This window comes from Bubalus kerabau, chromosome 12, assembly GCF_029407905.1.
Source record: "Bubalus kerabau isolate K-KA32 ecotype Philippines breed swamp buffalo chromosome 12, PCC_UOA_SB_1v2, whole genome shotgun sequence".
Lineage (NCBI taxonomy): Eukaryota > Metazoa > Chordata > Mammalia > Artiodactyla > Bovidae > Bubalus > Bubalus kerabau.
Genome location: NC_073635.1, coordinates 59739657 through 59811745, shown reverse-complemented (window position 1 = coordinate 59811745; position 72089 = coordinate 59739657). Strand labels below are relative to the sequence as shown.

General features: G+C 37.3%; 1 long non-coding RNA gene across 1 annotated transcript; it reads left to right on the top strand.

The window, feature by feature from the left end:
- The first annotated feature begins 13345 nt into the window (after positions 1-13345).
- On the top strand, positions 13346-71055 carry LOC129624610 (uncharacterized). The gene is made up of 3 exons (XR_008701062.1): positions 13346-13839; positions 65779-65946; positions 70654-71055. It is a non-coding gene; the product is annotated as an uncharacterized LOC129624610 (long non-coding RNA).
- Positions 71056-72089: the final 1034 nt, after the last annotated feature.

The window sequence follows — 72089 nt, the reverse complement described above, 5'->3', positions numbered from 1 at the left end:
TATTTTGCATTTTCTCTGTTCATTTCTAAAAAGCTAACAGCTTCATTCATTTTTTAATACAAAGCTTAAATATTTTTATTATTATTTCTAAAACTTCCAATGGAATATTTAAAAATGTTAACTTCTCAAGTGTTTTAGAAAACAATATAAAAATTTCATCTGCATCATTTCTTTTTTCAAATATTTTATTGCTTCAGATCAGATCAGATCAGTCGCTCAGTCATGTCCGACTCTTTGCAACCCCATGAATCGCAGCATGCCAGGCCTCCCTGTCCAACACCAACTCCCAGAGTTCACTGAGACTCACATCCATCAAGTCAGTGATGCCATCCAGCCATCTCATCCTCTGTCGTCCCCTTCTCCTCCTGCCCCCAATCCCTCCCAGCATCAGAGTCTTTTCCAATGAGTCAACTCTTCCCATCAGGTGGCCAAAGTACTGGAGTTTCAGCTTTAGCATCATTCCTTCCAAAGAAATCCCAGGGCTGATCTCCTTCAGAATGGACTGGCTGGATCTTCTTGCAGTCCAAGGGACTCTCAAGAGTCTTCTCCAACACCACAGTTCAAAAGCATCAATTCTTCGGTGCTCAGCCTTCTTCACAGTCCAACTCTCACATCCATACATGACCACAGGAAAAACCATAGCCTTGACTAGACTGACCTTTGTTGAAAAAGTAATGTCTCTGCTTTTGAATATGCTATCTAGGTTGGTCATAACTTTCCTTCCAAGGAATAAGCGTCTTTTAATTTCATGGCTGCAGTCACCATCTGCAGTGATTTTGGAGCCCCCCCCAAAATAAAGTCTGCCACTGTTTCCACTGTTTCCCCATCTATTTCCCATGAAGTGATGAGACCGGATGCCATGATCTTAGTTTTCTGAATGTTGAGCTTTAAGCCAACTTTTTCACTCTCTACCTTCACTTTAATCAAGAGGCTTTTTAGTTCCTCTTCACTTTCTGCCATAAGGGTTTATTGCTTAAAAATGTATTATTTCCTCATTATGAATCCTGCTTATTTCTGCTAAACATATTTTAGCTACTTTATACTGTTTCTATTACATGTTTCATTTTTACTTCCAAATTAATAATTTAATAACTCATTTAGCATTAACATAACATCTTCAGAGTTGTTCAGAGACAGCAAAATTATGCTATAAATTCTAAAATCTTCAATTTATTTCTTTGGATTTTGAATGTAAACAGATATATCAGCTGAAAATTATAATATCTCCTTTGTTCAGTAGCAGTTTGTCTTCTAAATTTTACATTTCTGATAATATCTCAAAAAGTCTTGTAAGTGGTTTGAATTTGGAAATATCATTTTATGAACATTTTCTCTCCAAGCCACATAAATGATACTGCATTATTTTTTCTACTAATTCTCCAAGCCAGGCTTCAGCAATATGTGAACCATGAACTTCCTTATGTTCAAGCTGGTTTTAGAAAAGGCAGAGGAACCAGAGATCAAATTGCCAACATCCGCTGGATCATCGAAAAAGCAAGAGAGTTTCAGAAAAACATCTACTTCTGCTTTATTGACTATGCCAAAGCCTTTGACTGTGTGGATCACAATAAACTGTGGAAAATTCTGAAAGAGATGGGAATATCTCCACCTGATCTGCCTCTTGAGAAATTTGTATGCAGGTCAGGAAGCAACAGTTAGAACTGGACATGGAACAACAGATTGGTTCCAAATAGGAAAAGGAGTATGTCAAGGCTGTATATTGTCACCCTGCTTATTTAACTTCTATGCAGAGTACATCATGAGAAACGCTGGACTGGAAGAAAGACAAGCTGGAATCAAAATTGCCGGGAGAAATGTCAATAACCTCAGATATGCAGATGACACCACCCTTATGGCAGAAAGTGAAGAGGAACTAAAAAGCCTCTTGATTAAAGTGAAAGTGGAGAGTGAAAAAGTTGGCTTAAAGCTCAACATTCAGAAAACGAAGATCATGGCATCTGATCCCATCATTTCATGGGAAATAGATGGGGAAACAGTGGAAACAGTGTCAGACTTTATTTTTCTGGGCTCCAAAATCACTGCAGATGGTGACTGCAGCCATGAAATTCAAAGACACTTACTCCTTGGAAGGAAAGTTATGACCAACCTAGATAGCGTATTCAAAAGCAGAGACATTACTTTGCCAACAAAGGTTCGTCTAGTCAAGGCTATGGTTTTTCCTGTGGTCATGTATGGATGTGAGAGTTGGACTGTGTGAAAGGTTGAGCACTGAAGAATTGATGCTTTTGAACTGTGGTGTTGGAGAAGACTCTTGAGAGTCCCTTGGACTGCAAGGAGATCCAGCCAGTCCATTCTGAAGGAGATCAGCCCTGGAATTTCTTTGGAAGGAATGATGCTAAAGCTGAAACTCCAGTACTTTGGCCACCTCATGCGAAGAGCTGACTCATTGGAAAAGACTCTGATGCTGGGAGGGATTGGGGGCAAGAAGAGAAGGGGATGACAGAGGATGAGATGGCTGGATGGCATCACTGACTCAATGGACGTGAGTCTGAGTGAACTCCAGGAGTTGGTGATGGACAGGAAGCCTGGCGTGCTGCGATTCATGGGGTCGCAAAGAGTCGGACATGACTGAGCGACTGATCTGATCTGATCTGATTTTAGAGTTGATTTAATGAAATAAATTATTTTCATAATATACAGGTATTAGTACTACAGTGTTTTTCTTCTTATCATTAAAATTCAAAATTTACATCAAATGTGCTTAGTAATGTTGTTACTTTATTTTGATAATACTTGGTAAGCCTTTGCAATTGTGTTTATTCAACAATCTTTGCCTCAAGAGTATTTGTCTTTCTATTAGTTATATCTTTGATCATTGTTTATTTCTTAGATCCCCTCTTTCTAATTTTGCAATACTTTTACATGTATTCTTATATTACTTTTTATTACTCGTTTTATCATCTTATTTCTTAAAGTCTATAACTTCTGGACAATATTTCTATCTTCTCCTTTACTAATTCTAATTATGAAACATCTATATTATTGGCTCAATTCTACTTTTCAATTTGGCATTGCTATTTTTTTATCTATACACTCTCTCCTGAGTTCAGATAGTATATTATTTACAGCAATAATTTTATATAAAATATTTTAATCTTCAATTTTAATCTAAATGTGTTACTAGTTGATACAACTGTTTATGTAAAAAGATGTGTGATACCTGACAGTTCCTTTTTCAAAAACTTTTGTATTATTGCATGTATCTGATGCTTTTCCTATATTCATTCCCACAGAATCAAGTTATTTTTGCTGTATATCAAAATTTAACTTGATCTAAATCCTTAATGTTAGGGTTCATTATTCATAATGCCTTAGGTCACACAGAGGCTATTGCATTTTGATTGAAATATGTGTGTACACACACACACACACACACACACACACACATATATTTATATCTTTGTTACCCAACCCCAAAATTTTAGAAGCCTTTATAAAACTGAGATACAGGGTTATAGTCAGTGGCCATAAGAAATAGGTCCTGAGGCGTAAGAGTTTGTCTCATTTAATACAGACCATATAGATCATCCTGGAGAAGGAAATGGCAATCCACTCCAGCACTCTTGCCTGGAAAATCTCATGGATGGAGGAGCCTGATGGGCTGCAGTCCATGGGGTCGCAAAGAGTCGGACAGGACTGAGCGACTTCACTTTCACTTTCATATAGATCATACTTAGATTTTCGCTTCCCCATTGGATTACATAATATGATATTGCCCCCATAGAATTTTCAAGAAACATAACTAGAGGATAAATTTTTGTCCTTTGAAGTTGTAAAGCAAATTTTGGTAGGATATAATTTTGAAAATGTAATTGATCAGAATTTTCATTCCTCCCATCACCCAGGCCCTATCATCAATAGACTATATAATTTAAGAGGTCTGAAAGATAAATTAGAAAATAAATCAAGATTTAGAAGTGGTTAGGACTTTTATGGAGAAGGCAATGGCACCTCACTCCAGTACTCTTGCCTGGGAAATCCCATGGACGAAAGAGCCTGGTAGGCTGCAGTCCATGGGGTCGTGAAGAGTCCGGCACGACTGAGCGACTTCACTTTCACTTTTCACTTTCATGCATTGGAGAAGGAAATGGCAATCCACTCCAGTGTTCTTGCCTGGAGAATCCCAGGGACGGGGGAGCCTGGTGGGCTGTGGTCTATGGTGTCGCACAGAGTCGGACACGACTGAAGTGATGCAGCAGCAGTCTCTGCTTCCTGGCCCTCAATGTCTTATTTAACATTGAAGCCATGTGATAGATACCAACAATTTGAGAAGCCAAGGGCACAGACACATCAAACTGTACACCTTTTCCCTCTGGACAACTGAAAAAGAATTTAGTCAGTATCATTATGGCTGAGCTGAATAACTGAATGTTCCAGTGACCCTGAAGAGGAGGAAAATTGCTCTGAGGAGAGGAACAATTGTTCTATAGTAGTCACAAAGTTGTAATAAGGGGACTCTGTAGCAGAAAGTGGCCTAGATCTAAGATGGCCATATAATTTGCCAACCAACCTAAGGTACTTCAGGATAAATCAGAAGTACTGTTAGTAATTGGGCTTCTCCGGTGGCTCAGTGGTAAGGAATACTCTTCACAATACAGGAGACACAGGTTCAGTGTCTGGTTTGGGAAGATGCCCTGTAGAAGGAAATGACAACAAGCTCCAATATTCTTGCCTGGGAAATCCCATGGACAGAGGAATTTAGTGGGATACAGTCCATGGGGGTCTCAAAAGAGTCAGACATGACTTAGTAACTAAACAACAGCAACTATTAATGATTAAGCTTGTGCAAAAGGCATTTACTATCTCAACAAAGCCTGGATATGTGGTCACTCTCCTAGGCTCTACAAGTGGAGAACTAGTGGGAACACAGATTATTTGTGTTGGGGACAATTTACTACATTTGCAAGTAAAGTGCAGTAAAACATCTCAAGGCACCATAGTTGGACACATAATTGACATTTTTACTACTCAAAGTCTGGCCCTGCCTACCAGAACAACTGAGTTTCCTAGAAATATAGTATCTCTGCCTCAGTGACCCTTATGTTCAACCAGAGTAAGATAACATGAATAGCATGAGTCTTAATTGACCAAGTTTTATTTTGCTTTTTTTCCAAATTGATGAGTTTACTTGAACAGATATGATTAACCAATTTTAAATGGAGTGTCAAGACAGTAATTAGGTTCAGTAAAAAAAAAAAAAAAAAAAAAAAAAAAAAAAACTAGTTTTGCTTATCTCAGTAAATTTTATCTCATATTAAAAATATTGAAATGTTAATGAGTCTACCTGCTGATGCAGGAGACACAGATTCAGTCCCTAGTTTGGGAAGATCCCCTGGAGAAGGAAATGGCAACCCATTCCAGTATTCTTGCCTGGAGAATCCCAAGAGGAGACTGGTGGGCTACAGTCCATGGGGTTGTAAAAGAGTCAGATAGGACTTAGTGAGTAAAAAGCAAATGACAACAGTGGTAACTAGAATGAAGTAGGTCAGTGTCCTCATTTTTCCATGGTGGAATTAGTTATCTTTGTTTCTAGCTTTTTGTCTGGTGTGCATAGCTAGTTCAAATATAGGTCAGAAAGAGGTGCTACCACTGATTATTTCAGAGATGATGATATATTCTATATCTTTGGTCCTGATCCTTCACCCGTGGAGTTAGAACTTAACTAACAAAGTGTGTGGAGTGAACATCTTCTATTCAGTTCCCAAGCAAGCTCTTTCTATTTATGGGGAGTGGATGGTCCATTGACTTTTCCTTTAATGTAGTAGTAGCTATACCATGTTGTTGTTCTTAGGCATTAAGTCGTGTCTGACTCTTTTGTGACCTCATGGACTGTAGCCTACCAAACTCCTCTGTCCATGGGATTTCCCAGGCAAGAATACTGGAGTGGGTAGCCATTTTTTTCTCCAGGGGATTTTCCTCACCCAGAATTGAACCTGAGTCTCCTGCACTGCAGGCAGATTCTTTACCAGTTGAGCCACCAATGAAGCCCATAGTTATACCCTACCTAGGAGAAATTCCTCAAAATTCTGCTGCATGGCTCCTCTGCTTCTTTTGCCAATACAATGCCAATTCCCTCTGCAGTTTTATTTGCATTTTTGTGTTTAATTCATACTTGAAAATAAGGTAAAATGGACTAAGATCAGATCAGATCAGTCACTCAGTCATGTCCGACTCTGCGACCCCATGAATCGCAGTACACCAGGCCTCCCTGTCCATCACCAACTCCCGGAGTTCACTCAGACTCACGTCCATCGAGCCAGTGATGCCATCCAGCCATCTCATCCTCTGTCGTCCCCTTCTCCTCTTGCACCCAATCCCTCCTAGTCAGAGTCTTTTCCAATGAGTCAATGCTTTGCATGAGGTGGCCAAAGTACTGGAGTTTCAGCTTCAGCATCATTCCTTCCAAAGAAATCCCAGGGCTGATCTCCTTCAGAATGGACTGGTTGGATCTCCTTGCAGTCCAAGGGACTCTCAAGAGTCTTCTCCAACACCACAGTTCAAAAGCATCAATTCTTCAGCGCTCAGCCTTCTGCACAGTCCAAATCTCACATCCATACATGACCACAGAAAAAACCATAGACTTGACTAGACGAACCTTTGTTGGCAAAGTAATGTCTCTGCTTTTGAATACACTATCTAGGTTGGTCATTACTTTCCTTCCAAGGAGTAAGCGTCTTTGAATTTCATGGCTGCAGTCACCATCTGCAGTGATTTTGGAGCCCAGAAAAATAAAGTCTGCCACTGTTTCCACTGTTTCCCCATCTATTTCCCATGAAGTGAAGGGCCCAGATGCCATGATCTTAGTTTTCTGAATGTTGAGCTTTAAGCCAACTTTTTCACTCTCCACTTTCACTTTCATCAAGAGGCTTTTGAGTTCCTCTTCACTTTCTGCCATAAGGGTGGTGTCATCTGCATATCTGAGGTTATTGATATTTCTCCCAGCAATCTTGATTCCAGCTTGTGTTTCTTCCAGTCCAGCGTTTCTCATGATGTACTCTGCGTATAAGTTAAATAAACAGGGTGACAATATACAGCCTTGACATACTCCTTTTCCTATTTGGAACCAGTCTGTTGTTCCATGTCCAGTTCTAACTGTTGCTTCCTGTCCTGCATACAAATTTCTCAAGAGACAGATCAGGTGGTCTGGTATTCCCATCTCTTTCAGAATTTTCCACAGTTTATTGTGATCCACACAGTCAAAGGCTTTGGCATAGTCAATAAAGCAGCTGCTACTGCTGCTAAATCGCTTCAGTCGTGTCCGACTCTGTGCAACCCCACAGATTGCAGCCCACCTGGCTCCCCCATCCCTGGTAGTTGGATGGAGTGTCCAGGAAAGAACACTGGAGTGGGTTGCCATTTCCTTCTCCAATGCATGAAAGTGAAAAGTGAAAGTGAAGTCGCTCAGTTGTGTCCGACTCTTCACGACCAGAAATAGATGTTTTTCTGGAGCTCTCTTGCTTTTTCCATGATCCAGCGGATGTTGGCAATTTGATCTCTGGTTCCTCTGCCTTTTCTAAAACCAGCTTGAACATCAGGAAGTTCATGGTTCACATATTGCTGAAGCCTGGCTTGGAGAATTTTGAGCATTACTTTACTAGGGAGTGAGATGAGTGCAATTGTGCAGTAGTTTGAGCATTCTTTGGCATTGCCTTTCTTTGGGATTGGAATGAAAACTGACCTTTTCCAATCCTGTGGCCACTGCTGAGTTTTCCGAATTTGCTGGCATATTGAGTGCAACACTTTCACAGCATCATCTTTCAGGATTTGGAATAGCTCAACTGGGATTCCATCACCTCCACTAGCTTTGTTCATAGTGATGCTTTCTAAGACCCACTTGACTTCACATTCCAGGATGTCTAGCTCTAGATGAGTGATCACACCATCGTGATTATCTGGGTCGTGAAGATCTTTTTTGTACAGTTCTTCTGTGTATTTTTGCCATCTCTTCTTCATATCTTCTGCTTCTGTTAGGTCCATACCATTTTGGTCCTTTATCGAGCCCATCTTTGAATGAAATGTTCCTTTGGTATCTCTGATTTTCCTGAAGAGATCTAGTCTTTCCCATTCTGTTGTTTTCCTCTATTTCTTTGCATTGATCACTGAAGCAGGCTTTCTTATCTCTTCTTGCTATTCTTTGGAAATCTGCATTCAGATGTTTACATCTTTCCTTTTCTCCTTTGCCTTTCACTTCTCTTCTTTTCACAGCTATTTGTAAGGCCTCCCCAGACAGCCATTTTGCTCTTTTGCATTTCTTTTCCATGGGGATGGTCTTGATCCCTGTCTCCTGTACAATGTCACAAACCTCATTTCCTAGTTCATCAGGCACTCTATCTATCAGATCTAGGCCCTTAAATCTATTTCTCACTTCCACTGTATAATCATAAGGGATTTGATTTAGGTCATACCTGAATGGTCTAGTGGTTTTCCCTACTTTCTTCAATTTAAGTCTGAATTTGGCAATAAGGAGTTCATGGTCTGAGCCACAGTCAGGTCCTGGTCTTGTTTTTGCTGACTGTATAGAGCTTCTCCATCTTTGGCTGCAAAGAATATAATCAATCTGATTTCAGTGTTGACCATCTGGTGATGTCCATGTGTAGAGTCTTCTCTTGTGTTGTTGGAATAGGGTGTTTGTTATGACCAGTGCATTTTCTTGGCAAAACTCTATGAGTCTATTCCCTGCTTCATTCCATATTCCAAGGCCAAATTTGCCTGTCACTCCAGGTGTTTCTTGACTTCCTACTTTTGCATTCCAGTCCCCTATAATGAAAAGAACATCTTTTTTGGGTGTTAGTTCTAAAAGGTCTTGTAGGTCTTCATGGAACCATTCAACTTCAGCTTCTTCAGCGTTACTGGTTGCGGCATAGACTTGGATTACTGTGATATTGAATGGTTTGCCTTGGAAATGAGTAGAGATCATTCTGTCGATTTTGAGATTGCATCCAAGTACTGCATTTTGGACGCTTTTGTTGACCATGAGGGCTACTCCATTTCTTCTGAGGGATTCCTGCCTGCTGTAGTAGATATAATGGTCATCTGAGTTAAATTCACCCATTCCAGTCCATTTCAGTTCACTGATTCCTAGAATGTCGACATTCACTCTTGCCATCTCTTGTTTGACCACTTTCAATTTGCTTTAATTCATGGACCTGACATTCCAGGCTCCTATGCAATATTGCTCCTTACAGCATCAGACCTTGCTTCTATCACCAGTTACATCTACAGCTGGGTATTGTTTTTGCTTTGGCTCCATCCCTTCATTCTTTCTGGAGTTATTTCTCCACTGATCTCCAGTAGCATATGGAGCACCTACTGACCTGGGGAGTTTCTCTTTCAGTATCCTATCATTTTGCCTTTTCATACTGTTCATGGGTTCTTATCATGGGTTCCTATCAAGGCAAAAATACTGAAGTGGTTTGCCATTCCCTTCTCTGGTGGACCACATTCTGTCAGATCTCTCCACCATGACCCACCCATCTTGGGTTGCCCCACAGTCATGGCTTAGTTTCATTGAGTTAGACAAGGCTGTGGTCCTAGTGTGATTAGATTGACTAGTTTTCTGTGAGTATGGTTTCAGTGTGTCTGCCCTCTGATGCCCTCTTGCAACACCTACCATCTTACTTGGGTTTCTCTTACCTTGGGTGTGGGGTATCTCTTCACGGCTGCTCCAGCAAAGCGCAGCCATTGCTCCTTACCTTGGATGAGGGGTATCTCCTCACCGCCGCCCTTCCTGACCTTCTAGGCCCTCCTGGCCCGACCCAGACTTTGTCATAAATTCTGTTTAGGAAGATATTCCAAATCTAACTGAAATACTACTGTGTTTCCAAGACTCCTTTATCAATACAAAGGAAATGAGCTTGATGGAAGCACCTGCAGAACAGATGTGGATTCTATAAGGGGAAAGGGTACTGATATATAATGGGCATGGCAAAGATATCTATAGAGCCATATTTTTGTTGAGTTATCTCTCATTTGGGCAGCTAGACTCTAGAGAGGTTTTGTGATGATTTTTCCCCAGCATTTATTTATAGAGGCCTTGGTGAGCTGCCATACTGAATCTTCCTGAAACAGTACTTGAATATAGCTGGCCACATAAAATCAGTTTCAGAGGGAAAAAAAGAAAAGGTTTTTTCTAAGTGTCAAGAAATATATTTCCTATTTGAGATATTTTATAGTAATATTATGATACATTTTATCACATCAGGAGGTAAGGTGTCTTTCAAATATAAAAAACCTCCTTAAAATGAACCACGTGCCATGTAATGTATTTTGATGCTACATTTGCAAAGCCTGTCTAATAGTGTCAAGAAATCTAATATTACTGAAACAGAATGCTTGTAGGAATTATGAGCTTGAATATTAAGTGCTAAGAACTCTTCAGTTTAATGAATAAAAGAATTATCTTGTCACTAAGAGAATAAATTCAAGCCAATAAGCACCATACACTGTAGGTCTGAGTGAAAATAATTATTTCCTTTGAGAAAATCAAAATAGATCCTTGAAAACTGTAACCTACATTAGATTTTTTTTTCCCCTAAATCCTGCATGGATTTTTTTAAACACCTTTCCAAAGTAGTCTATAATTTCGTTTTTATACAGTTATAGTACAGGTCATTAAATTAAATATCATTGCTGCCAGCACATGCATTCAGTAAACTGAACTTTTTCCTGCCTATCCTAGACAAAGTATGTGGTCTTCTGGAACTTTTTAAAATAAGTGCTTTTTTTTGGAACTGTTTAAACAAATTTATTAGAGGTTTAATTCCTTCAGAGATAAAAATTTAGAGAAGTGGAAACTATATCAAAGAGTCACAAGAGTCTATGTTTGTAAGATTATAGCTGTTTCCACTTATGCACCATCTTGCAGGATATATTATCAACAAGATATGACAAATTTAAATGCAACTGCTGAAGCAGATGGGACTAGATACAAATTGGTGGTACTTTAATAACTGGATGGTTAGATTTAGCAATGGGTACCTGTGTGAGCCAGTCTCCCAAGTGTGCACCAAAGGGTAAAGGGAACTCAAGGGACTGAACCAGGGGATTCTAGAAAAAATACTCTCGCCTATACTAATGGAATGGGCTTCCCAGATGGCTCTACTGGTAAACAACCCACTTGCCAATGCAGAAGACACAGGTTCAATTCCTGGATAGGGAAGATCCCCTGGAGGAGGGCATAGCAAGCCATTTCATCATTCTTGCCTGAGAATTTCATGTACCGAGGAGCCTGGCGGGCTACAGTCCATAGGGTTGCAAAGAGTTCCACACAGCTGAAGCAACTTAGCATACATGCATACTAATAGAATGTTCTGGTTTTATATTGCTAGGCAATATGAAATATTTTTTTGTATTAAAAGTTGGCTCTTGCTGTTGATATATGTCTTATTCAGTTTTGAAACTTCAAAGGGCAGCAAATATTTCAGAAGAGCATTGACCCATGTGTACAAGAATGTCTTCAGATAGGCTCTTGGATTGCCAGCCACCTACTACTCAACTATTCAATGCAATAAGGACCTACGAAACATTCCTTTCAGATTGGAGAATTCAGTTAAGGCATGTAAGAGTTGTAAAATGAAAGTAGTGTATTTGATTAAGCACATGGCAGACTCAAGAGAAAGACAAAAGAAATGCAGAAGAGACAAACTGCCTGTATTAGACACAGTCATTAGAAAATTAGATCTAGAAAGACACATGAGAGGCTCTCAGACTATTTTATATATACAATAATCAAGAGAATACAATTTAAAGGGCCTGAATTGGGTAAAAGTAATTGGATAAAGCAGAGGTTTCCGCTGTTAAAAGGAATTAGGATGGTGTTTAGAAATATCCTAACTTTTAATGGTCCAGATCTTTTGATGGAAATGAGTAAAGACAAAACTGATTGTAAATATATTTTTTAAGTTACTAAAGTTGTTTTTTTTTTCTTTTTTATCCCTGCCTAAGAGATAGCATATCACGGTGGTAAGCATCATGGGATTCAGAAGCTGCCAATAGGGTTGGATGCTTTGTTTTGCCTCTATGAGGTCAAGCTGTCCTCAGGCAAGTTACCTACTCACTTGTGTCTTAGTTTTCTCAACTGTAGAATAAAGATACTTATGCTAATTAGCTCAGATAGTTGTTGGGAGCAAATTGTTTAATCGAAAATGCTTAGGTTAATGCTTGACACCTAGAAACCATGTGAACAATAATTGGAAATACTGTTATATTCATTGTATGCAATTTATTTTAACTTTATTTTAATATTTAAAACTAATATGCAAATAGTGCTAAATGATATATTAAAGAAGTGAAAAAGAGAGAGAAGACTGGTATGTTTATAGGACTTCTTATTTTAGATTTCTTTTTGAACACCTTATAAAAAAGGCAACATTTGAACAGAGTTCTGAAAGGAATAATAGAGCAAGCCTGCACATACTTACAGGAAAATTATTTAAAGGAGAAGAAATATTAGGTAGAAACAGTGAGGACAGAATAAACTAGAAGAATGGTGACAGAAGGTGAGGTCTGGAACGTGAGATAGATCACGTTCAGACTTTCAGTTTAGGTTAGGGAGGTGGAATTTTATTGTTAGTTTGGAAAAAAACTTTTGGAGTTTCAGGGCATGATAGTAACATGACACTTTACGAAGGTGTCATGAACTGTTATGTGGAATATGTATTGTGATGGAAAATAACAGAAGTAGGAAGATTTGTTAGGTAGCTGTTGAGTAATCCAGACAAAACATAATCTGAGTGGAAGAGTAAAAATAATGAGAATTGGGTCCTTTGGGCAGCAATAGTTTGAACAGTAAAAAGAAAATTCCAAGAAAATGTATTATCTAAATTTTTTATATCTTAGAATATTGGATAGCTATTTTGTGTCTGTTCCTAGGACATTATGAGCATCATTGTGGCTGTTATATTGCATTTAGGATGTTTTCTATCAGATGAGACTTGTGAATGGCCAAATCTATGACCTGGTGCTCATTTTACACCAACTTTCAAACCAGACATTTTTGAGCAGGTTACTACTCTGGTTTACCTATTATATAAAAATAGTGTTGTGGAAAATAGTAGAAACACTGGTGAAATGCAACTAGAATCTGGATGCTAGTTAATAATAATATGTCTGTATCACTATACTTTTCATTTTGGCAAAGAAACCATAGTTATAATGGTAAGCAGAATAATGGCCCCCTTCCCAAAGCTGTCTACATTCTAATCTCTGGAACCTGTGAATACATGATGTCAGGAGGCAAAGGAGAATTATGGCAGCAGATGGTATGAGGTTTGCTAATAGAGTGACTTTAAATTAGGGGGAATGACCTCGGTTAACCAGGTGGACCCAGTGTAATTACAGGTCCCTTAAATACGGAGAAGGAGGGCAGGAGGCTCAGTATCAAGTTAGGCAGAATGATCAAGATCCATGGTAGGCAGGGGAAATTTCTCCCCCCTACCCTTCTTGTGAATTAGGTTTTTGGGTACACAGTGAAGACTAAACAGCGTTTGGGCTTGAGGTTGAAGATTAAAACAGCTTAGAGAGAGACAGAAAGGAGGTTCAGACTCTGCCTCCTGCATTAGCTTGAATTGCTTCCTAAATTGTTTTTTAGGAAACTTTAATTCAAAATCATCAATATGCCATTAAGGCATATTTGGGGCTGCCTACCCTGGGCCACAACATTTGACTGGCTATTGCTGTCTTTGAAGATAAAAGGAAGGGACGCCAGTGCCTTTGAGAAGCTGGATGAGGCAAACAAACATTCTCTCCTGGAGCCTCCAGAAAAGATAACGGCACTGCAGACAACTTGAGACCCGTTTTGAACTTCTGACCTCCCAAACTGTAAGTTGATAAATTTGTGTTGGTTTGAGTTGCTAATTTTGTGGTAACTTGTTATTGAAGTAATGAGAAATCCGTACGGCTGTATAAGATGTTCATATTAGAAGAAACCAAGTAAAGAGTTTATGGAAAATCTCTAATGTCCTTGTGATTTTTCTGTAAATCTAATATTTTTCCAAAATGTTTGAAAAATTAGTTCTTTCTCTTACTTTCTCACTGTCTCCCCTACTGTACCCCCATCTTCTGCAGTTTTAAGTATGTTCTGCTTTTAACTTTATATTTTCCCTCTACTTATCTCCCACAGCCATGTCAGTATGACATATTATAACCGAAAGTGGGATCCAACTGCTTGTTGCTTAAAAGCCATTGAAGAGGCCAGGCTGTTGGAAAGGAGAGTTTGCTTTATTTTTGATACTGCCACCTGGTGCAGAGGTAGGGAAGGGTATGTGCCTGTCCAAAGGCTGACTCTTCCCCCACCCACCCCACTGATAATCAGGGAGCAAGAGCTTTTATAGACAGAGGGAGGGGGCTACATGCAGAAAGAGCAGTCAGCTCTGATAGTCATCTTGAAATTAGTAATCAGTGGTCTGACCAGCATCATCTGGATTGTTTTAGATACAGTTAGTGTTCAGTTTCAAGGTCCATTTGTTCCCATTTCCTTGAGGCCTGTTCTCAGAATTGTGGCCGCTTATGTCAGGACTACAGTCTGGTCATCATGTAGTTAACTTCTTCCACCTGGTGGGGTTTCAGTGTCTATAAGAGAGCTCACAAGATACAGCTCAGAATATTATCAATAGACCCTGAGAAGGAACTAAATGTCCTTGACTCTTCCTAATGACTAGACTATTATTATTTGGTCTCCTTTGATTGTTGTCCTTTACTTCTGTATTTTCTCACTTCTCAGGTTAAACTTATTCTTTGGTTAAATTTTTTCACTGACAAAAGGCAGGCAGAGGGCATGGGGGGCAAGGACCATAGGGTCTTGCTCTGTTTCAATACCATAAGCTGCTTTATTCCTATTCTAATATTCTTATCTTACATGCATTCCCAATCAGCTTGCATGCTCTTTCTTGTACTCTAATGTTTCATCTGTAATTTCCAAAATTAATCTTATAATTATCTTCCTATCCTCTATTTTGGAGAAGAAATGACAACCCAATCCAGTATTCTTGCCTGGAGAATCCCATGGATAGAGGAGCCTAGTGGGCTGAAGTCCATGGGGTCGCAAATAGTCGGACACTGCTGAAGTGACCATCCTCTATTTTACATTAACTCTTTCATGGTCACTATCATATATTCAACTGAAACAATTTGGAGACCTATCTGGATAATACTTTCTTCCACATGACTGCAATACCACAAGCCTAACAATTATTCCAAAAGTTGCCATAGCAATTCTTCTTTCTCATCCTCACATTTACTTTAAACTTTTCCTATAGACTCTACTCCATTTATTTTCATTTTTAAAATATTTACATATGTATTTAGATGCCCTGGGTCTTAGATGAAGTACTCAGGATCTTTGATCTTTTAATTGAGGCACATGACATCTAGTTCCCTTACCAGATTGAATCCAGGACCCCTGCATTGGGAGCAGGAAGTCTTAGTCACTGGACCACTGGGAAAGTCCCTGCCAATTACTTTCAATATCCCTAACCATTTTTTGTGTTCTCTTTATAACAATATATTTTTTAATAACTTTGTGATGTTCCATAAAATTAACCTAAAATGATATTTCACTATCAATGGTAATATATTCTTTCAGTAGCTCATCCTTGCATTCCATATCTTTTTTCTTTCTATATATCCAAGCATGATGAATTCCTCTGTTTTCAAAAAGGCCATACTTTAAATACAGAACAATTTGTAGCATACATTTTGTTTATTTATTTATTTTTACATCGTAGCATATTTCACTATGGCTGCATTGTGTTGTTAGTAAAGTAATAATGCTGGTTAATGATGATACTGAGTTGATCTTTCCATGTTTTTCAATGAAGGGTGTCTTTTTCTGTGATCTTCCGCAAGATGAGATCAGTTAGCCACAGTTATGTGTCTTGTTGGGTAGCTCCAGCACAGTATATCTCACATTGCATTATGACTGTTCATGTGTATATTCTCCATCTCTCCTACCCTCAAAGTAGCTACCGTGTCTTATCATTGCATGCTCAATAACTACAAACAATCTCAGTTCTCAATTGTGTGTAGGGCTCACTAAAGGGAGAAAAATTGGCCCAAAGAAGAAAAACTTGAAGCTTGTTACAAACTGATTCTCTTTGCTGATCTGCATATGTCATAGTTTCATTATTTATATAAACTACTGGTTAGAATATGACTACATGTTGCCACAGTTTGCTAATTTTATGACATAGCAGCTGAATTTCATGGAAGACATGTTCTTGTTACAAAAATGGTTGATGCCCTCCAAGTCTTTTTCTGCTTTGGTCTTATTCAAGGCATGGGTGGTACTTATCTGGACACATCTTTAAAACTAATGAGAAGTTAGTTCAGCTTAGCAGATGCATATTTACATGACACTATACACATTGACCTTACAGAATGCATTTCTAACATATTTAAGTTATTTATACCTCTATTTTTAGTGTTTATTAATTGTGGTGAAAGTCACATGATAGAAAACATATTATTTTAACCATTTTTAACTGTATGGTTCAATGGCACTAAGTTGCTGCTGCTGCTAAGTCGCTTCAGTCGTGTCTGACTCTGTGCGACCCCATAGACGGTAGCCCACCAGGCTCCCTGGTCCCTGGGATTCTCCAGGCAAGAACACTGGAGTGGGTTGCCATTTCCTTCTCCAATGCATGAAAGTGAAAAGTGAAAGTGAAGTCATTCAATCGTGTCTGACTCTTAGCAACCCCATGGACTGCGGCCCACCAGGCTCCTCCATCCATGGGATTTCCCAGGCAAGAGTGCTGGAGTTGGGTGCCATTGCCTTCTCCGAATGGCACTAAGTACACCCACATTATTGTGCAACTCGCACTATCATCCATCTCCCAAACTTTTCACCTTTCAAACTGAAACTGTCCTCATTAAACACTAAGTCCCCATTTGCCCCTCTCCATCAACCCCCTCCACCCCAGGCCCCTGGCATCTACCAGTTTACTTTCTGACTCTGAATTTGACTAGCCTAGGTTTCTCATGTAAGTAGAATCAAACAGTATTTGTTCACAGCTTTTGATGCTGTATATATTTATACCTCTTGATACATCTCCTCATGAATTCTCACTGCAGAGGCTAAGGTTATGGTACAGAGGAGTACTATGTGTAAAGTAAAAGGAATGGAAAGGTGGGAACTAATTCAGTTGGTGCCGGTGGTACAATTGAGAGAAAAAACAGTATGAACAGTGTGGGTAAAGGGATCGTTTGAGACCTCTGCATGGCTAAGAGGATAGTCCTGTTATTGCTGAAGAATATTAGTCATTCATACATGTAAATGTCATTTGGCTCTGCCTTTTGTTGTATTCAAGATTCTACTTTATGGTAATATGAAAAGAAACCTGTGAGATACTAAAAACTGTAAAATTGCTCATTTCATTGTCAAGTAGATGAGGTGCAATGAGGTAACAAATGTACTAAAAAGAACAATGCACACAAAAAGAGGGAAGCTGGATTTTAATCTTGTTTTCCAATTAGATTCTGTATAATTTGGAGAAAGCATCTCTTCTGTGACAACTTCAGTTATATTTTTATATAAAATAATACTTAATGTTGGTTGATGATGAAGTAAATAGGCCAGTGTCAAGGGGTTAATGTTATCAATACTTAGGCTCCAGTAGGTCTCTGAGCTACTGTGCTTTTGGTCATCAAGTAATTTCCTCCATTTGATAAAAACCACTCAGGAAATTTGTTTCAGATACTACTATTTAGGTACGCTAAGACAGAAGATAGGGGGGTGGAGTGTGTCCTGGCAAATCCTCCTAGTGTCTTACTCGGTTACAATTTCCTTTGGGTGTTTCTCTTTTTAAATTATTTATTATTTGGCCATGCCAGATCTTTTGTGGCAGCATGGGGACTCTTTGGTAACTTCATATGAACTATGAACTCTCCTTTGTTTTTATTCAAGCAATTAAGAACTATTAAAGCATAAATTGTAAAAAAAAAAAAATCTGTTTAACAATATTTAACTACTATATTCATGATATTTTTAAAAGTATTACCCCTTTATATCTCATAAAAAGCAATGCAAACCTAGAAGCCAAAAAACAAATTTGAGTTTACTTATACACAAAAATTGAATTCCCTTTTAATAGATGATCATTAATTGATTTAAGTTCACAGATATCTGAAAATGTTACACCTGGAAACTTGTAAGTTGAAGATTAAGCAGGCATCAGTGTTTAGTAACAAAATCTAGCACATCTACTTTGTAGGTACATGCACAGCATATAAAAGGTATTAGCCTCAAATCTTTTTATCTTCGATGGTGTTCATGGCTCATGCTCGCAGAAATCTAAGGTAAAAGAAAGCATGTACTTTTGAGGGCATGGTATTTTGTGTGCAAATTATTTTCAGCTGGATCCTTCAGTAAACCATCCTTGGGAAGGAAATGTTGGAAAGTGTTTTTTGATAAAAGAAGTATTGGGTTACGCAAAAAATTTGTTCATGTTTTTCATGCTATCTTATGGAAAACAATGACCAACTTTTTGGCCAACCCAATAAATTCAAAAATTGAAATGAGAATAAAAGAGAAATGAAGAGTATATTGAATATTAGTGTTTTGGTCTCATTTTTTGCAAGTCAAACTATCTGGCTTCATTTTACCCATTGTAACAATGAGGAATTTGGATTAGAAGACTTCTATATTCCTTTCCCACTTCAGTGTTTCTGATTCTGTGCTTCCATATTCCCTTCCTAAAGTTGTAATTTTGTTACAGTTGCTCTGCCTGCCATGTGGGGACCTCATGTACTCAGATACCAAATAACAGCAGTATTTATTAACTGTTTATTCTCTCTTTTCAGGTCTTTGTGCTATGAAAACAAAGGGCTTGGGTCAGGTTAGGAATTTCACTTTTGATCAGTAACCTCTGTCTTTATTCAGAGTTAACTCTTTTCTATAAAACTTGTCTCTTGATTTCTTTACTTTTTTTTCCGTCTGCTCCTAATATAAATGAATGTGTTGTATGGCTAAATATGTCTAGGAAGAAAGGATGATGTATAAGGTTTTAAGATAATAACTTTTCAAACCAATTGTATTGAATAGATATTCATTTAAGGCCTCCTTATGTTCAGAGCATTTCATGAGATATTTTAAGGCAGAAGTGATGAGAATCAATGTTGATTAAATTTATTTTAAAATAGTAGAGTAGAATCTCAAATATGAATAGTATCAGTTTAAAATGCTAGTCACTTACCTATGTCATCACATTTGTCTAATACATATATGAAAGATTAAAAGTGTTTATATAAATAATATAAAACCCCAAAGCAAATCCAAGACTGAGTTTCACAGTGCTGAAACCACACCATTTAGATTGGGACTTGAACCCATGGGCCAAGACTTGAACCCTGCCAAAACCCAGATTGGGATTTTAAATTCACTGTCTTTTAATAAAGATCACACACCTGCAGGACTTAATTTTAGCATCTTGATGTCTCCTCACAGAAAGAATTCAGTAAGATACAAAATGATAGGTAAGAAGTGAATTTATTTAGAGAGATACACATTCTACAGACAGAACACAATCCATCTCAAAAGGCAATAATGGCTTGAGAAGAAACACTTTCCACAGACAGTATGTGGGCCATCTCAGAAAGTAAGAGGCACCAAAATATGGGATGATTAGTTTTAATGGGCTGGGTAATTCCATAGGCTAATGGATGGGAGGATTATTCCAACCTTTGGGGGAAGGGGCAGAGTTTTCTAGGAATTAGGCCATGCCCATATTTTGGTCTTTTATGGTTAACCTCCAAACTGTCATGATGCCTATGGGGTGTGTCATTTAGCATATGCTAATGTATTACAATGAGGCTCAAGGTCCACTGGAAGTTGAATCTTTCACCTTGGATCTCATTGGTTCTGGCCAGTTTATGTCTGTCCTCAAGGCCTATGCCATTCTTTTAAAGATTGCTCCCTGCCCCCTTCCCTCATTTCATTTTGACCATTAATACACTTAGTACCCATATACTAACAGAGATGTAATAACTTTAATGCCCATATTACATCTAAGGTCATATAAAGTTAGTAAATGATAATGCCATAATTTACTTTGTGAGGCAGTTGAGACTTAGTATAGGGTATCTAAATGTCGTCATTTTCTTTTTAGACACTAATATAGCAAAAATAAGTTAAACAATTTCTACCAATTGATTTCTATATTTCTAAATTTAGGAAAAAAGTTCACATACACTCATAATTTATCATATACATCTTTAGCTTATGCTTTTTATGCTCTTAATACTGTGTTAAGACTACTAAGTAGACAGTAAAACCAAATCGTCCATTTCTAAGATCCTTGCTTTGAACAGGCACTATAAAACTGGGCAAGAAAGAATGAAACACAAAAAGTCTATGGCAAGATTTTATATGTAATTGTCTTTTTTAAATTGCAGTGTTTTTTAATCTGCATAATGTAAGATAGTATCTATTATAAAAATATGATTAACTATAATGCACAAAGTATATCCCTTCAGAGGCTTGCTTCATGGCAAAGGAAATGTGTTTAAAATACGAGGCATAATTTCTTAGTAAGCCTAGGGATGTAAACAAAACAAAAGAGAAAAAGAAAAAGGATAGATCATCTAGGGCAAGCTCCAAAAAGGGAATAAAATACCCTCTTAATTGCTAGCATACTAAAATGCCATATGTGTCTTAAAGTAACAATCCTATAACAAATACTTAAGTGTGGTGTTTTATGTTAGGATAGTTTGGCTGTTTAACATGCAGTGGTATTCATACACACCTCACCCACTATCTTTCTAATATAAAATAGTCTACTCAGAGTACAGAGAAATACAAGAGACTGAACTATTTGTTGGAAAAGACAATAGATTTTATGTTCTTCAAATGTGCTATTTAAGAAAAGGCAGGGCTTCCAGCTCTACTCCTTATTGTAATTCTATAGGCCCTAAAGCCTTGTTATAATGTATCAGACTACAATGTAACTAATTATGCTGATGGAGTTCATAACATGATAAATGTCTTATTTTCACTCTGCAAGCAGTCTGTTTGCTAAAAGAAGTGGAAGAAAATTAAGATGACTAGAGGGTTTTCACCTCTAATGTTAAAGCATTTGTGATGAGGACATGCAAGCAATCAGAGCAAGCCCTTGTTTGCAAAGATGACCTCAATACTCCTCATTAAAATGCTAACTTCTACTGATTTTGAGATGACTGCAGAAATAAATAGAATTTACCATTATATTGAGGCCAAGTCTCCCCTGGAAAGAGTAGTGACCTAGGTGTTTTCTTTGCCTATTCAATCAATACCACTATGGGTTTTGCTCAGATTTAAGAAAATGCATAAAGATTCATATTTATTCCATAAAAACACAATGAGTCAATATTATATCCTACATCCTAGTCTTCCTCTGATATTTAAATTTATATTTTTGGATGAGTGGGGTTAATTATCTCCTACTTATGCATGTGAAAGTAGCTTGTTATTTTTACCTAATTTGTTTTTGTGTTCTATAGATCATTTATAGAATTTAATCTTCTCTATATAAATAGAAAGCAGTTCTGTTCCTCTTTGTGTTCATATATACAGATTGTTGGGGAGGAAGGCATTTTACTCTATTGTCCTGTGTTTTCCTGGGTAGATTGCAGAATTAAGTTGATGTGAGTCAGATTAACAGGAGAAAATCAAACAAAAGTTCAATAACATGTATACATATGGGTGAGATCTAGAAAAACTGAGTAGTAACTAAAGAAAGTGTCCAGAGTCCTCATCTTAAATACCTTCCTCAGCTAAAGAGCAGAGAAGGCAATGGCACCCCACTCCAGTACTCTTGCCTGGAGAATCCCATGGACGGAGGAGCCTGGCGGGCTACAGTCCAGAGGGTCGCCAAGAGTCAGACACGACTGAGAGGCTTCACTTTCACTTTTCACTTTCATGCATTGGAGAAGGAAATGGTAACCCACTCCAGTATTCTCGCCTGGAGAATCCCATGGACGGAGGAGCCTGGCGGGCTACAGTCCAGAGGGTCGCAAAGAGTCAGACATGACTGAGCGACTTCACTTTCACTTTTCACTTTTTCAGCTAAAGACAAAGGAGGATGTTGAGGGTAGTGGTTTTGGACTTTGTAATGGGAGTGATGAAATCCACATGGAGATAGAAAAGCAAAGTATTGATAAACAAATGTTTGTTGTGCCTTGTTGAGATGATAGGGCAGAGTGGCCTCTCATCTCTAAGCCCCATTACCCCCACCACACCTATCCCATATCCACTGCAGATATCTCTGGTGAGAGCTCTATTCTGGAACAGGCCCTCCATCTAAGTTCTTTAGGCACCTACGGAGGAGGTACAAATTTCTCACTTTTGGATTTTGATTATTTTCAGTGTGAAGTAAGCCACATGCCTGTTGACTGAAAAAAAACACACAACCTAAAAGTGCAAATTTATATTTTATTCAGGAAACGTACTGAAGACTGCAGCCTTGGAGACAGCCTCTCAGATAGCTCCGAGGAACTCTTGCAAAGGGGTCAGGGCGAAGTTAGAAGCTTTTGCTGAAAATGCATAAACAAAAATAAATGTGTAGTTGAATATCAAAAGATGACTGCTAATCACAAGAAAATATATCTCAAGTTAATGATTTTAGTGCTAGTCTACATATGGGAAAGTACAAGAGTCTGGATTTATTGAAATTATTTCTTAGATAAGCATCTTAACTAAGTAGGGCCAATATGATGTTTTCCTCCATCCTGAATTCCCCTCAGGGAACGTCATCAAAGGTGAATACAGTGACGGTTGGACTGATGCAGGGCAACATTCTTTGTTTATAGGAAGGCTAGGCAACTTCTTTCATTTACTGAAATGACAGGCACCATTTTTTTTTTTTTTTTTGTCTGCATGTCAGAGACATTTTTGGGTGGCAAATACTGCTTCCCTACAGTTTATATTAGAGCAGGAGAAAAAACTAAACTAGATTCAGGGAAAGAATTTTGTTCATCATGTCCATGGTATTTAATGTGTTCTTTGGAAAATATTAAGTATTGTATAGGTAGAAATGTAGCTTTCATAGGATTTAACTTCTTAAATATTTATAATATGTGATTATTTGTCTTTTTTGTCCTTTTCCTTTTTTTTTTTCCTTTTTACACTATATTAAACCATGTAGTGGGAGGAAGCAAGGAAGAAAAATGTAAATATGGCTACATTAATTTTTTTGAAGTCAATTCTGGCAGTAATATTCTATAAATTCATGTGGAGGAAATATTCTTAAGTCAAAAACCCTGTTAGAATTGGAGCCTCCCTATTAGAGGAAAGAATATAAAAACTCAGGAAGACACTCAATCCACACTGTTAATTTGGGACAAAAGCCATGTTTAGGTTGATAACATGTGAAAAGACATTGCAAATTCAAATATATATATATATATATATATATATGATAAAAAGGTAGAAATGACACAAGATATCAGATGCCACTGGAATAATTTTTTAAAACTTTTATTGTGTAAACTTATAAGCAACATTACATTTGTACCTATATGCCTAGCTTATTTTATTTAACATAATTGTCTTCACAGTTAACCGATGTTGTAGCATATGTCAGAATTTCATTCCTTTTAAGGCTGAAAACTATTCCATTGTATATACACAGCACATTTATCTGTCAATGGACATTATACCTTTTCTACCTTTTGGCTACTGTTAATAATGCTACTATGAAAATGGGTGTATAGCTAGTTATCTTAGTCCTTGATTTCAATTCTTTTTGGTATATACACAGAAGTGGAGTTACTGGATCATATAATAATTCAACTCTTAATTTTTTGAGAACCTGCCATTATTGAAAATAAAATTATCCCATTTTCTATTCTGGGAAAATTATCATTTATTTTTATAAATATTTGTTTTAAGACTTCAAACGTAACTATATTAATTTGTTAAAAGGAGCAAAAGGTGAACCTTTTTAAGGCATTGCATGTATTTATACCAGTCCAATCTGAGAAAACTATTATCTTTGAATTTCATAATGGTACAGTGAAAATGATTAATACTTAGCTTTTTACAATGTGGATGTTGGTTAAATGTTTGTGGTGACCCAGCAGATGGTTAGACCAAAACCTCACCTTAATTGGTTTGAAAGTCAACTCTGATGCCACACATGCATCAAGGATATGAAATGCTTTATTAGAACTTAGAGCACCTATTTTCTCTCTCTACTTCTAAAATTTATTTGCTATGTGATATTAAAAAGCTGATGAACCTAATCATGATGTTTAAGAAGATTGTATACCTGTGGCGGATTCATTTTGATATTTGGCAAAACTAATACAGTTATGTAAAGTTTAAAAATAAAAAAAAAAAAAGAGACTTGCTGCCTAGAAGGAAAGCTATGGCAAAAAAAAAAAAAAAAAAAGAAGATTCTAAAAGGATATTTTAAGGGACTTTCCTGGTAGTCCAGTGATTAATACTCTGTACTCCCAATGCAGGGAGCCTGGGTTCCATTCCTGGTCAGGGAACTAGATCACACCATCCTCAGTTAATGATCCTATCCTACATGCCACAACCAAGACCTGGTACAGCCAAATAAATAAGTAGTATTTTAAAAGATTTAAAAAAATTTTTAAGATATTTTACATTAAATATCTAAGACTCCTTTGAGGTATTACAATAGTTGATCCCAGGCAGTCTGTGCCCCAGAATCCATGTGCTTAAGCCTTTCAAGCCTTTCATGACACCATCCCACTCAGATACTATCCACGACTCTGATTCAGCTCACACTCCATCCCTTACTACTATCGACTAAAATAATAATCACAACCTAAAAGTTGAGAATCTGTTGTTTTCTGTCAGAATTTTTAGGACTTCCAAGACCAGGAGACAGCATCTCAAAGCATTTCAAGTGACCCTTAAAGAACTGTTTCGAAGAGGTGGGGAGGAATCGGGTTGTATAGAAGATTGCAACAAGGGGCAGATAGTCTGAGCTTATTGTTAATAAGGAAAACCAGATATCTCAAATTAAGAAACCATCCCCATGGAAAAGAAATGCAAAAAAGCAAAATGGCTGTCTGGGGAGGCCTTACAAATAGCTGTGAAAGGAAGAGAAGAGAAAAGCAAAGGAGAAAAGGAAAGATATAAGCATCTGAATGCAGAGTTCCAAAGAATAGCAAGAAGAGATAAGAAAGCCTTCCTCAGTGATCAATGCAAAGAAATAGAGGAAAACAACAGAATGGGAAAGACTAGAGATCTCTTCAAGAAAATTACAGATACCAAGGGAACATTTCATCCAAAGATGGGCTCAAAAGGACAGAAATGATATGGACCTAACAGAAGCAGAAGATATTAAGAGGTGGCAAGAATACACAGAAGAACTGTGCAAAAAAGATCTTCAAGACCCAGATAATCACGATGGTGTGATCACTCACCTAGAGCAAGACATCCTGGAATGTGAAGTCAAGTGGGCCTTAGAAAGCATCACTACAAACAAAGCTAGTGGAGGTGATGGAATTCCAGTTGAGCTATTTCAACTCCTGAAAAATTATGCTGTGAAAGTGCTGCACTCAATATGCAAGCAAATGTGGAAAACTCAGCAGTGGCCACAGGACTGGAAAAGGTCAGTTTTCATTCCAATCCCAAAGAAAGGCAATGCCAAAGAATGCTCAAACTACCACACAATTGCATTCATTTCACATGATAGTAAAGTAATGCTCAAAATTCTCCAAGCCAGGCTTCAGCAATACATGAACTGTGAACTTCCTGATGTTCAAGCTGGTTTTAGAAAGGCAGAGGAACCAGAGATCAAATTGCCAACATCTGCTGGATCATGGAAAAAACAAGAGAGCTCCAGAAAAACATCTATTTCTGCTTTATTGACTATGCCAAAGACTTTGACTGTGTGGATCACAATAAACTGTAGAAAATTCTAAAAGAGATGGGAATACCAGACCACCTGACCTGCCTCTTGAGAAATTTGTATGCAGGTCAGGAAGCAACAGTTAGAACTGGACATGGAACAACAGACTGGTTCCAAATAGGAAAACGAGTACATCAAGGCTGTATATTGTCACCCTGCTTAATTAACTTATATGCAGAGTACTTCATGAGAAACGCTGGACTGGAAGAAACACAAGCTGGAATCAAGATTTCCAGGAGAAATCTCAATAACCTCAGATATGCAGATGACACCACCCTTATGGCAGAAAGTGAAGAGAAACTCAAAAGCCGTTTGATGAAAGTGAAAGTGGAGAGTGAAAAAGTTGGCTTAAAGCTCAACATTCAGAAAACGAAGATCATGGCATCTGGTCCCATCACTTCGTGGGGAAAAAATGAGGAAACAGTGGAAACAGTGTCAGACTTTACTTTTTTGGGCTTCAAAATCACTGCAGATGGTGACTGCAGCCATGAAATTAAAAGCCGCTTACTCCTTGGAAGGAAAATTATGACCAACCTAGATAGCGTATTCAAAAGCAGAGACATTACTTTGCCAACAAAGGTCCGTCTAGTCAAGTCTATGGTTTTTCCTGTGGTCATGTATGGATGTGAGAGTTGGACTGTGAAGAAGGCTGAGCACCAAAGGATTGATGCTTTTGAACTGTGGTCTTGGAGAAGACTCCTGAGAGTCCCTTGGACTGCAAGAAGATCCAACCAGTCCATTCTGAAGGAGATCAGCCCTGGGATTTCTTTGGAAGGAATGATGCTAAAGCTGAAACTCCAGTACTTTGGCCACCTCATGTGAAGAGTTGACTCATTGGAAAAGACTCTGATGCTGGGAGGGATTGGGGGCAGGAGGAGAAGGGGACGACAGAGGATGAGATGGCTGGATGGCATCACTGACTCGATGGACGTAAGTCTGAGTGAACTCCGGGAGTTGGTGATGGACCGGAAGGCCTGGCATTTTGCGATTTATGGGGTCTCAATGAGTCGGTCATGACTGAGCGACTGAACTGTACTGAGTGCTTTTCTGTGTATGAGAAGATTCAAGAGTCTGGGCTCACTGAAATCATTCCTTTCATATACATCAGCTATCTGGAGCCAGAATCCTGCATTGATTTTTCACATCCTTAGTTTCTTGCTCACCATAGGGAGTGATAGCAGCCTGATAACTGCCAGATTGCAGGCATTGTTCTTTCTGGGCATCCTCTGGGTTCACATTTGGAGGACCACAATAGCTGATGACTGTGATATCCTTGTTTATTGATATGGCAAATACTCTGTTTCAAATTATGTGCTCTTGAACAGCACCCATAACCATTGTGTTCCTGAGCTTCTATATCTGTAAAATGGAAGTAGTAAGGCCCTACCTGATAGATTTAAAGTTAGTATATGTAAAAATTAAAGTTAATATATGTAAAACACTCAGAACATTGTATGGCATATAGTACAACTTACAAGTGCTATTTATTTGCAGAGATTTGGAAAAAAAAAAAGTCCCACTTTTATGAAGACCGCTTTTTCAAAACAAAGTAAATATTTGTATTAATTTCTCAGAAGAGCAGTTCTTCAGTTCAGTTCATCTGTTTATTCCTTAACATCTTATTTTATAAGGAATTTAAATAAACTTAGCTCAGAATAAAAGTTAAGAACTTAATATGCCACCTTAGAGCATCTTTCATACTTTTTCTAGAAGTAAATAAATCATCAAAGAGATCCTATTGGTTCTCTTTATAAATATCACTTATTATTCCACCCCCTGTTGTTCTGAACTTGACAGCAGGTTCTTTAAACCTAGCAAATCTGTCAAAGTAATAATTACAGGCAAACTGCTTCAATAATAATTTCAACACATAGGCATCCTGGACCTACTTTTTAAAATGTGAATAACTGATATTTGCCTTGGAGTTACCACACTGTCATAACCAGACCTATGACTCTAGTGTCAGAATTATGATTCTAATGTCATTAACACAAATGTCTTTTATTTCAAGACACAGGCATTTTCACATGGTAGCAGTCAACTCAAGGTTTCCTCCAAGCTTTGGATTTTGTCTTGGGGAAGATGTTTGACTGTATAGGAGAGCACAATTTGCCACTCCAAAATGTCTCTCTAGCATGAGATTGTTTCAAGTTGAAAACAATCTGTGTGGGTGTGTGCTGAGTCACTGAGTCATGTCTGACTCTTTGCAACCCTATGGACCAGGCTTCTCTGTCCATGGGATTCTCCAGGCAAGAATACTGGAGTGGGTTGCCATGCCCTCCTTCAGGGGATCTTCCTGACCCAGGAACTGAACCTACATCTCATACATATATTGCACTAGCAACAGATTCTTTACCACTAGCACCACATGGGAAGCCTGCATGTGCTAGGAAAACAACCTAGGTCCAAAAGATCTAGGAAGAAACTTTGACTTTCCCCTTATCAGCCTAAAATAATTTGTTAAATAAAGAACTCCCTGATTCCAGCTATCACCAGAAAAATCTGTGAAGAATAAGGACTACTCACAGTGAAGGGAACTCAGCAGGACCTAGAATTAGTTTACACTGTAATCCTTTGTCTCTACATGACCCAGTAAATATTTGTTTACTCAAATACATTCATTCCATCTCTATGTGAATTTCCTGTCTCTTTTGAAGTCTCAAACCATTATCTCCAATATCTTCTTTATTCGTTAGCTGAAAATGCTGATTACAGTGAAGTCTTCAGTCACTTTAGTGAGTTACTCAGTTTTCCTGGTCTCTCCCCTGTATTGTTGTTGTTCAGTCACTCAGTTGTGTCTGACTCTTTGCAACTCCATGGATTGTAGTGAGATGGGAATCCGAGTTCTTGTCTGCAGAGGTGAAGAATGGAATCCATGAACACACAAGCACTCATGGTAGCAAGTGAATAGGATCTTTTAAAGAGGAGGAAAGTACAAGGCTCTCGGCATAGACACTGAGAGGGGGTAAGGAAACTGTAAGTCCCTCAAGGTGGGACTTAGAGAAGTTTTTACGTCCTTCTTTAAATCACATTGTCACGTGAGTGTATGTTCCTTGGTTCTTTGTCTCATCACAACAAAGATTTGGAGCAACGGACATTAAAGCCCTCGCCCCGTCACAGCTCTCCGGTCTTGGACAAACCGTGTTATAGCTCTTAGGCAAATCAGTGTTGCAGCTCTATTTTATTTAGAAGATAGAAGGAGAATCCATGCTCGAAGCATGAGGGCATGCAAACCCAAAGACTCAAAGAGAAGAGAGTGGAGAAGCACATGGGGGAGGGAGAGAGAGAGAATGAGAGAGGGAGAGAGAGAGAAAGAGCATATGCACGTGGGAGAGAAAGAGAGCAAGAAAGTGCTCTGGCTCCTCCTTTTATATGTTTTTTCCTCCACCTGGGCCTGCCCTATGCAAATTGGGCTTAGTCAGGAGTGCTGTTTGTTCTACCTGAAGTCTTCACTCTGGTCCTCAGACTACCTCTGACCTTCCTTTGTTCTATTTCCGTGGGCTTTTCCCTTCCTTGTCTTTTAGCCACTGCCATTTTAGACTCCTTTTCCCTATTCTACCTACCTATTCAAAAGCAGAGACATTACTTTGCCAACAAAAGTCTGTCTAGTCAAGGCTATGATTTTTCCTGTGGTCATGTATGGATGTGAGAGTTGGACTGTGAAGAAAGCTGAGTGCCAAAGAATTGATGCTTTTGAGCTGTGGTGTTGGAGAAGACTCTTGAGAGTCCCTTGGACTGCAAAGAGATCCAACCAGTCCATTCTGAAGGAGATCAGCCCTGGGATTTCTTTGGAAGGAATAATGCTAAAGCTGAAACTCTAATACTTTGGCCACCTCATGTGAAGAGTTGACTCATTGGAAAAGACTCTGACGCTGGGAGGGATTGGGGGCAAGAGGAGAAGGGGACGACAGAGGATAAGATGGCTGGATGGCATCACTGACTCTATGGACGTGAGTCTGAGCAAACTCTGGGAGTTGGTGATGGACAGGGAGGCCTGGCGTGCTGCGATTCGTGGGGTCGCAAAGAGTCAGACATGACTGAGTGACTGAACTGAACTGAGTATGTCAGGCTTCCCTGTCCTTCACTATCTCCTAGAGTTTCCTCAAACTCATGTCCATTTAGTAAATGATGCCATTCAACAATTTCATCCTTTGTCTCTCCTTTCTCATCCTGCCCTCAATCTTTTCCAGCATCAGGGTTTTTCCCAGTGAATCAGCTCTTTGAATTAAGTGGCCAAAGTATTGGAACTTCAGCTTTAACATCAGTCCTTCCAATGAATATTTAGGACTGATTTATTTCCTTTAGAATGGACTGGTTGGATCTCCTTGCAGTCCAAGGGACTCTCATGAGTCTTCTTCCATACCACAGTTCAAAAGCATCAATTCCTCAGCACTCAGTCCTTTTTATGGAATTCTCACATCCATACATGACTACTGGAAAAGCCATTGCTTTGACTGTACAAACTCACCTTTGTCAGCAAAGTGATGTCTCTGCTTTTTAATATGCTGTCTAAGCCTGTCATAGCTTTTCTTCCAAGGAGCAAGCATCTTTTAATTTCATGGCTGCAGTCACTCTCTGCAGTGACTTTGGAGCCCAAGAAATAGTTTGTCACTATTTCCAGTTTTTCCCCTTTTATTTGCCATCAAGTGATGGGACCAGATGGCATGATATTCATTTTTTGAATGTTGAGTTTTAAGCCAGCTTTTTCACTATCTTTGTTCATCTTCATCAAGAGGCTCTTTAGTTCCTCTTTGCTTTCTGCCATTAAAGTGGTGTCATCTGCATCTGAGATTATTGTTATTTCTCCCTGCAATCTGATTACAGCTTGTGCTTCATCTAGCCCAACATTTTGCATGATGTACTCTGCATATAAGTTAAATAAGCAGGGTGACAATATACACCCTTGACCTACTCTTTTCTCAATTTTGAACCAGTCCATTGTTCCATGTCTAGTTCTAACTATTGCTTCTTGATGTGCACACAGGCCTCTCAGGAAATTGTTATGGTGGTCTGGCATTCTGATCTCTTTAAGAATTTCCCACAGTTTGTTGTGATCCACACAACCAAAGGCTTTAGCATAGTCAATGAAGCAGAAGTAGATATTTTTCTTTAATTCCCTTGCTTTTTCTTTGAGTCAATGGATGTTGGCAATTTGATCTCAAGTTGGCAATTTTATCTTTCTCATATATACATGTTATTAAAATTTGTTTGGTTTTCTCCTGTCAATCTAGCTCATGTCAAATTCTTTCTTAGAACAGAAAGAAAAATTAGAATGATAGAGGAAAATTTCTTCAACAACTGTATATTAGTGACTGTCTTTCATTCCATGGGTAATTACCTACACTAAGGATAATCTTCACTTTAGTTGAGAAATGCAAAAGAGATACACTAGACCTCAGAGCCCTGAAAGGCACACATAAAATTTGTGTTGGGCAGCATCTACCAGGGCCACAAAGCCCATACTCAAGTCCTAAGAAAGAGCCTGGAGTCAGTGACAGACACAATGGATAAGGTGGACCTTTCATGTCTTGAAACGTCCTGGAGTGACACCCCATGATGTACAGCAGAGGCAGGCAAAATGAGGCTGCAGTCTCCCCATCCTGAGCAAAGGGGATATTGCCAGTTGTGGGGGAATTGATATCTGATTGGCTCGTTGGTTACTAGGAAAACTAGCAGAGGGGCACACCCCTCAACACTCCTTTGATAAGACCAATCACTAGCTAGGGCCTCGGGAAAGTACATAGGAAGGTCAGTCATGTGAGAAGGTGTAAGTGAAGCAGGCTCTCGTCTAGCAGGGGATGTACAGAGAGCAAGAGAACCACCACCTATAGAGTGGCCTGACCATACAGTTTGAATATTAGAATTGCAGGTACAGATCAACTACCTTATGTGTTCATGAAAATCCTCACTGACAAGCATTGTGTGACACACGAGGTCTCTGCTTAAACTTCAGAGTTTCTTCAGAGTATCCTCTCTCCTACAACAATCCCACTAAAATAAAAGTTGTAATCTTGGTAGGACTGTTTTACTTCATTTCAGATTCCACAGCTTTAAACTGGGTTTCTGCAGAAATGTCAGTTAGAAAACTCTCAAGGAGATTTCACTTCTCCTATCACCATCACAGATGGAATTTTGACTTAAAGTGAACCTGTTTATAGACAGAGGAGTTCTCTTCATTTTACACACACACACACACACACACAATTCCAGTATTACTTTCAATTCAGTTCAGTCACTCAGTCATGTCTAGAAAAATGCTAACTGTGAATCTCCATGTATTCATTTAAACAAGGGCTTATTCCAAGTTTACTGAGTTTTAGCCCAAGCTATCCCTCTGTAAGCAGAAAAAATAAAAATAAAAAGTTGCCTGCAAGTCCAGTAAACAAAGAATGTTATCTTCCATCAAGCCATCAGCCTGAGCAGCCACTCCTGATGGTACACCCTGAGGGGAATTCAGGATGGAGAAAAACAGAATCCTGGCCCTAGATAGTCAAGCTGCTTATCTAAGGAATAAGCCCAGAGTCTTGCATCTTCCCATATGTAGAAAAGCACTATAGTCATTTATGTGAGATCTCTTTTTTTGTGTGTGATTAGCAGTAACCTTTTGATGTTCAACTGCATATCATTTTTTCTTTTTTCTTTTTTCTAAGCAAAATCTTCTCTATACTCTGACTCCAACCTTCCCTCTTTGGAATAGTTTCTAAAAGTAACCAGAGTGACTAATTCCCATGCTATAGTCCTCAGTAAGGTATCCAAATAAAACATAACTCTCAGCTTTTACGGCGTGCATTGTTTTGCTTGATTTTTTTTTTTTTTGATAGGCATTTCTGATGCTGTACATCTGCTTGTATAAAATAGTATTTCAAGTAGAAATGTAAAAAATTAGAAAAAGTCCCAAACTGTTAATATTGTAATTGTTAAATGTAACATGTGCAAATGTTTCTGAGCTGCATTTATATTTCCATATCGTTTCTGAAGTATATTTTTATATTGAATACAATACTTAAGACATGGAAATTTATGATATTTTGAAAGCTCCTATAATTTGACAGTGACTAAGGATTAGTAAGAAAAACCCCCAATATAATAATGCTTACATATTCAGTGACAAGCACGCAACCTACCCTTAGCAGCAAAAATACATATTTATGGCTGTCTCATGTTTGCCTGTAGAACTTCTGTACCCTTAGAAACAAAGATTCCCAAAGGATCACCTGAATAGCATTTCAGAAATGCTGATTCCAGAGGCTACTGACAATGATTCAGTAATCCCTAATACAGGGATCGAGAATTTTGTAAATTAACCTTCTCAAGAGATAATGATGATCATTGAGATCTGGAACTGCAAGTCTAAAAAACATATTCAAGCTAAATGTATATAGCATGGGGATGAACAGTTCCCAAAGTGCCCTAATGTGTGCTCATTATTCACTCCGTGCTAAGCCATTTCAAAAGGTCAAATGTGAGATAATAGAGTTATACACCAAAATCGGATCTAATGTGCTTCTGCACTTCACTTTCTGCATCCAACACATGGAATATATGATTGGGAATATTTACTTGGCCATGACTCGCTCATTCACACTTGTCTGGAAGAACAAATTAAAATGCTGTGGATAATGTCTGCATTATTTTGAATCAGCCTCTCATATGCACACACACATACACAGATATATGTACATAAACACAGGTACACACAGGTGTACATTTGTGCACCCAGCCTCTTGATGAAAGTGAAAGTGGAGAGTGAAAAGTTGATTTAAAGCTCAATATTCAGAAAATGAAGATCATGGCATCTGGTCCCATCACTTCATGGGAAATAGATGGGGAAACAGTGGAAACAGTGTCAGACTTTATTTTTGGGGGGCTCCAAAATCACTGCAGATGGTGACTGCAGCCATGAAATTAAAAGATGCTTACTCCTTGGAGGGAAAGTTATGACCAACCTAGATAACATATTGAAAAGCAGAGACATTACTTTGCCAACAAAGGTCCGTCTAGTCAAGGCTATGGTTTTTCCGGTGGTCATGTATGGATGTGAGAGTTGGACTGTGAAGGTTGAGCGCCAAAGAATTGATGCTTTTGAACTGTGGTGTTGGAGAAGACTCTTGAGAGTCCCTTGGACTGCAAGGAGATCCAACCAGTCCATTCTGAAGGAGATCAGCCCCGGGATTTCTTTGGAAGGAATGATGCTGAAGCTGAAACTCCAGTACTTTGGCCACCTCATGTGAAGAGTTGACTCATTGGAAAAGTCTCTGATGCTGGGAAGGATTGGGGGTAGGAGGAGAAAGGGACAACAGAGGATGAGATGGCTGGATGGCATCACTAACTCGATGGACGTGGGTCTGAGTGAACTCCAGGAGTTGGTGATGGACAGGGAAGCCTGGCATGCTGCATTTCATGGGGTCGCAAAGAGACACGACTGAGTGATTGAACTCAACTGTGCATCTATTCAGAGAAAAGTCTTCATTCCAAAATGAATGAAAGAATGACTATTCAAAAATATTTATTTATGAAAAACATTAGTCTAGGAACTGTAGGGATAAAATAAGTTATCAGAAATACAGATGGCAAGACTGTCAAATATATCTTAAGAATATCAATTTAGTAATCAGCTTAAAATCTCTAAGTGTTAAACATTTGGTAGAGTTAACATGTATTGCAATTAGAGAAAGAATAAAACTTGGTAAGGGCTAATGGGTGAGGCTTTTAAATGGCATTTTAATTTATAGCTTAAAAATAACCAAGGTTCTGTCTGAAACTGGAATTATCTTTTAGAGATCACAGGTTGAAAGGCACAAAAATAGGAAATTCAAATCATTTTTGAGGAGTTTGTGAAACAGTTGGGTTGAAGCAATACTTATGTTGGGGATTAGTCTGAGGAGGAAAAAACAGAAAGTTAATCTGAGTCCAGACTCAGAATAGATATGGCTTAAAATTATTTATAAAGGGGATGAGAACAGTAACTTTTAATAATTTTAAAGGGGAATTGTTCAGTTGCTAAGTCATGTCCGACTAATTGTGACCCCATGGACTGCAGCACGCCAGGCTTCCCTGTCCTTCACTATCTCCTGGAATTTGTTCAAATCCATGTCCATTGAGTTGATGATGCTATCTAACCATTTCATCCTCTACCATACTCTCCTTTTGCCTTCAATCTTTACGAGCATAAAGAGGGCAATGTTGGAAGGGAAACAAATGCGAGAGATTGTACTTAACCACAGTAGTGAAGGAGGAGTCAGGGGAGATATGAAGTCTCAGAATATGGATTATTAGGAGTGTGTTGTCATCTTTTAAGCATGTTCTTTTATTTTTGCCAACTATAACTATTAACCTTTTTGTTTTTCCTTGTAAGCCCTTAAAGGTTCTGCAAGAGGCAACACTCAGCTCAGACTAACACTGGGTCCCAGTGATGTGTGGTGCCACATTTCAGTAATAGTTACTCAAAGGTAGCATATGAGAATTTCTACCAAGTGTCATAGCTCAGGGTAACACACAGAACTAGAGAGTGACAGTATACAACTGGAGAAATTATCAAATTTTATTCTGAGAAATTAAAAAGTTAAGGCACACATCTATAACACTACCTACTTTGAAATTACTGAGTGATCACAAAAAAGTATGAATTAAGATAATACAGTTATTCTTCATCTTGAAGATCAGAAAAACCTAGGTTTACAAGGGTTAAGTATCTGCCTGGCATCTTAGTCTGTTGGTGCTACTATAACAAGATGAAATAGATTATTTGGCTCATCAACAACAGAAATTCTCATATCTCTGGAGGCTGGGAATGCAAGATCAAGGCATAAGCTGATGCACTGCCTAGTATAGAAACGTCCTGGTTCCTAGACAATGGTCTTCTCTTATGGTGAAAAGACAGTAAAGCTCTCTCCAGTCACTAATTCCGTTTATGAGGGTTCTGTCCTCATGACCTTATAACCCTCCCATACTATCATGTTGGTGACTGGGCTTCAACCTAAGAACTGGGGTATACAAACAGTCTATATCACAGGGGTTGACAAATTTCCTAAGAGGCTAGTTTGGGATATGAACAGAGGCAGTCTGTTCACAGATCTACTCTCTTAACTATTAAACTATAAACCACAAGAAAAGCATAAGAGCTCCCATTGTTTGTAAGGTATAGGTCATGGTTTTGGAAATCTTTCTTATTGACCTCTGAGGAATGCTTAAATGTTTTGCTTAAGTTATAGACAGAACTATCATCAAAATTCAAGATGCTTCTTAGGATTAATTGTGAAGATATATACTCTCTATGCTCTCAATATCTCAAATCAGTATCTTGAGTTACAAGATACTGGTGCATCTTAATCTTTAGAAATTGTGACTAATGAAGTACAAAAAAAATTGATTCACTTACAGTTTTTAATATTAGTGAACTCAATATCATCCTTCTAAATTTGCTCTCTTCATATCAATGATTTTCTGGGAGATATGCTGACACCATTACAGGGCACATTTAAGAATGTTTGTATTATATAAATCTTATCTGTACCAAAGGGCATTTAAATGTTTGGTTTAATCACACATATAATTGTAATATGCTTTTGTGAATTTTAATTTCTATTAGAAAAGGATATTTAAGAATAAATATTTGAATTAATATTAAAATCTCCAGAACTATATAGTAATTAATATGGTTACTTATACAAGGCGGGAGAGTAGGATGATTGACATAGGGAAGAAGATATCTCTGTGTATAATTGTAATATAATTTTTACCTTTGAATTTTATTTTACCTGTTTATAGAATATTTAATTAAAATGCATATTACCTATCTTTGTTATATGCATAATTGAAGGTATAAGAATCTGCATCCACTCTTGGGAGTATTATACCGATAAACACACCAACTTGCCTGTCTCATAGAGAGTGAGGTGGTATCAATTTTCTGCATGGAAGTTGTGGTAGTTAATGTGTCTTTTTTTTCTTTTTTTAAAAAAAATTTCTGACTCTCCTCTTTCTGGGTACATTGTAGGACTACAATTCCATATCTCCTTTAAATAAAATAGGATCTTGTGACTTTGTGTAATAAAATATGAGAGATTTCAGAGGGTATAAGCTATCTGGGGAGATACCATGAAGAGGTTGTATATCCTGTGCCATGTTTTTTATCCGTGGTTGTGATGCCTAGCAACACTGCACGTGATGGAAAATTCATCATTTTGGGTTCCTGAGAGAGGACACTGCAGTGAGAACTACCACTTATCTGAGATTGATTGGTAGTTACTGCTTTCAAGCTAGTGATATTGTACAGGTGGACTTCCTATAACCTTATCTAATCTGACTGAAAGAGAAGTTTTTCAAGTATTTAAAGAAGTATGTCTTAATTGTCTCTTTCCTAGGTTAAATAATTCCAATGCCTTCAACACTTGCATGTCTGACATATTATCCAAATTAATAATGTTTCCTACTTTAGTGGCAATATGATCTTTGAATCTCCAAACATTCTTGGATAGTTTACACCCAACACATCTGAAATTTTCCTTGTTTGGATTTTTCATGCTTATATATAGGCCATGTTCAAGTTTGGTGTATTTCATTTGTGAACACATTTACATAGAATGGAGGGCCAAAGGCGATTCATAAAATGTAACTGTCAAGAGAGGTAATTTTTTCCTAGAATGAGTATTCATAAGCTCAACTATATGTTATTGTTTTATGGATCTTAAGGATTAGTCACTTCACCAGTAAATGCACTAATCCTGAAACAAAAACAATCTGTTGGAAACTTTAAATACTTTGTATAAATAAATTTTTATTTTATCCTGTGCAGCTTGAGTCATCACTATGAATATGAAGTACGTTAAAAACTAAGGAGATCATAACTGCTCTCCTTGGATGCCCCCATCATCAGAATGATGCATAATTGAAGATCGTTAAGGCTTATGTTTTTTAAAATGAAAGATTATAGATTGGAAAAGAATAAAAACAAATAAATCTGAATGAAATAGAATAGTAATTTCAGAGACTTGGAGATTTGAGAAAGATAATATTTTTTGAAAGTTTTGATTTATCTATTCTTGGCATTATGTTTGTTTACATTATTAAAATGAATTCAAAGGAAGAAAACTAAGAGGATCATAGACAAATTATGGGGTTACAAGCGAATCAGATTGGACTCCCTACCAATAATGTGCATAATAATCAATAACTTTGAATAGCTCCTTCACTTTTCTTTTAGTTAAAATCTTTAAAAATTGAAAAATGACCCCTAATTGTGTTTTCAAGCTTAGACAATTTAATGAATTCCCAGGAAGCTCTCCAGAGGTAGCCTGGATTCCACTGGGGAGAATGAACAGAATTAGTTTCCACTCTAGATTCGGATCTGACATAAATGGAATAAAAAAAAAATTCAGAAAAATTGAAGTATTCCTTCATCATCCTATAAAGGAAGTCTTTGGCTAAGAATTTTGTCTATTTTTTACTAGAATTATTTATATACAAATGTGACCATGTGATCACTGAGCCCCTCAAATATAAAATTCTATTACCAAAGGTTAATGTGATAAACATAATTTTTAAATCAATTGTCATGGAATTCAGAGTGAAAATGTGGTATTCTGGCCAACAGATTCAAGCAGAGAATTTTTTTTTTTTTTTTACTGTTTTTGATCCTGAAGACAGATGGGGTATGGAGGTATTTTCTATGAATTATAGTACAGAGATGGTGACTGCTTTTGTTTTGGTTACAAAGCAAAGGAATTTCAAGTGTTTCTAACAGGCTACTCTTTAGGTGTTTTCAGGAAAAAAAAAAAGCTAGACACTTCAGAACCTCTGTTCCCAAATATAATGAAGTAGATTCATTATTCATTTATAAAACATACTTTGTTTTAAGGAAGCAAAATCAAACCATTCCTGCCAGTGTAGAATTTTAGTGTGACATGCACCTCAGTTGATGCGGCTTGGTATCTGGTTTACAACCTTTTCTTCCTCAGTCCCCAAAGAGAACCCCATGAGGGACTATTCTTGGAAGAAGTGATTCTTCCATATCTTCTGACTCTAGATGTCAATGCATAGACAATATCAACATCTTACTACTCCCCATAACTGGGGCAGTATAACAGGAGAGAAGAGCACAAGAAGACAGGCAAGGGGTACAATATAAACTTTTATTTAATAAAATTATGTATTTAAAAAGTTATTTTTTCCTCCACATCCACATGTAAACCCAAATGATATGTAATAACATGCTGGTATAATTCCACTGTTAAACATCTGCTAAACTGACAGGGTTAGATCTCCTTTACAGATGGTTTAAATGTTTTTGTTAATAGTTTTCAGTTTATTTTCCTGATATTATTAAGAAAAATAGGTCAGTATATTAAAATATACAAAAAGAACAGGGGCTTTGGTTTAGGACATAACAGGGAATTCATATTTTTTGTAAATTAAAAGGAGGAAAACTGACTAATGAAATGATCATGAATTTGCATCTGTACTTAATCAGTATAGTTAAACTTTAAAAAATTGTTTACTTAGAGATTAAAGAAATTTGATTATAATAGTCTGATGTACTAAAGTAGTTGCTATATGTTGGGGGAAACTTTAGAATTATGGCAGAAATATTCATCAGGTGACCAAAGTATATGGTGAAAAGATTAGGACATTTGTCTTTTATCGGTTTTTGAACACTGCCTCTCAAATAAAATAGCAAATCACAAGGGAAATAAGATTGTTTATAGGACATCTGTCCTGGGGCAATAAATTGCAGAAATGTAGCTAAATATGTGCCATCTGTGAAGGGGTCTGCCTGGCAGAATCAGCAGTGTGGCATTTAATAAACATCCAGTAGCTCTGGGAGTTTCTCTTTGCAAGCATGACACCTAAAAAGGGTTGCTAAATTGCTATGGTTTTAAGATTGTAATTGACCTCACTTGCTACACCATGGGTCATTATTTTACTTATGAAGAAAGATTTAATTATTTATCTTGTTAGGAAAGAGTCTCTTTATTCACAAACAGAATGTGCTACCATTCTGTTTGTGAATAAACACTTTATTTACTTCATAAAGTAAATAGATACTTCACTTACTATACATCAAATGACATATTTATTAGTTTAATAAATAACAATGACATGTCAAGCTAATTTTTGTCCTAACACCATGCCACACAAAAGAAAACCAGTGGCTAAAATGTCCGTAAGATGAAAGTACTTGGTTATTCAGAATAACTCCCCCTCAGACGCTGACGAATTTTCTAATTTCTGATTTTTATTAATTTTCAGCAACATGATTTGTATATATGTAAAATTCTTGAATACAAAAATGGTCAAACGTGATTTTAAAATTTGTATATAATTACATCTCAATGCAATTCTTCTCATACAGTGGCTAAGTCATGTCCGATTCTTTGCAACCCCATGGACATGGAATGCCACATGCCAGGTTTCCCTGTCTTTTACTATCTTCTTAATAGATTATAAATGGGCAAAATGATTTTATACATAAATACTTAGCAGATGGAATAAAAATGTATACATTTGATTTTATAGTATTTTTAACCAAACAATTCAATGGCCAGACTGTAAAGTTACTTACTCACTTTGTAATTGATAAATGTGTTGGTATAAGTATTGAGATTATTCAAATATCTTATATCTATTCAAATTTTCTCACAGATTTTTTTATTTCTATAATTAGTTTAAATTTTATATATTCAGTGCTTATAACATAGTTTCATACACATATACATAATGAAATATTTATTACAGTCACTCTAGCTAACATATATTCTTCTTACATAGTTACCATTTTTTGTGTGTGTATATGATAATACTTGAATTCTAGCCACAGAAAATTTCCACTGTTTACCACAGTATTATAAACTGTAACCATCACATTATACATTAGCTCTCTACACTTTTTCATCCCTACTGATTTTAGAATCCTTGGTTGACTGTGCCTGGAAAAATCATTACTGTGATGTTTGTTTAATAGTGATTTAGGGTTTTTTTAAATTTCTTCTAAATAATATTAATATAAATTTTTCTTTAATAAAGAGCTAACTCTCCTCTTTCCTATATTTGATTGAATTATTCATATCTATACATACTCATTAATATTTATCTTATGTTATATGGTCTAAAGGGCTTCCCTGGTGGCTCAGAAGGTAAAGAATCTGTCTGCAACGCAGGAGAACTGGGTTTGATCCCTGGGTTGGGAAGACCCCCTGGAGAGGGAAAGGGCAGCCCACTCTAGTATTCTTGCCTGGAGAATCCCATGGGCGGAGAAGCCTGACAGGCTACAGTCCATGCAGTCTCAAAGAGCCAGACATGACTGAGCAACTAACACTAACTAACTAAAGGGAAAACAATTAAGGCAGATAAAGGTCATGAAGAAAGAGGAAGTCCATAATGCAATGACTACTGGCAGGTACTTGGGAAATAGTGGCAGAAAATGTTAAATGGTTCACAGATTTTGCAGGCAGGTCATCTCCATAACAGGTTAAACTATCAGACTGTAAGTAAAGACAGAAGACTTTAGCTTAATAGGCCAGAGAAAAATATTGGATTTTTTTAGCACTAAATATCATTTTTGTAATTTTCTCTTAATATAATCAGGCGTTGATGTGAGAGATGAATTGTTTAAATGTTTAAGGGAATTCTAAGAAGATGTAGGAATTAGTGAAAGGCAAAACTTTTCCTGTTTCCATTTAAGAATCATTTCATGATCATTCACTGAATGCTGAAAACAAATATAATGCATATGACATCATCTACATCCCCAAGGAATTTTAGTGTAAGAGACCAAAAGCAACTATATGGTTATGATGATAGAAGTAGGCTGAGAATGCTACACTCTACCATGAAAATGGAACAAGGATTCCTGGCCCAGATTGGAAGGGAGTTAGGAGCAAGTCTTACTACATTAAGGTTTAAACAGAGAACAGTTTTGGAGTTGAAGTGGACCCTGTGGGGAGAGTGCATTCTGTCTAGAAGGAAAAAATAAGAATGTAAGTGAGATTATGACATGCATAGAGAAAATTTCAATTTGAGGTCTGTGGCTAGAATGTAGAAGACCAGAGATAAGAAAAGAGTTTTAAAGTTAACAAAGCTGAGGAGAATCTACAGTCTATACTTCTTCCTGTAGGATATTAAAAAAAAATATTCAGGGGACCCATTTGAGGTCACTGTGAAGTAGGTAGACAGGAAAGAGGTTGTATGTCTTATCTCTGGGCCCCTTCAAATAACTGGGTTGTTGAACTTATTTTTCATTTGAGGCTAAAACTTATTTTTTGTTGAAGTTAAAATTTTGCTTGCAGGGCTTATTATTCCTACCGGAAGAGTTTCTAAACTACTGTGCAATAATGGAAGACTACTGGGAGTAAGTAAGCATAAGGTGAGACTGAGGAGTCAGAGTGAAATAACTGGTACTTGAGCACTTGAACAGAAATTGCAAACTGAGAAGGAAGAAAAAGTGTGCCCACATGGTCACTTATACTAGTATTCAGGAAAACAATAATTAAAAGAACAGAAAAACTGCTTTCTTTCTATTGAATTAGTAAAAGTAAAAAAGAAAAAAATAATAAGCAATATTGACTTTCATATAAGGAGTTGAGCAAGATGATGTACTTCTAGAAACCATATATAATGTTTCATGCATTCTGGAAAGCAGACCAATATTGCTTACTAGATCATTATAAATATTAAGTGTTGACATAGTAAATCTACATTTAAATGCTTATTCTCAGGAAAATATTAGGGGTATGGGCAAGTCTTACACTACATAAGATGGCAGCAATCCATTTATATCATAAAAAAGTTAACCTGAGAAACAATAGCCATCTAAGTAAATATGACTGCCCATAAATGCAGAGGTATACTGTAAAACCACTAAAATAGACATTAAACTTTTAATATGGAAAGTGCTCTCAATATTTACATCTCTGTACTTTTTGTCCCACTATTGAGGACTCTTCCTTTGCAATGCTGACATGGAAAATTCTATACCAGTCCCCACCAGTATCTCCCCTTACCATAGTTTTGTTTTTGTTGAATTCTGTTCTAGTATATTAATTTTTTTGTTGTTTTTTATTGCCTGTCTTTCTCACAATGGAATGTGAGCTCCATGAGAGCAATTGATTTGTGTTATTAGGGCTGAGATCTTGGTGTCAAGAACAGTGCCTGCAAATATAAATATATATGGGCAGAATAGGGCTTTCCCAGGTGGCTCAGTGGTAAATAACCCGCCTTCCAATGCAGGAGATGTAAAAGACATGGGTTTGATTCCTGGGTCAGGAAGAGCCCCTGGAGGAGGGCATGGCAGTCCACTCCAGTATTCTTGCTTGGAGAATCCCATGGATATAGGAGCCTGGCAGGCTAAGTCCATGGGGTCGCAGAGTCAGACATGACTGAAGTGACTTAGCATGCATGCATGTCCAAAATAAATAGTTCTTAATTATATATAGTTGGACATCAAATATGCAGGCATAGGTAAATAATACAAAAATAAATATTAAAAAATGCTGTCACTATCAATAATTATATTTGAAATTATGAGCATTTTTGCTCTATCATATTTAGATATAAAAAGATTTTCAAAAAAAGAATAAATGCCTTTGGTTGGAGAAAAAAGTAACAAAACTTAGACTAAAATTTTTTTCTGATCTTAGTGTAATGAGGGGCACTTTGAAATCCATTATGAAGATTAGGAGTTAATACAATTGAAAAATGTTGCAAATGTGTACTAAGAAATGGCAGAGATAAAAGATAGCCTAAGACTCTGATTTTAGTCTTGTTAAAATATCCATGATATTATGCAAATTCAGTGATTAGGGCACTGATGTTTCTTTAGGTTTCCCAGAGATCTCCCTGCACTTGTTGGATGCTTTATCTTATGGTAACATAGAGAGGAAAACAGGCAGAGAGCGGCCATGCCTGAGCTGTTTCCACTTTTGTGGAATCACTGCTTTTGGTTTCTCTCCCAGTCCTTTTCCTCTGAACCTGGTAAATGTGGTCTTCCTCAAACTGTGGTTTGTACAAACCTAGACTTTGTGTGTTATCATGGGCTTACTTTGTTTGTGGAATCTTAGACCTCTATTGAACAGAAAAGAAAGACATTATCTGATTCTACCCTGCATTCAGAATTTTCACATTGGAAATTTCCATACAGCTCACTTCTAACAAAAGACCACGGGGCTGAATCTGTTTTTTCATGTTTTACTATCTGAATATTGTTCCCTCATGGAGCTATAGGAAGAATTGAGTTTCCAATGTGTATATCTTGGCCAAATTCTATGTAATATAATTTTTAGCCTTTTAGTAGTTTTAATAAGAAAGAAAACTAAATTATTTAGATATTATTTCAACTATATTTTCATATGAAAATTTAGTTTGCTAGCTGTACTTATATATATCAGATCTTTTATTGTGAGTAAATTTTAATTTAATGGTGCAGAAGAGGATATAAATTGAGGATAAATCTTGTGAATAGATGCACATAAGACAGGCACTTTTTTTATTGTTTTAACAAAACGCTATTCATTACACATGCACTATAAGTCAAGAATAGCTTGGATAAAGATTTGAATCACAAATTTGGGCATACTTAGAGAAAGATATTGAATTCCACAGACAAACACAGCATTGACAAAAACCCTGTAGAGATATAATCTTGCCTCAAATCAGGCCCAATAAGAATAACTTCTTCCCCACTTCAATACATAGAAATTAACAAAAATATTTTAATAAGGCAATTAGGTTAATAAATTGCATATTTTACTTAAAATTTTAACTAATAAATAAGTACATGTAATCATTATCAAAAATTCTCCTTGAAATAAAGTCTTAGAATGAAGCTGGTTCAATATTGCTACAGCTAAAAACTACTGAATTTTGTAACTGACTATCACATTGAATGACTTCTGTTTCAAAAATGTATTGAGGGTAAGAAATTCTTTTCTCCTGCATAATATAACCTTCAATTTCATGAAGATGTTAAACTCATCTTTAGATGATTCAGATAGATATGAGTTGTGTGAAAGTCCTACCACCAGAAAGTATCAGTTACTACCTGCAACATATCTCTATCTGAGTGTCTTATTAGAGTCATATCTGACAGATACTTGTCCACAAATGAAGTTTTAGTGTGAGATGTTAGTTAGGAGCCTCATCTCCATTCCCTGAGATTTTCTCCAAGCAAAAGAAGGAAGGAAGGAACAGTCAGCACAGCCATCATTTTTAGGAAGCAAAATACCAAAGCATGAAGCAATTAGGCTAGCAGGAATACAAAAACTCAGGAGGTGCACTAGAGTAAGGGAAATCTCATTTTCCAAAAATTTCAATAGCTTTCACTGCAAATTAATATATTTCATTACTGGGAATATTTTACTTTCAAATGTAATTGATATGGCTCATGGTTTACTGCCAGCTACACTTTCATTGTGGCATAGCTGCTGCTTATAATGACATTCTGCAAGGAGACCACTGACACTAGTACTTTGTCTTCCGTAACAGCACTCAGGGGCATATTTTCAACACAGAATGAATCAGGAATCACACCCATAACTTTGGGAATGTGATGCTGAAAATTAATTCCACTGAGTTCTAACCAGATGGTTCCTTACTCATAATCTAGAATAATTTATTGTGAGAAGCCATTTACACTTGAGAACTGATTATTATTTATGTTAAATCACAAATTAACATGGCCATATAAATAAGCTTAGGAAAATAAGTGATTCTTCCACATTCTAAAAGAAATGAAAACAAAATTAAAATAGGAAATATTAAGGCAGAGATCAGGCAAGCAATTACCTGAAGCATATGCTATTGAGTTTAAAAAAAAAAAAAGGATGTGGTAATATAAGGAAAAAAAGATTTAAAGATAGAAGTCATCTCAAGAAAGATCCTGCCATGAATAAACTTTGACTGAAACTGCAGTAAATATATGAGATAACTGAGTGTTTGCTTTTTCAGAAACAGAATTAAAATAACACAATTCAATGTGAATGAGGTAGCAAGGCATATATAAGACTTGAGTTTCCAGAGTATCTAAAGCATTCTTAATTTTTCTACAAATTGGGAATGTTAAAATAGAAATCGAATGTCACAAACAAACTTGAATGGAATATTTAGCCACAATCTTGGGCTGCATGACTTGAGATTAATTGGAAATGTATTCATTCATTCAAAAAATACTCATTATACACCTGCAAGTGCCTGAGCAGGCACTTGGATACATCGGAACAAAATAAGGTGATAGCTAATGTTTAGTTTTAGTGAAGACAGACAAAGGAGAATTAACAAAATAAAACTGGTATAATATAGAGTATCCAAGGGTGGTAAATGCTATAGAAAGAGCTAAATAAGGTCAGGGGTGTATAACTAGGGAAGAGGGAAGATGTGGACGATGAAGGTGTAAGGATGTATCTTTGTGAAATAAGGTGGTCAGGGTATGCCTCCCTGAGAAACTGACAATTGAATAAAGACTGAACTGGGTCTGTTGACCATATGCATATCTGAGGAAAGAGTGATCCATGCAGAGGGAATAACTGGGGCAGAGTAACTAAGACAGGTGTATACCTGGTATGTTCCAGGAATGTCAAGGAAGGCTTTGTCTACATACCTGAGAGACAGTTGGGATGGGTGGTAAGATAATAGGGACTTTGCTATGTAGGACCTTGCAGGAAATACAACCTGAAGTTAAAGGGGAGTGAGAAAAAGTGTTATGCCATGACTTGCATTTCAAAAAGTCATTTGGTCTATAAAGACTGGCAGGTAGGACTAGCAGTAGAATTAGGGAGACCTCTTTGAAGGTAATTCCAGTACCCGCATGGTAACCTTGGTGGCAGCAGTAGAAGAGCTTGAAATGGTCAGTTCCTGGTTATGGACAGTTCTGATGAACATGGATGATACCAATATTAGCCCAAGTAACTGAAAGTATGGCCACTATCTCACATGAGACTGCAAAGAGATGAAAAGTGAAGCCTGTTTGGCAAGAAAAGCAAGTTCAGTTGGGGCACACAGGGTTCCGTTTAGTTCAGTTCAGTCGCTCAGTCATGTCCGACTCTTTGTGACCCCATGAATTGCAGCACGCCAGGCCTCCCTGTCCATCACCAAATCCCGGAGTTCACTCAGACTCATGTCCATTGAGTCAGTGATGCCATCCAGCCATCTCATCCTCTGTCATCCCCTTCTCCTCCTTCCCCCAGTCCCTCCCAGCATCAGAGTCTTTTCCAATGAGGCAACTCTTCGCAAGAGGTGGCCAAAGTACTGGAGTTTCAGCTTCAGCATCATTCCTTCCAAAGAAATCCCAGGGCTGATCTCCTTCAGAATGGCCTGGTTGAATCTCCTTGCAGTCCAAGGGACTCTCAAGAGTCTTCTCCAACACCGCAGTTCAAAAGCATGAATTCTTCGGCACTCAGCCTTCTTCACAGTCCAACTCTCACATCCATACATGACCACTGGAAAAACCATAGCCTTGACTAGACGGACCTTTGTTGCCAAAGTAATGTCTCTGCTTTTCAATATGCTATCTACATTGGTCATAACTTTTCTTCCAAGAAGTAAAAGTCTTTTAATTTCATGGCTGCAGTCACCATATGCAATGATTTTGGAGCCCAAAAAAATAAAGTCTGATACTGTTTCCACTGTTTTCCCATCTATTTCCCATGAAGTGATGGGACCGGATGCCATCATCTTCGTTTTCTGAACGTGGAGTTTTAGGCCAACTTTTCCTCTCTCCTCATTCACCTTCATCAAGAGGCTTTTTAGTTCCTCTTCACTTTCTGCCGTAAGGGTGGTGTCATCTGCATATCTGAGGTTATTGATATTTCTCCCGGCAATCTTGATTCCAGCTTGTGCTTCTTCCAGCCCACGTTTCTCATGATGTATTCTGCATAGAAGTTAAATAAGCAGGGTGACAATATACAGCCTTGACGTACTCCTTTTCCTATTTGGAACCAGTCTGTTGTTCTATGTCATGTTCTAACTGTTGCTTCCTGACCTGCACACAAATTTCTCAAGAGGCAGGTCAGGTGGTCTGGTATTTCCATCTCTTTCAGAATTTTCCAGTTTATTGTGATCCACACAGTCAAAGGCTTTGGCATAGTTAATAAAGCAGAATAGATGTTTTTCTGGAACTGTATTGCTTTTTTGGTGATCCAGCGAATTTTGGCAATTTGATCTCTGGTTCCTCTGCCTTTTCTAAAACCAGCTTGAACATCTGGAAGTTCACAGTTCACTTATTGCTGAAGCCTGGCTTGGAGGATTTTGAACATTACATTACTAGCATGTGAGATGAGTGCAATTGTGCGGTAGTTTGAGCATTCTTTGGCATTGCCTTTCTTTGGGATTGGAATGAAAACTGACCTTTTCCAGTCCTGTGGCCACTGCTGAGTTTTCCAAATTTGTTGGCATATTGAGAGCAGCACTTTCACAGCATCATCTTTCAAGATTTGAAATAGCTCAACTGGAATTCCATCACCTCCACTAGCTTTGTTTATAGTGATGCTTTCTAAGGCCCACTTGACTTCACATTCCAGGATGTCTGGCTCTAGGTGAGTGATCACACCATCATAATTTTCTTGGTCATGAAGATCTTTTTTGTACAGTTCTTCTGTGTATTCTTGCCACCTGCTCTTAATATCTTCTGTTTTTGTTAGGACCATACCATATCTGTCCTTTATTGAGCCCATCTTTGCATGAAATGTTCCCTTGGTATCTCTAATTTTCTTGAGGAGATCTCTTTCCCATTCTGTTGTTTCCCTCTATTTCTTTGCACTGATCACTGAGGAAGGCTTTCTTATCTCTCATTGCTATTCTTTGTAACTCTGCATTCAGATGCTTATATCTTTCCTTTTCTCCTTTGCTTTTCCCTTCTCTTCTTTTCACAGCTATTTGTAAGGCCTCCCCAGACCACCATTTTGCTTTTTTGCATTTCTTTTCCATGGGGATGGTCTTGATCCGTGTCTCCTGTACAATGTCAGGAACCTCCATCCATAGTTCATCAGGCACTCTATCTATCAGATCTAGGCCCTTAAATCTATTTCTCACTTCCACTGTATTATCATAAGGGATTTGATTTAGGTCATACCTGAATGGTCTAGTGGTTTTCCCTACTTTCTTCAATTTAAGTCTGAATTTGGCAATAACGAGCTCACGATCTGAACCACAGTCAGCTCCTGGTCTTGTTTTTGCTGACTGTATAGAGCTTCTCCATCTTTAGATGCAAAGAATATAATCAATCTGATTTCGGTTTTGACCATCTGGTGATGTCCATGTGTAGAGTCTTCTCTTGTGTTGTTGGAAGAGGGTGTTTGCTATGACCAGTGCATTTTCTTGGCAAAACTCTATTAGTCTTTGCCCTGCTTCACAGGGTATGAGACTGTTATTTAGCATTTGAGTAGCAACAGTAAGTGTGAGGCTCCAATTTGAGTGTGGATTTGGGGAACAAGACCTGGACTAATAACGTACATTTCAGTAATGTGAGCATGGATTAATTCCTGAATTTAATTCCAGGAGGTGGGATGAGGCCACCAAAGGAGAGATGCAAAGAGATATCAGATCAGATCAGTGGCTCAGTCGTGTCTGAATCTTTGCGACCCCATGAATCGCAGCACGCCATGCCTCCCTGTCCATCACCAACTCCTGGAGTTCACTCAGACTCATGTCCATTGAGTCAGTGATGCCATCCAGCCATCTCATCCTCTGTCATCCCCTTCTCCTCTTGCCCCTAGTCCCTCCCAGCATCAGAGTCTTTTCCAATGAGGCAACTCTTGGCATGAGGTGGCCAAAGTACTGGAGTTTCAGCTTTAGCATCATTCCTTCCAAACAACACCCAGGACTGATCTCCTTCAGAATGGCCTGGTTGGATCTCCTTGCAGTGCAAGGGACTCTCAAGAGTCTTCTCCAACACCACACTTCAAAAGCATCAATTCTTCGGTGCTCAGCTTTTTTCACAGTCCAACTCTCACATCCGTACATGACCCAGGAAAAACCATAGCCTTGACTAGATGAACCTTTGTTGCCAAAGTAATGTCTCTGCTTTTCAATATGCTATCTAGGTTGGTCAGAACTTTTCTTCCAAGGAGTAAAAGTCTTTTAATTTCATGGCTGCAGTCACCATCTGCAGTGATTTTGGAGCCCAGAAAAATAAAGTCTGACACTGTTTCCACTGTTTCCCCATCTATTTCCCATGATGGGACCGGATGCCATGATCTTCGTTTTCTGAATGTTGAGCTTTAAGCCAACTTTTTCACTCTCCTCTTTCACCTTCATCAAGAGGCTTTTTAGTTCCTCTTCACTTTCTGCCATAAGGGATATAGACAATAAAAAGACCAAGTTCCCAGAAAGGAGGTTTCTCCATTGAAATTGCCATTTCCTGTATTTCTGGGTTAAAATCTGTAAAGAAATCCAGGTAGCTAATTATACTAAGAAATAGCAGAAGGCAATGGCACCCCACTCCAGTACTCTTGCCTGGAAAATCCCATGGATGGAGAAGCCTGGTAGGCTGCAGTCCATGGGGTGGCTAAGAGTCGGGCACGACTGAGCGACTTCACTTTCATTTTTCACTTTCATGCATTGGAGAAGGAAATGGCAATCCACTCCAATGTTCTTGACTGGAGAATCCCAGGGATGGGAAAGCCTGGTGGGCTGCAGTCTATGGGGTCGCACAGAGTCAGACACGACTGAAGTGATTTAGCAGCAGCAGCAGCAGCAGCAGTAGCAGCAGCAAATAAGCCATTCACATGTAAAGCACTGTACAAATCATTTCAGTAGTGTTCCAGCTCTTAATTCTATAATTCAAGAGAAGAACAATGTTAATAGGGATAACTAAGAAGCTATCAAGGGCAAGGTAAGATCATGTTAGGAGTATAATATAGATTGAGTATGTCGGAAAAGAATGCTGCCTTAAACTTAAAAGAACATTGTACAAAAGTGAGAGCACCTCACAACTATGGTTAGAATTATCTACATAGAAATTTAACCTTTGTATTACAATAAAATCACAACTGTAAGGATAGTAAATCCTAAAAGTTAATATCAAGTGAAAAAAGTATTTTCATGCTGTTTACACTCAAAAGATATTAACATAAACAAAATGTGAATATTATTCAGCACAAAGCAAATTTCCAAGTCTTGTCCTATGGGTTTTAAATTTAAACAAAAATTATATAAAATAGTCAACAGCTTTTTCCTGACTGGAGGGAGAACAGGGAAGCAGCTGTATGGAACTTATTATTCTGTACTTGACTTAGAGTTGAGTGTTTGTACCAAGTGAATATTTGGTACTGCAGTTGCTATAGGTACTGATTAAAGAAATCTACTTATTTCTCCCAGAAACAGGAATTTGTCTTCGTGCTTTCTGCACCATTTATGTAACAGCAAAGTGAACTGTCAGCTTTGTATGATGGGACAGGAGATTTCGTTTTAATCAAAGTAAGTCCAAAATTTAAAAAAAAAAAAAAAAAAAAAGTGACCTCTAAAATATTCTGATTCCTGTGAGCTTTTTTGTTGGCAAGGGGGGAAAGCTGTATTTATTTTCCTAGTATTACATTGACCTACTGAAGAAGTTAAATCTACTCTGTAACCTCAAATTGTTAGATAAATCTATTTCATTTTATTCTACTTCCCAAATTATTAATGAAGGGAAAGCTTGAATTTATTTCTCTGAAAAACGTAGATTTCTCTCCTCCTAAAAATGCTGTCTTATCCTACAAGCAATTATAAAGATATATTTGCTATAAGTCACAAGAATTATTAGTGATACATGTGGTGGGAAACCAGGTATGGAATAAGCATCAGCCGTGGCTTTCAAGTAATATAAAATAGAAATACAATCAGCTATTACAAGAGAGCTTTTAGGGAAACTTTCCAAATAGAAACGCAGTGCCCAAATAACTTAATTAGCTTCGTGTGGGATCAAATCCATCACTCTTAAGCACCTGTCACATATAAGCATTGCCTAGAGTGAGGTTCAATAAATGTTTTGTATTAATGCCAATATTATTTATGCCTCCATATTACAATATTAGGGAAATAAAACATTTTCCATATTAAAAAGAAACTGTCATAATTGAACTAGCAACTACTGTGATATTAAAATAAATCTAATATTGAAAGTGAATAATGGGGGACATACTAAATGGTTTATTAGGGGTTAGAAACATAAAGATACTTCTCTGCAATACTGTTGCCCTCTCCATATTTCACTATGAAGTGGAAAGTTCTGTCACATTCCATAAATGCCTTCACAATCATCCATGACTGTGCTGGAAGCTAAGCCTGAAAAACCATAAAGCACAGTTGTTTCAGAGTTATTCACAAAATACTTTTGTTTTTTCATTCAATAAAATCGGATTTTGATTTCTCAATGTCCTAAATTATATGTCCATGTATAAGTCACCACGCTGTCTTTCAAGATGAAGTTATGTTGATAGAATTCTCCAAAATCAAATGTGGAAAGCATTAAAACAATAATGCAAGCCCAGGCTATTTGACTGCAAACTCCATACTCTTAAACACAACATTTTAATGGGGATAAAAAATAGAAACAACAATTTTGTATTCTAGGAGTATTCAGGTCTGCTGTAACAGCTGATTTCAGATCTCACTGAGATAGTGCATAGCTAGGATGTGCTTTGAGCATGACAGAATTCAGATTTAGGGATTATGAGTTTCTATGGGGACAGGAGGAAAAGGAGACGACAGAGAATGAGATGGCTGGATGGATCACCGACTTGATGGACGTGAGTTTGAGTGAACTCCGGGAGTTGGTGATGGACAGGGAGGCCTGGTGTGCTGCAATTCATGGGGTCGCAAAGAGTGGGACATGACTGAGTGACTGAACTGAACTGAACTGATGGCATTGATTTATCATAGAACTCATTTTTCGAAACTGATACTTAGACCAATGTCAACTGATACAACATGAGAAATGTTGGCAAAGCTATAATAATAAAAGACCTTAACAGCCATTTCTACTGTTAAGTGGGAAGTAGGCTTTCTAGAGCTATACACTGAAGTCTGGGGCTCTGTGGACAAATGTATGTGTAAAGCATCCCATTTTGGGGGAGTTTTTATTATGTTAACTTAAGTATTTTGCAAACTGAAAATGTAAGCAATATTTACAACCCACATTTTCATGTGCCTATGTTTTATGTATATTTCAATCAGTTAGAACATATCTAAGCATCTTTATCCCAATTTTAATAAGAACAAAGAGCTTAAAAATTTATTTAAGTTGTTTGGGGCCACACCATTGCTTGAGTGGAGTCAAAATCAACTCTTAATTATGTGCCTCAAAACATAATGCCTTACTTAATTTAGCAGGATATTTTAGTGAATTTTGCTTCTCAAAATTGTGATAGGAATCTCTGCAAAGGCAAAAGCTGCATCAAAGTAGCTGGCTTTAGGACATTCTTCCTCGATGGTATTTAACATCATAATGTCCTCAAGGCCTATCCATGTTGTCAAAATGGCAAATGTCATCTTTTTTTTATGGCTGAATAAGTTCCATGATACATATATACACTGCACCTTTATCCATCCATCCACTTATGGACAGTTAAACTGTTCCATACCTTGGCTGCCATGAATAGTGCTGGAATGAACATGAGGATGCATACATCTTTTTGAATTAGTGTTTCCATCTTCTTCAGATAAATACCCAGAAGTGAAATTGCTAGATCATGTAGTAATCCTATTTTTAATTTTTGAGGAGCTACTATACTGTTTTCCATAGTAGCTGCACAAGTTTGCATTTCCACCAAATGTGCATGAAGGATTCCCTTTTCTCAACATCTTCTTTAACATTTACCTCTTGCCTTTTTGTTAGTCCTAAAGGAAATCTGTCCTGAATATTCATTGAAAGGACTGATGCTGAAACTCCAATACTTTGGCCACCTGATGCAAAGAACTGACTCATTGGAGAAGACTGCCCCTGATGCTGGGAAAGATTTAAGGCAGGAAGAGAAGGGGACAACAGAGGATGAGATGGTTGGATGGCATCACCAACTCAATGGACATGAGTTTGAGTAAGCTTCAGGAATTGGTGATGGACAGGGAGGCCTGGCATGCTGCAGATCATGGGGTCACAAAGAGTCGGACACAACTGAGCAACTGGACTGAACTGATTCTAAAAGGCATGAGGTGATTTGCATTTCCCTAATAATTAACAATGTTCAGCACCTTAATATGTACCTTCTGGCTATCTGATATTTTCTTTGGAAAAAATGTATATTCAAATCATCTGTTCACTTCTTTTTTTTTTTTTTTTAGTTGTCCTCACTTTATTTTTTTATTTTATTTAAATTAATTAATCAATTTTAATTGGAGGCTAATTACTTTACAATGTAGAGGTTTTGACCATACATTGACTTAAATCAGCCATGGGTGTACATGTGTCCCCCATCCTGAACCCCCTCCTACCTCCCTCCCCATCCCATCCCTCAGGGTTGTCCAGTGGACTGGCTTTGAGTGCCCTGTTTCATGTATTGAACTTGGACTGATGATCTGTTTCACATATGGTAATATACATGTTTCATTGCTACTCTCTAAAATCATCCCACCCTCATCTTCTCCCACAGAGTCCAAAAGTCTGTTCTGTGTATCTGCGTCTCTTTTGCTATCTCACATAGCGGGTCATCATTACCATCTTTCTAAATTCCATATATATACAATAATATTGGTATTGCTGTTTTTCTTTCTGACTTACTTCATTCTGTATAATAGGCTCCAGTTTCATCCAACTCATTAGAATTGATCCAAATCCATTCTTTTTAGTAGCTGAGTAACATTCCATTCTGTACATGTACCACAGCTTTCTTATCCGTTCATCTGCCAATGGACATCTAGGTTGCTTCCATGTCCTGGCTATTGTAAACAGTGCTGCGATGAATATTGGGGTACATGTGTGTCTTTAAGTTCTGATTTCCTCAGTGAGTATGCCCAGCAGTGGGATTGCTGGGTCATAAGGCAGTTCTATTTCCAGTTTTTTAAGGAATCTCCACATTGTTCTCCATAGTGGCTGTAGTAGTTTGCATTCCCACCAACAGCACAAGAGGATTCCCTTTTCTCCGTCACCCTCTCCAGCATTTAGTGCTTTTTGACAGCAGTCATTCTGACTGGCATGAGATGGTATCTCATTGTGTATCTCATTGTGAGAATTTGCATTTCTCTGAGTGATGTTGAACAAATTTTCATGTGTTTGTTAGCCATCTGTATGTCTTCTTAGGAAAAATATCTGTTTAGTTCTATGGATCATTTTTTGATTGGGTCATTTATTTTTCTGGAATTGAGCTGCCTGAGCTGCTTGTATATTTTTGAGATTAATTCTTTGTCAGTTGCTTCGTTTGCTGTTCAATACAGTTCAGTCGCTCAGTCGTGTCCGACTCTTTGCGACCCCATGAACAACAGCACACCAGGCCTCCCTGTCCATCACAAACTCCAGGAGTCCACCCAAACCCAAGTCCATTGAGTTGGTGATGCCATGCAACCATCTCATCCTCTGTCGTCCCCTTTTCCACCTGCCCCAATCTTTCCTAGCATCAGTGCTTTTTTTCCAACGAGTCAGCTCTTCACATCAAATAGCCAAAGTACTGGAGTTTCAGCTTCAACATCAGTCCTTCCAATGAACACCCAGGACTGATCTCCTTTAGGATGGACTGGTTGGATCTCCTTGCAGTCCAAGGGACTCTCAAGAGTCTTCTCCAACACCACAGTTCAAAAAGCATCAATTCTTTGGCGCTCAGCTTTCTTTATAGTCCAACTCTCACATCCATACATGACCACTGGAAAAACCATAGCCTTGACTAGACGGACCTTTGTTGACAAAGTAATGTCTCTGCTTTTTAATATGCTGTCTAGGTTGGTCATAACTTTCCTTCCAAGTAGTAAGCGTCTTTTAATTTCATGGCTACAATCACCATCTGCAGTGAATTTGGAGCCCAGAAAAATAAAGTCAGCTCATTTGCTATTATTTTCTCCCATTCTGAAGGCTGTCTTTTCACCTTGCTTATAGTTTTCTTCATTGTGCAAAAGTTTTTAAGTTTGTTTAGGTCTCATTTGTTTATTTTTGCTTTTATGTCCATTAATTTGGGAGGTGGGTTGTAGAGGATCCTGATGTGATTTATTTCAGAGAGTGTTTTGCCTATGTTTTCCTCTAGGAGGTTTATAGTTTCTGGTCTTACATTTAGATCTTTATTCCATTTTGAGTTTATTTTTGTGTATGGTGTTAAAAAGTATTCTAGTTTCATTCTTGTACAGGTGGTTGACCAGTTTTCCCAGCACTACTTGTTAAAAAGATTGTCTTTTCTCCATTGTTTGTTCTTTCCTCCTTTGTCAAAGGTAAGGTGTCCACAGGTGCATGGATTTATCTCTGAGCTTTCTATTTTGTTCCGTTGATCTATATTTCTGGCTTTGTGCCAGTACCATACTGTCTTGATGTCTGTGGCTTTGTAGTATAATCTGAAGTCAAGCAGGTTGATTCCTCCAGTTCCATTCTTCTTTCTCAAGATTGCTTTGGCTATTTGAGGTGTGTGTGTGTGTGTATTTCCATACAAATTGTGAAATTACTTGTTCTAGTTCTGTGAAAAATGCCATTGGTAGCTTGATAGTGATTGCATTGAATCTATGGATTGCTTTGGGTAGTATACTCATTTTCACTATATTGATTCTTCCGATCCATGAACATGGTATATTTCTCCATCTATTTGTGTCCTCTTTGATTTCTTTCATCAGTGTTTTATAATTTTCTATATATAGGTCTTTTGTTTCCTTAGGTAGATTTATTCCTAAGTATTTTATTCTTTTCATTTCAATGGTGAATGGAACTGTTTCCTTAATTTCTTTTTCTGTTTTCTCAGTAACATCTCACTAACTATACACATTGTTAGTATATAGAAAATCAAGGTATTTCTGTGTGTTAATTTTATATCCTGCAACTTTACTATATTTATTGATTAGCTCTAGTAATTTTCTGGTGGAATCTTTAGGGCTTTCATATAAAGGATCATGTCATCTGCAAACAGTGAGAGTTTTACTTCTTTTTTACCAATCTGGATTCCTCTTATTTATTTTCTTCTGATTGTTGTGACTAAAACTTCCAAAACTATGTTGAATAGTAGTGGTGAGAGTGGGCACCCTTGTCTTGTTCCTGACTTTAGGGGTAATGCTTTCAATTTTTCACCATTGAGGATAATGTTCGGTGTGGGTTTATCATATATAGCTTTTATTATGTTGCGGTATGTTCCTTCTATGCCTGCTTTCTAGAGGGTTTTTATCATAAATGGATGTTGAATTTTGTCAAAGGCTTTCTTTGCATTTATTGAGATAATCATATGGTTTTTAACTTTCAATTTGTTAATGTGGCATATTACATTGATTAATTTGCAAATGTTGAAGAATCCTTGCATCCCTGGGATAAAGTCCACTTGGTCATGATTACAGTTTCAATTTCTGTGCTTGTGCTGGGTCTTTTAAGACTTCTTAATCAAACTTTTTTCCTGCAATAGTGTTGCATGAGTTCTTTTAATACTTATATTTTTATATTAACCCTTATCAGATACATGACTTGCAAACGTTTTCTCCCATTGTCAATTACTTTTTTCTTTTGTTGATGGTTTCCTTTGCTGTATAGAGCTTTTTAGTCTGAGGTAGTCTCACTTACTTTTGCTTTTCTTGCTTTTGATTATGGTATCATTTTCAGAAAATAAATGACAAGATTAGTGTCAAAGAGCTCATCACTTATGTTTTCTTCTAGTAGTTTTATGGTCTCAGGTACTACATTTAATTTTTTAATCCATTTTTAGTTAATTCTTATGTATGCTATACAAAAGTGATCCAGTTTATTATTTTTCATGTGTCTGTCCTGTATTTTCAAAACATTTATTGTAGACACTGTCCTTTACTTCTTATATATTCTTTCCCCTTTCATTGTATATTAATTAACCATAAAAGCATAGGTTACTTCTGGGCCCTCTTTTTTGTCCCATTGACCTATGTGCCAGTACCATACTCTTTTGATGACTAGAGTTTTGTTATGTGGTATGATCAGGGAGCATGGTGCCTCCAGATTTGTTCTTTTTACTAGACATGACTTTGACTTCTTGGACGCTTCTGTGGTTTCATACAAATTTTAGGATTGTTATGTTTTTGTGGAAAATATCATTGGAATTGTGATAGTGATCACATTGGGTATGTAAATTGTTTTAAGTAGTATGGACACTTTAACAATATTAATTCTTCTAGTCCATGATTACAGATTACTTTTCCTTTGTATTCTTCTATTATTAATATCTTATAGTTTACAGTGTATATACCTTTCAATTTCTTTGTTAAATTTATTCCTGTTATTTTGATGCAACTGTAAATGAGATTATTTTAATATTAATTTTAATATTATTTTTAAATTATTTTTCTTTCTTAATATATTTTTCTTTTTGTTTATTAGTGTGTATAAATACAACAGACTTTTGTTGATTTTTGTACCCTGCAGCATGACTGAATTATTTCAACTTTAGGGTTTTCTATCTGATATTCAGTTCAGTTCAGTTCAGTTCAATCGCTCAGTCGTGTCTGACTCTTTGCAACCCCATAAATCACAACACACCAGGCCTCTCTGTCCATCACCAACTCCCAGAGTTCACTCAAACTTGTGTCCATCGAGTCCGTGATGCCATCCAGCCATCTCATCCTCTGTTGTCCCCTTCTCCTCCCGCCCCCAATCCCTCCCAGCATCAGGGTCTTTTCCAATGAGGCAACTCTTCACATGAGCTTTTGTCATCTGCAAATAGTAACAGTTTTATTCTTTCCAACTTAGATGTCATTTATTCCTTTTACTTGCTTATTTGCTCTGCCTAGGACTTCCAATACTATGGTGAATAAATGTGGCAAGACCGGGCATCTTTATCTTTTACTGATCTTAGATAAAACTTTGTTTTTCATCATATAATACTTTTTTAAGAAACACTTTTTTTCATAAAAACAATTTCTCATGTAACATAATCATCATTAGTCTCTTATACTTCTGATAAAAGAAAAGAAAAGTGAGGTCGCTTGGTCATGTCCAACTCTTTGCAACTCCATGTATGGACTGTAGCCTGCCAGGCTCCTCTGCCCATGGGATTTTCCAGACAAGAATACTTGAGTGGGTTGCCATTTCCTTCTCCAGGAGATCTTCCCAAACCAGGGGTAGAACCTGGTTATCCCACATTGCAGGCAAACTCTTTACTGTCTGAACCGTGAGGGAAGCCCATAGCATAGATTAGATGACCTGAGAATCCATTGACATTTATAATTTTGAATGTTTCAGAACATCCACATATGCAAAGGTATCATTAATCCAAATCAATATAAAAACTAAAGCATTTCACAATATTGTTATAATCAGTTTTAACCACGTGTGTGTGTATCTGTCCTGTGAGTGTGGGGGGGGGGGGGCGGTGGATGGGGATATATGGGTTAAATTTGCTATATTTTCCCTTCTACTATTATGATTTAAAGACAATTCTGTTATTATAATATATATTACACAAAGGAGAAGTACCACTGGCAAAACTACTTCAATAACTGAAACCAACTGGAAAATAGAAAAAGAAATTATTTGATTTCATTGATTATAACATTTTCTATATTATTTAATCTGACTTTCATTCAGTTAAGACAATATTTTACAAGTATGTTTAGTCTTTGGAAATTGTTTCACATAATGTTATACCCTGGAAAAGAGGATTGAAATGAGGGCAAAATTCTCCAGTGCAATTTCATGCAAGCTTCTAATAATTTGGGGGGAGGCATAAATAACATGGAACAACAGACTGGTTCCACATAGGAAAAGGAGTACATCAAGGCTATATATTGTCACCCTACTTATTTAACTTATATGCAAGAGTACATCATGAGAAATGCAGGGCTCAAGGAAGCACAAGCTGGCATCAAGATTGCCGGAAGAAATATCAATAACCTCAGATATGCAGATGACACCACCCTTATGGCAGAAAGTGAAGAAGAACTAAAGAGCCACCTGATGAAAGTGAAAGAGGAGAGTGAAAAAGTTGGCTTAAAGCTCAACAGTCATAAAACTAAGATCCTGGCATCCAGTCCCATCATTTCATGGCAAATAGGTGGGGAAACAGTGGAAATAGTGGTTGACTTTATTTATCTGGCTCCAAAATCACTGCAGATGGTGATTGCAGCCGTGAAATTAAAAGACTCTTGCTCCTTGGAAGGAAAGTTATGACCAACCTAGACAGCATATTAAAAAGCAGATACATTACTTTGCCAACAAAGGTCCGTCTAGTCAAGGCTATGGTTTTTCCAGTGGTCATGTATGGATGTGAGAGTTGGACTACAAAGAAAGCTGAGCACCAAAGAATTGATGCTTTTGAACTGTGGTGTTGGAGAAGACTCTTGAGAGTCCCTTGGACTGCAAGGAGATCCAACCAGTCCATCCTAAAGGAGATCAGTCCTGGGTGTTCATTGTAAGGACTGATGTTGAAGCTGAAACTCCAGTAGTTTGGCCACCTGATGGGAAGAGCTGATTCATTGGAAAAGACCCTGTTGCTGTGAAAGATTGAGGGCAGGAGGAGAAGGGGACAACAGAGGATTAGATGGTTGGATGGCATCACCAACTCAATGGACATGGGTTTGGGTGGACTCTGGGAGTTGGTGATGGACAGGGAGGCCTGGCGTGCTGTGGTTCATGGGGTTGCAAAGAGTCGGACACGACTGAGTGACTGAACGGAACTGAGTGAGTTTCTGATAGGCCATCAGCTTTTTACTATTCAGTTCATGCAAAACATGAAGGATGTGAGGCTCTGATAAGAACTCTATTATGCACTAGATGTAGTAAGTTAAATAAATTTGCCAAGATATGTAAACTGTCAGAAACTGTTTTGTTCAGGAGTAAAATGGGTGTACTAATACCTGCATCAGAGTTTGCTATAAAGAAATTACATGAAAATTAAGTTACAAGAAAAGTGCTTGAGAGATCCATGGTAAGTTTTCAATAAATGTTAACATAGTTTGGATAATGCTAGAAATTAATCACATCACAGTCAAAGCTTAGTTTTAAACCAATTGAACAACAGGCAGAAATGTAAACTGAGGAGCAACATATTAGCTTTGTTCCAGTCAGGCTGGGTGAGAGAACATGACCTGAATTGAAGCCATTTCTACCTCTGGGTCTGGACATTATGGTTGAACTGTGACGTGAGTGAGGTCTTGCATAGACAATCTGAGTCTACCAAAGTAGACCAAAAACAAGGAGCAAATCAAATAAGCCTGTAATCTCCAACATACTTAGATTCGAGGGAATTAGAACAAGTCCAATTTTTTTCACTCTTAATAAAACAAACCACCCTTTTTCCTGTAGGGAGGATCAGTAAAGAAACTTTTGCCAATATTACTTCCAGGATGTTCTTAAATTCTAGGCTAGCTAAAAGCAAGACCAAGGTACCATGGTGTAATGGTTAAGATGTCTCTTGAGCTGCTGGGAGGCCATCGGTGAGTCTCAAGTTCAATTTACATAAAAAACAAAGAAGTTCGTGTTTCTGTAGTACTCAGCATAGCAGAGGAAATGATTTCACCTAGAATGAACTCGCTTTATTCCCATCATTGGTGAGGGATTGTTTACATATAGTTTTAGAATACAAATATGAATAACAAAGAATAAATAATTTCACTTGGAGGAAAAAATAAAAGGTCAGTGTTTATTATATTCACATTCAATAGATGGGAAGAAAGTAAAAGAAGAAAGCTAGTCAATAAATCCAAAGCGTTTCTATCCATATTTAAGTGTAGTGATTTTGAGTGTCATAAGATGGATAATTTTAATCAGAAGGACTATATAAAAAGTTTTAAATTTCAGTAGGGGACTATTCAGGTTGACTCTAAATTGGTTCTGCAGGGGAAAATGAAGACGTGTTCAAACTTCTCTGATGACCTAGGAATACCTATCAGTGTGCATGAAAAGCTGGGTAGCTTACTTGGAGAGAATACATTCTAAAAAAGAAAATCGGGGAGGCAGATAAAAATGAGTAAGTAAATAGCTTAACCTGTAGGAAGACTGGCAGTGTGATTTTTTGGGGAACAGTGGTTGTCTCTAATTTGAGTTTATCTATGGTTCAAACTTTAGAGGACTTATATCCTGGACCCAATGAGGAACTACAATTAAATTTTTTAAATAAAATTTCTTAAAGGTATCTAAGTTCAGGAAGTACTAATCCTCTAAGCAAATAGTATAACTCAAATAGGGATTATGTATCTGACCCTGGTTTCTACAGAACACAAAACAGTTTTGACCGCTCAACAACTTCCACTCAACTTTGAAACTTCCCATCAATATTGAACCAATGTTTGTGAGATTCAGCCATATGCCATGAAAAAGTCAGCCATGCTGGAGGAAAATCAGTGGGGAATTTTCAAAAATTCATTCCTAATGCAATTATAAAGATAAAGGATCAAAGCATATCAATCATGGATCTGACCCAACATGCTGATTTGTTTTCTACATTTCTAATGCACTCACTTGCCACATATTTTGTTGTTGTTATGAATAAGATTGGGAAAGACGTCAAAGAAATAAATTAGGAAGATTTTAAAATAAGAATGCACTCATATAAATTAATTTGATCAGTGACACTGAAAGAAGAATTAATCATCTGTGTAGCAAACAAAAGCAAAAGGAATATAGAGCAATACTCACTGACAGTGTATCTCAAAACATATTTTCAAGTAGGCTGAAAAAGTCTTTAGAAATACACACTCTTGTCCCCCAGAGAAGCTTCTAAATATCCTGTCTTCTCAGACTATGAAGTAAAGAAATTGAGAGTTGTAGCACAGATAATATCAAACACTCTTACAGGAAATCGTGCAGTTTACTGTAAGCTGTTTATTGTAGTAAGCTGTTTATTATTTATATAAATCTAGTAACTGTACCGTTATTCTATGTATGATATGTTTTCATTTGTTATTTTTGCACTAATATATTTGTCAATGTTTAATACATGCTCAAAAACATTTCCAAAATATTTATTTAAAAATAACTGAAAATATTTGATATATTGTGTGCACCATAACAAACACCAAATGACCAAATTTTCAATTTTACTTTTTTAGTTTCTGAAGTATTTTATGGTTTCTTGTGTTTCAGCAGTTTATGGGCATTATTAATGTTTCCAAAAATAAAGCAGGGTTAGGTATACTCATTATTATATAACAAATGACATTTTTGCTTGCTAAGAAAATTTTTCATGGCCTAGAAATAATTTATTAACAGTGATTCAAATAAACTTCAGCATGCCATATTCTGTCAGGTTTCTATGCCCCATTTTATTTTCTAGTCCTTAAAAATCAGTTCAGTTCAGTTCAGTCTCTCAGTCATGTCCCACTCTTTGCGACCCCATGAATCACAGCACCTCGCAGCACCTCCCTGTCCATCACCAACTCCTGGAGTTCACGCAAACATATGTCCATCGAGTCGGTGATGCCATCCATCCATCTCATCCTCTGTCGTCCCCTTCTCCTCCTGCCCCCAATCCCTCCCAGCATCAGAGTCTTTTCCAATGAGTCAACTCTTTGCATGAGGTGGCCAAAGTATTGGAGTTTCAGCCTCAGCATCTGTCCTTACAATGAACACCCAGGATTGGTCTCCTTTAGGATGAACTAGTTGGACCTCCTTGCAGTCCAAGGGACTCTCAAGAGTCTTCTCCAACACCACACTTCAAAAGCATCAATTCTTTTGTGCTCAGCTTTCTTTATAGTCCAACTCTCATATCCATACATGACCACTGGAAAAACCATAGCCTTGACTAGATGGACCTTTGTTGGCAAAGTAATGTCTCTGCTTTTCAATATGCTGTCTAGGTTTATCATAACTTTCCTTCCAAGGAGCAAGCGTCTTTTAATTTCATGGCTGCAATCACCATCTGCAGTGATTTTGGAGCCTGCAAAAATAAAGTCTGACACTGTTTCCCCATCTATTTCCCATGAAGTGATGGGACCAGATGCCATGATCTTAGTTTTCTGAATGTTGAGCTTTAAGCCAACTTTTTCCACTCTCTTTCACTTTCTTCAAGCAGCTTTTAGTTCTTCTTCACTTTCTGCCATAAGGGTGGTGTCATCTGCATATCTGAGGTTATTTATATTTCTCCCGGCAATCTGGACTCCAGTTTGTGCTTCTTCAAGTCCAGCATTTCTCATGATGTACTCTGCATATAAGTTAAATAAGCAGGGTGACAATATACAGCCTTGACGTACTCCTTTTCCTATGTGGAACCAGTCTGTTGTTCCATGTCCAGTTCTAACTGTTGCTTCCTGACCTGCATATAGGTTTCTCAAGAGGCAGGTCAGGTGATCTGGTATTCCTATCTCTTCCAGAATTTTCCACATTTTAGGGTTAGGCACACAAAGGATTTGGCATAGTCAATAAAGCAAAAATAGTTGTTTTCCTGGAACTCTTGCTTTTTCCATGATCCAGTAGATGTTGGCAATTTGATCTCTGGTTCCTCTGCCTTTTCTAAAACCAGCCTGAACAAAGTTCACAGTTCACATATTGCTGAAGCCTGGCTTGGAGAATTTTGAGCATTACTTTACTAGCGTGTGAGATGAGTGCAATTGTGCAGTAGTTTGAGCATTCTTTGGCATTGCCTTTCTTTGGGATTAGAATGAAAACTTTTCATTCTAAGAATGACCTTTTCCAATACTGTGACCACTGCTGAGTTGAGTCCTTAAAAATGCTAGCTAAATATGTAATATACATATGTGTACACATATATAGATAAATGTTTTAGAGCAAAGTATATTTGGTGACTGTTGACATGTCATCTGTACATATTATGAGTCATCAATGAGATGCATGGTGTTTTTCTCCAGGAAATAAAATCTGTGGGGTTTTAACACAAAAATTGAAAAAGTCTTTCATACCACATATTCAGTGAATCATAAAATAGTTTGGTTTCCAAACATAACAGTGAAAATTTGGTAATTGTTTAATAGAGTATTTAAAGAAATCAAGATATAACTGAGGAATATAATCATGTTAATCCATTCAGAAGAGATTTTTCATAAAAATTTTAAAAGTTGAACTTTAACAAGTTAATTTCTGGTACATGTCTAATCTAGGTCCAAGGGAAGCCTGTGGTCTAGGCATGAGCCAATTCCTCTTCCTTGGGTTAAGGCAGTGAGGAAAACTACTAAACACATGCAAAAGTTTAATCCTCTCAGGCATTGTCTCCTCTGTTTTGCTTGCTTCTGGTTATTTATGCATTCTGAGCCTGAATAATTTCACTCTCCTATTTCTTTTCCCTTTGACCTTTGTTTATAACCTGATTTCTTTCCCATACTCTTTATCTTGTGTTCTTCAGTTACATTGATTGCCCTCCGGATACTGAATCTGATTTCTGTGTTCTTAATGATTTTTTCACTTTATACCTTATTTTTGAACAACCATGATATACAATTAGAAAAGGGATTAAAAAAAAAAAAGAACCTGTAAGATGAATAGCTTTTATTTTGCCTTTTAAGAATTGTATTTGTTTCAGTTAATGACGGTTTATGACATGCTTAATTTTGATGATGTCAATGACCCTTAAAGTGTATATAGATCTCAAAGCCTCTTACCAGTTTGATAGTCCAGAAATGTCTTCAAGGACCTGTGAGACATCCTTTGAATTACAACATTAAAGGAACTTGTACTCCTACTTCCTGGTCTCTGTAAGAGGGTTGGAATCTAATTTCAGTAAGTTCCAATTAACAAGCAGAGGTGGCCTAATCACATTAGATGAACTGAGGACCTAAATAAAGCCCTCTAGTATTTTTCACAAGGTCACTTTTGCACTTGAAAACCCACTCACCTTTTGTTTCTGTGATGTTCAGCTTAATCTTTCTCCCCAGTAACCTTGCCAACCTAACTCTGTCTTTTGCAAATTTTCTTTGACAGCTCTGGTGTCACACCTCAGATAGGATAGGTTTCATCACTGGACCTCAGGCCTCTCACCCAAGGCTCCTGGTGCTCAACTTTAAAGCCTCTATCCTCACTCCTGACTGATAGATCAGGGAACCATTGATTTCTGATTCAGTACTTCAGACATCTGACCCCTGAAGCATGGTAAGTAGCTGACTTTAATTCTAATCATATTTTTGATGGTAATGAGATTTCATTTGATTGAACTTTGGTTTTATGGTACTTAGAGTACTTGTCATGTGCTGAGACATTTTTTTTTTTTAATATTTATTGATTAATTTGGCTGCACCAGATCTTAGTTGCAGCATGTAGGATCTTTGATCATTATTGCAGTATGTGGGATTTTTAGCTGTGGCACGTGGAATTCTAGATGTGGCATGTGAGATCTTAAGTTGTGATATGTGGGATCTAGTTCCTTGACCAGGGTTCAAATCTGGGCCCCCTGCATTGGAGAGCTCAGAGTATTAGCCACCGAAGACCAGGGAAGTCCCCATGTGCTGAGATTGTGTTTGACTTTTGGTTGGTTAGTTGGCATGTCTCTCCCCCATGGGAATTTCTTACTCTTCTAATTCTCCTCCTTTAAAGACTCCTGTTCACTATATGATCTGATGTTTTTCCTGCCTCTGGATGGAATTACTAAATTAACTTATAATTTCTGGTTAAAGGAACTCTATTACAATAGGCTTAGAGAAATAAATATTACTGAACTTCTCAGATTAAACACACACACACACACTGAGCTTTGCATGATACAAAAATAATGTATAATCTTATAAAATTAATCCAAATGATTAAAAAATCAAGTCCACATAAAAATAAAAACAGTGGTCTTCTGAATTATCATGATCAAATATATTAAAAGCATACTTTTAAAATTCTACTTGGGTTTATGATCAGATATCTACTAGATATTTAAGATTATATATCTTATTCTGATCGTTTATTCTGAATAACTATATTTCAACCATAAGTATATCTTCTGCTGCTAAGTCATTTCAGTTGTGTCTGACTCTGTGCGACCCCACAGACGGCAGCCCACCAGGCTCCCCTGTCCCTGGGATTCTCCAGGCAAGAACACTGGAGTGGGTAGCCATTTCCTTCTCCAATGCATGAAAGTGAAAAGTGAAAGTGAAGTCGCTCAGTCGTGTCTGACTCCTAGTGACCCCATGGACTGCAGCCTACCAGGCTCCTCCGTCCATGGGATTTTCCAGGCAAGAATACTGGAGTGGGGTGCCATTGCTTTCTCCTGCTTAAAAATACTTTCCAAAATATTTTTGTTAAGGAAAATATTAGGCTTATGCTAAATTAAGTAATATCAATGAAATATCTAGGTAAGTTCTAAAATAATCTACTAAAACCTTTGTTAGGCAGTAGTTGAAGTTTGTATCAGTTCAGTTCAGTCGCTCAGTCATATCCGACTCTTTGCAACCCCATGGACTGCAGCACGCCAGGCCTCCCTGTCCATCACCAACTCCTAGAGCTTAATCAAACTCATGTCCATCAAGTTGGTGATGCCATCCAACCATCTCATCGTCTGTCATCCCCTTCTCCTCCTACCTTCAGTCTTTCCCAGCATCAGGGTCTTTTCCAATGAGTCAGTTCTTCACATCAGGTGGGCAAAGTACTGGAGTTTCACCTTCAGCATCATTCCTTCCAAAGAAATGCCAGGGCTGATCTCCTTTAGAATGGACTGGTTGGACCTCCTTGCAGTCCAAGGGACTCTCAAGAGTCTTCTCCAACACCACAGTTCAAAAGCATCAATTCTTCGTCACTCAGCTTTCTTTTACAGTCCAACTCTCACATCCATACATGGCTACTGGAAAAACCATAGCTTTGACTAGCATTGTTGGACAAAATGTCTCTGCTTTTTAATATGCTGTCTAGGTTGGTCATAGATTTTCTTCCAAGCATGCATCTTTTGTATAATTTTTTCTTATATTTTTGTTACTTAGAGGCTAAAAATATTGGGTCTGTTATTAAATATATTATTGCTGCCATATGGAAAAAGTATGCCATAAGAATGCATATACCTATTTAAAATTTGTGAGACGGTATATTCATAAACTTGTCTGCTATAGAATTCTGATATAAGGCTGTTCACAACAATCTATTTCCTTGTTTGCTTCATAGCCTGCTAGTGGTTAAAAAGTATAATCCACATATCTAAATGAATCTACCAGAAACAATTAGGATAAAGTGAAACAATTCTGTATGCAAAGTATATTAAGAGTGTAGGAAGTGTTTTTGTTTTAAAAAAAAAGTATGTAAGTTATGCTGGGTGTATTTTAAGGGGAAAAAAGTAATATCATTGTAAATTAAAGTGACTGGTTGCTCTTGAGTGAGAAGAAAGTGTATGACAAAATCTGAATGGTAAGAATCTCTGTAGGTTTGCAGAATAATTTTGTGTGGTCAGAGCTAGTTAATACTGGGTTAATTTTTTTTTTTACTTTTTTAATGACCTTTAGTATCAGTGATGTCCTGATGCAAAACTAGAGTTTTGTGTTCTCTCTGTTAAATGCCAAAAGTTTCTTAGACTATTGGTTTGTTCCTAATATGATTGTAAAAGGTTTTATTTTCCTTATAAGTAACTTTCCTAGAAAGTAAATTTTCTGTGTTTTATTGAATAACTTCCTATATTTCATGTTGACTTGAATATGTATTGATTATTTAAGTGAGCCAATTCTTCTCACATTTAAAAGAGCTATAAATTTTGTTTTTTCAATCATGTTACCACCCATATTTCCTTTTAAACTCCTCTGATACTTTGGTTAAATAAGTAGCCAAGTAATGTTTTGGTGACTCATGATCAGATTACAAGTGCCCAAATATTCTGAATTTTTAAAAACTTCTGATATTTTGCCATCTCAACATAGGATTCCAAATGAAATTTGCTTGATCTCAAATTGACTTTGGAACTTTCCAGAGGATCCCTGGAAATTCACAAAAATTTTTCTTTTGCCTTTTAAAAAGAGATATATTAAAAATAATTAGGATTATTTGATATGTTGTCCAATAAGAAGAGATGCCTAACCCTCCCTAGGTTATTTGTATGGGTAAAGCATCATCAGTATAAATATTTCAGAAACTTGAAAGTTTCTAGAAAATTTTCAGTTTCTGTACTGTCCAAGATATATCCCCATTCTGCTTTGCTGGCATTAAATAAGAATATAACATAGTTATAGTTCAGTGGAAAACTTTGAACATTCCTATCCTCTAGCCTCTGTGGGAGGTGAGGAACCAACTTTGATAAGTGCCAGTGAGTAAACACAGATGCCTAATTATACTGATCAACTTCTGCTAGCTTGTTCTCTAGTACTTTTCCACTAGCTCATCCTGGTGCTTAAAACCCTCCTGCCTGTGGTTTCAATACAGTTGAATCAATCTGTCTCCCATAGAGAGATTTCAATAGTTTTTAACAAGAACTTTCTTGTCTATTTAGCTTTGTCTGGTATAATTGGTTTTTGACAAAACCTTGACACAAATATAGTATAGTTAATACATACTGAATTTCCTTTCTCTTTGCTACATGCTATACAAACATTATCTAACTTACTTCTCATAGTCACCTTCAAGAGATGTACTTGATTCATTTGGAAGCTGAGGAAACTGAGGTTTAGATTCACTAAATATCCTAAGTCACTCAGCTAAACTTGAGGACTCCCCCTCAACATCCAATCCCTTCTTGGCTGGGAGGATCTTATACACAGTTTTGTATTTATGGTTCTATGACTTCCTTTTAAAAAGATAACCTCCCAGATTGTGTGAAGCCATCATAGAACCTGAATGTGCCCCTATGTGGTTAACATATGTTAAATTCAGAATTTAAGCCTGGGAATGGCTGGGCTCAATGCCTATATGCTTCTTTTGTCAAGTGTGGCTCTTTCCGTGTTCCTTTTCTTGTTTTAGTGACAGAATTAAAATGACAGACTAGGAAAGCTCATGAAAGCAAGATTTATTAAACAAGTAACATGAAAATATCCTCCTGAGATGTGAGAGGGGACCCAGCCCATTTTAGTTTTTTTCTCTTTATATCCTTTGTTCCTCACCCAAGCAGTTTGCAGAGACTGATACATTCTGTTCCATGTCAAATAGGGCTTGTATTTGAGATCAAACAGGGAAGGGGTCATGTTGAGAATGATTTTTCCCCATCAAAATGTTTTACTCCAGGCTGTAGATTTTCCCTTTTTTTTGTTTTGTGCAAACTGTTTCATTCCTTTGTCTGCCTGTTAGCTGCCATTTTTTAGTGGCCATTTTGGACTCTTTTTTTTTTTTTAACTCTAACTACCTAACACTTTCACTACAATTATTTTCAGTCTTGTTTTGGAGTACTAGTGTTTAGTAAAATTATCTCAGAGACAACTCTGCAGAACTAAGGGCAGGCTTGTGGGAGAAACTGAGTTCTGGGACTTCCACTGCAATTAACTATAAGACCAGCCCTGCCTCTCTCCCATTCTTCATCTATTTATCTGTCATGTGAATCAAACTTATTTTGAAGAAATGATAGAAATAATTCTTGTGCAAAATGGTTTGGAAGTAGTGGCAATGTCAGTCTTCTAGGACATTTTTTATTGAGTATATGATGATATAGGTTAGCAACTGTGGCAAATTAATTATACAAAATTTATTCAATATATTTTGAACTGAAAAGGCTTAAGAAATTATCTAGTCTAATATCTTCCTTTTAAAGACACATGAAATGAGTCACAGAACAGAAAGTAATTTACCTAAGGTAAAAGACTGGTTCAGCATAGAACTGTAATGATTAAACTCTTACCATGCATTATGTCACTGCTGCTGCTGCTGCTGCTGCTAAGTTGCTTCACTTGTGTCCAACTCTGTGCGACCCCACAGACGGCAGCCCAACAGGCTCCCCCATCCCTGGGATTCTCCAGGCAAGAACACTGGAGTGGGTTGCCATTTCCTTCTCCAATGCATGAAAGTGACAAGTGAAAGTGAAGTCGCTCAGTCGTGTCCGACTCTTCGTGACCCCATGGACTGCAGCCTACCAGACTCCTCCGTCCATGGGATTTTCCGGGCAAGAGTACTGGAGTGGGGTGCCATTGCCTTCTCCACATTATGTCACTAGCTTATTTTAAATATACTTTAAGAAAGCACCGAATGTAACTTGTCTTTGTATTGATGGTAGTCATGCTTTGAAGGTCATTGTTCACTACATGCTACTTGATTCATTTTATGAGTAAGCACAGGAAGATATTTAACTTCAATCAAAATAAAAAACCAGTTCTGAGCAGCTTATTTATTTTCTCTTTTAAATAACATCAAATGTGTAAGTGCTTGAATTCCTTACTTTGGCTAGCTTCTAGAACTATCACTAACACATTTGTTATGGACTGAATACTTTTGTCTTACCCCAATTTCATTTGTTGAAACCCAAATCTCTAATGTGATGGTAGCTGGAGGTAGATACTGGGTAGTAATTAGGTGAGATTAAGTCATGAGGATAAGGCTCTCATGGTGGAACTAATGCCATTATAAGAAGAAGAGATATGAGATATACACTGATATACTTGATATACATTCTTGTTAAGAAATCACTATTAATTTGACCTGAAGCTAGACAGGCACCATGTTCCATGAAGATTTTTTGGTAGTTGTATCTCTAGCTCACTTGTATACAAATATTTCTCTAGTTTCTAATGTAGTGTCTTGTACATTATGGGCCTCCAACAAATAATGAATGCATGCAGGCATGAAGGCAAGGAGAATGCCAAAGTTCTAACAAGTGTGACAAAACCCACAACTGATGCTTCTCAGATTAATGAAGAAAAAAAAAAAAAGGAGAACATATTTTTAGTTCTTATGGTGTTTCAGACTCTGTATTGTATACCTTGTATAAACCATCACACTTATTATGTTGTCAGGCTATAAACTTTAATTTTAAGATGAAAAAAGCGAGACTCGGAGGCCCCAAGACCAAGTCTATATCTGTGGCTAGTTGAAGAGTCGGAATTTAGATCTTTAAATTGTATTCCCTTTTCACTATCATAAAGTATAATGTTTTGTAAGATATTATGTTTCATAATAAGATTATGGAGAAAGTGCTACAATAACCTAAAGCAGAAAGAGATATTTTTTATATAGTGAAGTACATAATGTAGCATTTAAATTACATATTGAAGTTTGGATAGAATTTGAACAATACATAGAAGAAAGAGACAAATATATTGAGCATATGAGCATGCCCTGAGAAGAGATTGTTTCATGGCTGTAACAATTTAGCTGTAATTAAAGTAGAGTAAAGATTCTTTCCATATCACTCTTAAGCT